Genomic DNA, 71,943 nt, shown 5'->3' with positions numbered 1-71,943 from the left:
ATGGGGTCCTCAGACAATGGGGTCCACAGACTCTGTGGGCCGCCTTCACCGCAGTGCCCTCGTGCTCACTTTGTTTTGTTCTTCCATGAAACTCGGAGGAGACGGCGACTCCCCCCCACCTCAGCCCCGCCCCTCCCGCCCTCACTTCCACCCCCACCCGCCCGGCCCCACAAGTCTCTTGTTGCGCGACCTGCAACGTGAACGCGACTGTCACTGTCGCTAAGTCACTCCCCAAGTCGGTGCGCAACTCGTCAGGAACCCCGTGCGCGCGCGTGGGGGTTGTTGTTTTGTTGTTGCTGTTGTTGTTGTTACTATTGTTGTTCCCTTCCTCGTCTCGACTCGCGAGGGGGACAGAGAGAGCAGCCTCCAGCGGCCGCAGGACTTGAAACTTTCGTGACTGCAGGAAAACATATTCTTGGTTCTTTCGGTAAAAAATAATTGGCGCTGGATTTTTTGCATTTATGATTTTCAATCTATTACTTTTCATTTTAATTTAATTTATTTTTATTTTATTTTCCATCTACGTAACTTTACCGAAAGAACCAAGAATACAAGCGTCATGAAACCCACCGTTTGGAACGCGCGCATTCATTAACCCCCCCTCCCCCCTCCCCCCATAAACCCGCCTCGCCGTCACGATCCCCCTTGAGTCCCCTCTCCAACTCGCTCGTTCGTCTCCCTTCTCTTAAAAACCCTCACGCAGCCCCCTCCACCCCCTACCTGGCCTCGCTGTTCACCTGCTTCCACTCGTGCCCGTCCCTCCACCTCGACGCCACGGCCGCGCCGGGCCCCCAGGACGACAGCGGCCTCCTCCTGCACGCGTCCTCCTGCTACGTCGCAGCGGTGGACCCTGCCGCCCTCGCCGACCTCCGGGTCCTCGTCGTCTCCGACTGCCGCTTCGCGTCCTCCGCGGTGCTCCTCTCGCTGCTGTCGGCGCGCGCCGCACGCCTCGAGGTGCTCGTGGTGGCCGGCGAGGGGTCCGGCGCGTTCGGCGGGGAGCTGCGAGCGGGAGTCCTGTCGGGGTTCCCGAACCTCGCCACGCTGGGGCTGCCCCGGTGCGGCGTTGAGGCCGTGGGGGATGGAGCCCTCGAAGAGCTACCCAGGATCAGGAGGCTGGATCTGAGCGGCAACAACGTTTCCTCCTTCTCCACCGCGTGGTTTGGTGGCGGTGGTTGTGGCACCAGCGTGGTGACTGCGGCGACCAGCAGCAGCAGGAGTAGTGGCGATGGCAGCGAAAGCAGCAACGTCACCATCGGCACCACCACCACCATCAGCAGCAGCATTGATAACATCAACACCACCATCGGCCCCATCACCACCAACACCATTGACGCGACTAACACCACCACTACCAAGACCACCTCCACTAGCGCCACCAACAACATCACCACCACCATGACCGCCACCTATAACATCAATACCACCAACCCAACCACCACCACAATCAACATCACCACCGTCAGCATCACCACCACCACCCCTACCACCACCCCCATCACCTCCACCAACGCCACTAATATTACCACCACCACGCTCAGCACCACTGCCAGCACGCCTCCCAGCACCACCACCACCGCCACCACCACCGCCGCCACCCTCACCGTGGACCTCAGGGGCAACCCCCTGTCGTGCGCCTGCCTCTTCCGCGGCATGCGGCGCCAGGACGCCCGGCAGCCGAGGCCGCGCGTCCTGTGGGACAGCGCCCGTTGCGCCCCCTCGCCAGACCCCTTCTCCGCCGAGTCGGCGCTCCCCGACTGCGAGGCGCCCTCGTTCCTCGCCGCGTACCAGGAGGTGGTGGCCGGGAGCCGCGGCGACGCGCGCCTCACGTGCGCGGCCCGCGGCGTCCCAGCCCCGCGCCTCTCGTGGCTGGACCCGCTCGGAGCACCGTTCGGCAACACTGCCACCGCCGCCGCGGTCTCCTGCGTACGGCGAGGGCCGTGGACGTTCAGCACGGTGACGCTCGCCGCCGTGAGCGCCTCGTCCGCGGGGCTGTACGCGTGCCGGGCGTCGAGCGCGGAGGGGGCGGCCGCCTCGCTCGTGCGTCTCACCGTGGCGAGGACGGAGGACGAGGGGGCGGCCGTCGCTCTGGCCGCGGGCGGGGCCGTCCTGGCCGCGTTGGCCGTCGGCTTTGCGTTCGCCAAGCTGCGGGTGGGCAGGAGGAGGGTGGCCGAGGCGATGGCCGTGAGGCGCGGCTGCTGCTTCCAGTACTGGAAGAGGTTCGGGAGTCCCGCGACGCAGCCGAGGAGGTTCCATCGCTTCGTGGACACGCCGAGCATCATCGCCAGATCGCGGAACGCCTCGACCGCCTCCGACTCGACGTCCACCGCCACCGCCGCCGCCGCGAGATGCAGAGCGGGGAGCGGTCACGCGGGGAGGCGCGCTGGGGAAGAGGCCGCGGTGGCGGCGGCGGCACCGACCGCAGTTGCCCACCCGACCGAGCCCAATGAGTTCCAGCTGGGGTTCGAGAACCCGGCGTACGTGGACGTCAACGAGCCGTCGCCCGGTCCGTCGGCGGGAGACGCGGCGGACGGCGGGCCGGGAGACGTGCACCCCGAGCAGGGTGCCGACTCGACGGAGGTGTGAGCGGAGCTCCGGTGATCCCCGGCGCGACGCGAGACCGGGATGGCGTGGGGTGCCCGCGGGTGCCCGTCGTTTAGAGGGGGGGGAGCCATCGTGGAGGAGAGGCTTAGGTGGAGACTCGAAGCGTTGCCCCGATTCGGCGAAATCGATCGGTCGTTTGTTGTTTAAACATCGCAGGGGACGACTCGGTGGTGTCAGCGGTCGCTCAACGCAGCAGCGACTCGCGGCCCAGACGTCGCCGCTTGGATTCAACTTCCCGGCGCGCCAGTTGGAACGATGGGGGCAAAGTTCATACATCCCCCTCCACCCCCTTCCTCCACCACTCCCCCCTCCGCCCCCCTACGAACAACGGAGTGATAGGGGTGCCCAACGCGGAGATGGAGCGGAAGCTGAAATGAGCTGGTGGGCCGCGAGGTGCCACGTGGATTGTTACATCGCGAGACCGTGGGAACAATGGCGACGGCTCGGCTGGGGTAGGCCTTCGAGCAGCAGTGGATAGATTCAGGGTGATCGATGGTGGTGGTGACGGTGATGACGATGATGATGATGAATTGAGACTTAGATTTATCCAGCTATTGCAGAAAACGAGGTTGAGGAATTGAACGTTAAGCGATTGCGTACAGATGACGTAATCTTTGGTTCTTTCGGTAAAGTCACGTAGGTAGAAAATAAAATAGAAAGCCTTTCCCACCTGATGACGGACTCTTGTGTGTGCGCCCAAAACGTCGTGATTTATTGTATTTGTCTACCTACGTGACTTTACCGAAAGAACCAAAGAGTATGGATTCCTGCAGTCACGAAAGCTTTGAATCAAGATTACAGATGACGTGTCACAGGGCTTCACCACAACACCGATGACGAGGCCTGTGTGTGCCTAGAATGACTTTGGCCAATTCTTGAGTGGCAATCACTGCCACAGCCATTGCAAGTGTCAGCTCCAGAGGTGTTTGTTGCTAATCATCAATAAAATATGAACAAAATGGCACAGTTGAGGACACAATAGGGAGAGAAAAAAATATATTTTAAAAATGCAGAACAATGAAGGAGCGGTGGCGCAGCAGTTAGCACACTGCGCTATGAACCAACTTAAGTTCAATACCCAATCGCGGTTAACATCAGCGGGTACAATTAAGGGTGAGGGTAAGTGGTTAAGATTTACGGGTTTGGGGTGATGGTATAATGGGGAATGTTTATAGGTTGTGGTCACTGGGTAGGGTTAGTGTTGGAAACGTTTTCAGGTTTGTGTCATCGTGGTTAGCGTTAGGGGGTCAAGGTTCGGAGTATTGATGGGAGTTAGGATTTTTTTCGTGGTTAATGTTAAATATATACTTAGCGGTAGTGATAGGGTTATATGGTTAGGGAGAAGGATCAGATTTTTATGGGTTCGAGTTAATTGTAATTATTACGAGAATTCCGATGTTTTTGTAATCGGGTTGGGCACGACATTTTATTGGGGTTTAGAGGTTAGCGTTCAGATTAAATTCAAGGGTATGAGGGTTAGGGTTATGATTTGCATTTAAGGGGATAAGGATTTGAATCGCGTTAGGAACTCAGGTTGTGCGTTTGTGGTTCTGGGAAGCGTTAAGGGGTATGGGAGGGGGGTAGTGTTATAGGGGTAATGTTTATCCTTTTTACCTTTGGGGTTATCAAAGATTTGGGGCGGTTAAGGTTACTTACGGGTTAGGGTTAGAGGTAATGTTATTGATCCGCGGTGTGGGTTCACGCGCGTAGGATAGTGGTAAGCGCCGAGGGGCAGTGTTAATCCTCCCCTCGTGTGCCGTACCGAACCTTCATAGGTGCTGCTCGCTAACAGCACTTGCCCCAACAGTTCGTTAAGGCTACACGGGGGATCTTTGTTGTTGCTGTATAGCTAAAGGGGATATCGGGGGCCGGGGGGGAGGGGCTTTATGTGAGGGGTCGGTTGTCATCAGCCCCTCCCTCCTCCCCCCACCCTTTCCCTCCCCACAGTGGGATGAGCCAATGTCAATGTCTCGTTCAGATCTGCCTCCCCTTACAATTGTACGATGCCGAGGGAATTGCAATTCTGGAAGGTGAATAAAAAAAATAAAAACGATGCCGAGGGAATTGCAATTCTGGAAGGAGAAGGAAAATAATCATTAAAAACCAAACAATGCCTTTGAATGTGCCGCAAAGCGCGTGAATCGTGGCGTGTCTCATCTGCATGAATGAATGGCTTAATGATTACCTTTTGCACAGCGGTTTATATTTACATTAAATATATATATTTGTGCTTCATTCAGAAGTGTATTATTATTATTGTATGTCAGGTTTAATTGGATTACAGCTGGTAGCTTAACAGGAAAGGGGGTGAGAGTGCGAGAGGGAGGGGGGAGCGGTGGCGCAGCGGTTAGCGCGCTGCGCTACGAACTCAGCAGAGCCCCGAGTTCGATTCCCGCTCACGGCCAATAACAGCAAGGAATCCGTGAATCGGTTCTGTGCCCTCCCCTAACGAATACTTGCTGCGGTGCAGTGGCGTAGCTAGGATTACATGACATGTAGGCTGTCTGTGGCGGGATATATAAACTTTTAGGTTGAGGTGTAGATTTGTGCGGTAAGTTTCAGGCTGCCGCGCCCGCCGCAATAAGTTATAATGCAACGTTGTAAGCCTCATTTTAGCGCCCCTTTACCTTGGCGCCCGGGGACACATGTACCCCCTGCCCCCCCCCCCCTAGCTACGCCTCTGCTGCGGTGTGTAGTGAACATCGCCACTGGGGAGACAGGCTGCCGCACGTGGTGCTGGCTACCCACCACCACCTCGTGTGCCGTGCCGGCCTTCATAGGTGGTGCTCGCCAGAGGTGGGACAAAGTCATTGTTATGCAAGTCCAAGTCGAGTCGCAAGTCATCAAATTCATGACTCGAGTCTGACTCGAGTCCAAGTCACATGACTCGAGTCCACATCTCATAGGTGGGACAAAGACATTGTTATGCAAGTCCAAGTCGAGTCGCAAGTCATCAAATTCATGACTCGAGTCTGACTCGAGTCCAAGTCACATGACTCGAGTCCACACCTCTGGTGCTCGCTAACAAGCGCCTGTTAACGGATGTCATGGGAATCTTCGTTTTTGTTTTCGTGGCTTCCTCCTGTGGTGGGGGAGCGGTGGCGCAGCGGTTAGCGGCAGAGACCCGGAGCGGATCGTGGTGGAGATATTTGACCATACTTCACCGCGGGGAGCACAGAAGTACCGAACAACACTTGGCATTGCCGGACTGCCCGCGACTCGGCCTCAAATTGAGTTTAATTCTGCTGCGATGTGTGAACATCGTCACTGGGGGAGACAAAGGCGGACGGGGGTGCGTGGTTACTGGCCACCTAACCCCGCCATGTGCCGTGCCGTGCCGCCCTTCATCGGCGCTACTCGCTAACAGCGCTTGGCCCCAACAGTCTGTTAAGGCTGCACACGATGATCGTTGTCCTTGTATCCAGCAGATATATATTTTCGCTCGGCTTGTTTGTTTTTAATCCAGCCGCGGTCTACAGAGCGCCGCGCCGTGCACACCGAGAGCAGCTCAGCGCTCGTGGAGTCGGAGATCATTCGAGATAAGAGCCGGGACTGGACGGGTCTGGCTCGCTCCAATTATCCGTCACGAAAACATTGAAGGTCAAGGTCGAGAGAGGTCACGACGGCCGATGTCGGCGAGGGCTATCGCCGTCGCCGCCGCCGCCACCACGAACCACGCGTCGCCATCCCTTCCTTCCTTCTGCCAGATCCCGCAGCTGTTGCAAAAGTCGACGATTCGATGAGAACTTCAAGGCGGTGTCGGCTCGGAGATGTTTGGGGGGGGGGCCCGTTGAAGCGATTCGCTTTTTTCTTTTCTGGTCACGCGTGATGGTAGCTCACCATTGGAGTGGCTGATATCATCATCATCATCACACGTGGGGATTGATCGTAGCAGCCAAATCATATTGAGCACGTGTTGATTCTAAATGTGGTTGGGGGGGGAGAGAGGAGGACAAATCCGGAGGTACCCTGAGAACAATCCACGGGGAGAGAGAGAGAGACAGAGAGAGAGAGAGAGACAGACTTTGACTTTTAAACAACTTTTATTGCCGCCAGCAGCAAAAGCACTGGAGGCGATTTCAATGTGAAATACACAAAGTCACCAGCAAACAAAAGAAAATGAACGCTACAAATCCACGCGCTGTGGCGCTAAAAGCACCGCGCACAATACAAAAAAAAAGTCACGTGGTTGTGGTGTCATAGCACACGCCACGGTGACGAGCGAGCGCTTCAGAAGGTGAACACGAGGGTGCCGTCCACGCTGGTACAGAGAGGGGCTTTTCCAGCTCCCCAGCGTTCGAAGAAGACGCGCACATCACCAACATGTGTGTGGTACGCGTGCTCCAGCCAGAGCCGCGCCTTAAGCAGGCCTCTGAACACTGGAAGCACAGAGCAGCCGTCAGTGTCACCCTCCAGCATCTTTTTTATCGTTCTGTACACCGCCATCTTCGCCTGAGAGAGACAGAGAGAAAGACTTTAACTTTTAAACCAATTTTATTGCTGCCAGCAGCAACATCTCTGGAGCCACTTTTGATACGCACGCCGTGTTCCTTGAACGGTGGGGGGCCGGTGAGCCCTAGCAGGGTTATCCCAACTTTGGGCCATGATGTTTTCCTGGCTGAGAGAATTCCCCTCCCCCAGGACCTCACAGAAATGCTCAGCAAATCTGCAAACCTGTTCCTGTGGGTCGGAGATTGGATCACCGTGTTTTCCCCTAATGATGGTAATAGGTGTGGCGCTGCAGGTTACTTTTTTGATGGAGTTAAATAGTGATTTGTGATCGCGGGCCACTGAGGCACACTCCATCTCCTCAGCAACCCGCGACCACCACCCATCCTTACGGCTCTCCGAACCTCCGAACGAAGGCTGCGGTAAACCTCCTCATTCTCTGACGTGGGATGCTGTAGCCGATGAGAGTGGGCCTGTCGCTTTTTCTCAACTAACCTGAACACCTCCTCTGTCAGCCAGGGTTTCTGGGGAGGTCTGGACCGCGTAACCAAAGGAGCCATTGCAGCTGCATGAGTCACAGTCCTAAACCTCGCCCATTTACCCTCGACATCAGGAGGCGTGGAGGACGATACCAACCCCAGCTGCAAGCGATGATGAAATTCTCGCTTGCAACTTTCATCAGCTAACTGAGACCAGGCCACTTTAGGTTGGAATGGGGTCCTGGGTGTACACCCACCACCGGAGTGGAAGAATGGCAGGCGCATCTTGCAGATGACTAGTCGATGGTCAGTGGGCAGATCAGCTCCACGGTAGGTCCTGGTGTCAAGAACATGGGCCCGCATCCGCTGTTCCATCACTATGTAGTCCAGCAGATGTTCTTGCTTGGACCCGGCATGCATCCATGATGTTGTGTGGATGCGCCGATGCCGGAACAGCGTGTTGGTAATTACAAGCCCATGGGTTGCACAAAAATCTAGCAGCCTCTTGCCGTTGTTATTGAGCTGATCTGGCCCATGTCTTCCAATCACTCCAGACCAGGTGCTAGCATCATGACCAACTCGGGCATTGAAGTCACCCAACAAGACGACTCTATTTCGAGGGGCCACTTTAGCAGGCACCTGTGGCAGGAGGTCATAGAAAGCATCTGACTCATCGGCCTTGCCTGCATCCCTCCACGGATGTTCGTCTTCGGTGGGGGCATACGTAACCACGACCACCACTCCTCGCCTCTGGTTGACGGGAAGGCGAGCCCAAAGTAGCCTGGGGCTTACAGCTTCCCACACCTCACCGCCATTCTCCCACGCCCCCTTCATTCTTTTGTTAAGAAGAGGAGCCACTCCATGTTGTTGGCAGCCGGTCCACCGGATCTCCTGAATACCACAGAGATCCAGGCGGTACCGGTCCAGCTCCCGACAGAGGAGTGGCAGCCTCTCCTCTGCAGTGAGCGCTCGAACATTGCACGTGGCCATCCGAAGTGGCTTTTTGTTGTTTCTGGAGAAGCACCGAGAGTAAAGATTCAGTCTCCTGGCTCCGCCAAATGGGGTTTGGCCAGGATACATCATAGACACCTGTCCCACAGGGGCCTCCGGCACAAGCTTAATACATTTTTTACATCGTAGTTTAGTGGTAGTTAATTGAAGGGTTACCAGCCCCTTGCACCCGTCCATAGCTCCCATTTGGCCTCTGTGATGGTTACAAACGCCATGAAGGGAAAGGGCCAATCTAAATTGGCCCTCCCCCCATGGCACTGCCCACCACAGCGTTGCCGTCCGGCACCACGAGGAGGTAGGGGGTTGTTTTTGCCAGACCGTATCGGGTCACGCACACGCACACATACACACCAACCGGACTGCAATACAGGGTTAGGATTTAGTGCGTGCTAATTGGAAGAATACGGTAAAGGTGTAAGCCGATAACAATAGCGTTGGCAATAACTGACGCCATAGCTACTACCCACTTACACTGACACGCACTTTTACAAAGATAATTAATCTCAGTCGCCCGGTTCAATAGAGGAGGCAGAATGAAATTGAACTCTGGCGGTTGGGGATTAGCAAAGCCTGGCATGTGTGCTACGTCAGCCCCTCCGTACCATCCCACATCCTCATCATCATTAACCTCAACCATGATCAATCCACTGCTGAATGAATGCCTCTTTCCGAACCACTGTCGCCGCCGTCTCTCACGATCCTGCGATGGTGAATCGATCCAACCGGCTTCAACCCGCACTAAAACCGGTAAAAATGTTGGAATTGTGGTCTGGGGTACGGAGACCGAACGGATTTATTTAATTCACATGATTTTCTCTGTGATGATCATTTTCTCGCTACGTGCATAACCCCCCCCCACCCCCTCGTTATTTATCTATTCATCTTTTAGTTGTTTTCATTTGCTCAGTGGCGGTCTTGTTTTTGTTTGTCGCCCGTGCAAGGGACTGGCTCGTTGATGTGCAGCGTTGTGCTATGCAATTGCATGAATGACGATTTATAAAATGACATTATCACTCTTATTATTGTAATTCCTACGCCACGAGCAGATTTAATCGCTCCGTCTCCGCTTCGGCGGTGCCGCACTCGACGCGTCTCCACTCCCGTCGTTATTCTCAGCCGGCGGTGGATTGAGACTGGCGGCTGATGCTCGCCGACACACGATGCGTGCAGCGTTGAAACACGCGCGTGTTCTTTTGCCCGCTGCACGCTGCACGCTCTCACCGCCGTGGTCTATCCATCGCTGGATGAAGGCCACCGTCGCTACTTCTCACGACCTACCAGCTGATTGCATCGCTCCGTGATGGCTTGATGTGTCACATGCAGAGAGAGAGAGAGACGACGAGATGAAGATCTCCCCTAGAGCCTTGGGGGCAATTGCTGCTCGCGAGTAGCACCTATGAAGACCGCCGCGGCACACGACGAGGCGGGCGGCCAACACCACGCCCGGCAGCTTTTGTCCACCCACTGGAGATGTTTACACGCCGCACCAGGCCGAGTCGACCTGGGGGGAGGCCCAGGACCGGTTCGGATAATCGTCACGGGTGTTGACCGTGAGCGGGAATCGGCGGGGGGTGGTAGGGCGCCGGGTTTGTAGCGCAGCGCGCTAACCATTGCGCCACCGCTCCCCCCACACACACACACACACGTGACCTATATTTCCCCACACATTCTGACGGCTCTTTTAATTGCGCACTTAATTCCGCCGCTAAAATACATCAAGGGGTTTTTGGGGGGGGGTGGGAGGGGCTCTCTTCACCAAATCAAATCGCGATGGTTCAAGTGTGCGTCTCTGCGTGTCACCGTGCAGTGCGTGCGTCACCGCAGCACCTCCCTTTAGCAACAGTGTGGCTACGTACGGTGCGAAAGAAGTCCATCGCACTGTAAATACAGACATCGATTTTTTAGATTGCCCGAGTGGGGTGCACGGCGCAGCGAATGACCGGGTCACGAGGCACGCAAGAAAGCTACGTTGTGGTGTTCAGTCCTCCGCCTAGGATCTCAGTGGATTTTACTTTGATGGCTGAAAATATACAAATTGTAAACACCCACTGCGTTACTGAGTTCGAATTCAGGTTTCAGCCACGCGTAATTACACAGGGCTCTCAGCTGTCGCGCGAGACCGACGTGCTCGCAATGAGACCCACACACAGAGGCCCACATACACACACAGAGACCCATAGACTCACACAGAGACCCATAGATTAATAGATTGATTTGTGATAAAAACGGGTTCTCAAATGTAGCGAGTTCACGGGTTGAGCCCGGTTATCAGTGACTCACATAGAGACCCACATACTCCCAGTGAGACCCACAGACACACATAGAGACCCATAGACTCACATAGAGACCCATAGATTAATAGATTGATTTGTGATAAAAACGGGTTCTCAAATGTAGCGAGTTCACGGGTTGAGCCCGGTTATCAGTGACTCACATAGATACCCACATACTCCCAGTGAGACCCACAGACACACATAGAGACCCATAGACTCACATAGAGACCCATAGATTAATAGATTGATTTGTGATAAAAACGGGTTCTCAAATGTAGCGAGTTCACGGGTTGAGCCCGGTTATCAGTGACTCACATAGAGACCCACATACTCCCAGTGAGACCCACAGACACACATAGAGACCCATAGACTCACATAGAGACCCATAGATTAATAGATTGATTTGTGATAAAAACGGGTTCTCAAATGTAGCGAGTTCACGGTTTGAGCCCGGTTATCAGTGACTCACATAGATACCCACAGACTCAACAGGGAGACCCACAGACAAAGATGGAGACCCATAGACTCACATAGAGACCCACAGACACACCATGGAGACCAATAGACTCACATAGAGACCCACAGACTCAACAGGGAGACCCATATAGTAATATAAGGCGGTATAGTATACTAACCCTATTAGTATACTATACCGCCTTCAACTTTTATGAACGACGACTGGGCGTTTAAGGTTAGCGATTTGTCGTATTATCTGGCTGTATAGCAAATGAAAAAATGCAATTACTTTACCATGCAAGTTAAAAAAAAATGGTGTTGTAATATTTGTGTTTTTTTATTTAGGGCCCCATTATAACATTGCTACAGGCCCCGCACTTGCTTCATCGGGCACTGAATGTGTGGACTTTAATTGCGCCTGCAAGCCATTTCGTCAACTGAGTGCACGTGGGTCACGGTGCAAATACGGTAATCGCGCCTCTCAACAATGCATTCCGTGATTTGAGTGCGCGCGTGTTACGGTGTGTACGGTAATTCGCGCCTCTCACCAATGCATTCCGTGATTCGAGTGCGCGCGTGTCGCGGTGTGTACGGTAATTCGCGCCTCTCACCAATGCATTCCGTGATTCGAGTGCGCGCGTGTCGCGGTGTTTACGGTAATGCGCGCTCTCCGTTCTCAGGGACCGGGAGCGATGATTGCGGTTGCCATGGAGACCGCGGTGTTGATTTCCCCGCACGGGACACGGGCCTCGTGACGTCACGGCGCTCACAGCTGATACCATCTCACGCCGAGATAGCTTATTTATATATTTTTTTATAAATATAAAACAAATTATATTTTGGTGATAACTGCGACGGCAGTTGTGCAACAAACAACACTAACAACACCATAACTTAAACGCATTCGAATATAACACGCAAAAAAATAGTCGACGTTTCGGGCAATGACCATTCTTCATAGCACACACATCAGAAGGATCGTTTACCGAAACGTCGCCTATATATTTTGTTAATTGTAAGTTACAAAGTGTTGTGTTGTTGTTGCCGTTGTTGACGAGTGTGTTGAGTTTGTTGTTAGCGTGTGCTTGTGCACCACCATAAGAACACATTCCTGCGGAGAGAGCTGGTAGGAACGTTGGGTTGCTCGGTCAATGGCCAGGGTCAACGGCGGCGTGGTGTATTCCGAAAATATGCCCAACTGTGAGGGCGGGCAAAAGCCGGGGTGAGTAGGTTAAACGTTGAGTTTTATAAGGGCACCACGGGGTGACCAGCCCCTCCCCACCCAGCCCCACCCTCCCCACCCAGCCGCTCCCCACCCTCCCCACCCAGCCCCTCCCCACCCAGCCCCTCCCCACCCTCCCCACCCAGCCCCACCCTCCCCACGCAGCCTCTCCCCACCCTCCCCTCCCCACCCAGCCCCTCCCTCCCCACCCAGCCCCTCCTAGCACGACGGACGGACGGACACAATAATCCCCTGTGGGCTGGTGTAACCAGGAGGTTCCTACCAGGATAATTTATTTCAAGTTCAGCTATTCCCGAAAGCCCTCGAAACTCCCTCTCGTTTCGCCCATGTATGTACTCATCAATGTATAATGCCACCACCATGTGATTCATTGTCTTTCTCTAACGAGACGACGTCCCGTTACGAGTGTTTATTTATGTCCGGCTATCGCTCCCCGAGACATTTCAATTCCAACGAGACGCCCCGGACTTTAACCACCCAGTGCTTGTTATTTTTTGTTGTTATTATTATCATCACAATAACGTTTGTTTACTCCAACAAAAGGACTCCACGATGGCGAGATGTTATCTCCCTCACCTGGAGTTTGCGTGTTGTCTCTCTCTCTCTGTGGTCGCGTGGATTTTTCTCCAGGCACCCACGGGTTTTTTCCACCCTCCACATTTAGAAGCAACATCGCCACGCGCTCAAAGCAATTGGTTGCTGCTATACATGTCCGCACGACGACGATAAACCCACTTCGTTGAGCTATCGTTTGTGATAGCCGGACCGCTTCTGAAAAGAGCTATACAGCTCAGTGGGCCTTAACTGGTTAAATGCAATAAAGTTGAAAGTCTCGCTGAGTCTAGTGACTCATTTTCAAGCGGGTCCTGCCAAGTTTATTTTTTTTATTTTTGAGCAGCAGGTTGCAATGATCGATGGACCACGTTCCCATTGCGTGTGTTGAACTTCTTCCGCACCGAACCAGCGGAATCGGCCAGACGTCCTCAATGTCAGCAGGACCTTAATAACAACAACAACAACATTAATATTCAAAACAAAAGTCTTGAGACTCGGCCAAAGACTTTTCTTTTTGCTGGGTCAATTAAAGCACAGGCAACGCTGCTGCTGCTGCTGCTTCGGACCAAGTTAGGCTGCGGTCACTCTTCGCCGCTCGCCGCGGCAGATCCGCGCGCGAAAGACATTCGTGAGGAATTGCTTTGGCAACACCTTACGGGGTGATGACGGCTGCGAGAGATTCGTCGGTGCGATCGCAGGAAGAGGCGCCGAGAGCCGCGTTTGCAGTGGTGGCACCTCGCGCTACAAATTGGACAATATTTGTGAGCATCTGACAGCATCCAGTAATCGGGTGAGGTCACAAGGTGAGCGGAAAACAGAACTCATTAAGCAGCAGCAGCAGCAACAACAAAAACAATTCAAAAAACACGTGGAATATAAACACCCTCATCAGCAGCATTCGTTATGATATACTCTTGGGTGAGATCACGCAGGAGGTATCCTGACAATTGCCGGTGATGCGACGGCGTTCCCTCCGTCACCCGACGGAGCCAATCTACTCGGGTTGTCACGCCATGGGTAGATGTGGTTTTGGTTGTTTTTGTTGCTTTGCAAAAAAAAGAATCGGTGACGTACAGAAAGAGAGCAAAAAATATATTCTTAGGTTTTTTCGGTAAAGTCACATAGGTGACAGCTATCGTGCTGTGACGGTTCCACCTGAAGACTGAAGCTTGTGGTGCCTCCGAAACATCGTGATTTTTTTAATTTTACTTTTATTAATTTTAATTTTTTTACCTACGTGACTTTACCGGAAAAAAATAACCTAAGAATATGAATCCTTGCAGTCACGAAAGCTTCAAATCTAGAATTAGAGCAAAACAACTTCGACGATTCCGCATGACGTTTCGCTGGATGCTACATCCAGCTTCGTCGGGCGTCAACAGATACTCCGCTCTCGCCTAGTGGTAGTGCCTTACGCCGATAATCCTTATTTAATCCCTGGCACCATTACACCCACAACGGCACGGATTGTCTGGTGATTCTGCTGCTGCTGCTGCTGCTGCGTTGGCAGCGGTGCACATTTAAAAATTACAAAGACTCAACAAATTCCGTGTCAATAACACCGTGATCTTAAATGGGTGGAAACGTTTTATATTCATAATAGACGACGTTTTGGGCAATGTTTTTTGTTCGTGTTTTTGTTTTTTGTTTGATGCGGTTGCACCCGATTCAAGAGCCGAATGGCTCACAGGGCTATACCTAATCAATTAACTTGAACTTGAACAATGGCCCCTTTAGGTCACGTCACGTAAACCTCAGCGTCATCAGGCGATAGCCAAATTCTGGCTAATCGCCCGATCAAGCTAGTTGTTGTTGTGGTTGTTGTTGTTGTGGTTGTTGTGGTTGTTGTTGTTGTTATCACAAGCGAAACGTCACAGTACTCTCCAGCGCACAGCCGATGTGCTGAACCAATCACGAGTTGGCACGTCTTGTTCACACGAGCAAACCAGACGAATTGTCTATGTCGGGTGGCGGCGGGTTTAACGACACATTCACATTTCGATTTAAAGCTTTCGTGACTGCAGGGATTCATCTGCTTGGTTCTAATAATAAAAATAAAACATAATAAACTAATATAATATTTTATTATGTTTTATTTTCATTATTTTATTATTTCCATTCTACGTGACTTTACCGAAAGAACCAAGAAGACACTTTCACATTTGCGCGATCTAACACCCCACCCCCCCCCCCCCCCCCCAAAAAAAAAAACCCCTGTTTACGTGCTGTAATCGGCGACGTTCCGGGCAACGACCCTCGTCCACAGCTCCACGCGGAAGAAGCGACGCCTCTCCGACCCCCCCACCCGCCCCGCCCGCCCCGCCCGCCTGCCTTGCCCACGCGATTTCAGCAGCAGAGGTGCACGACCGCGCGCGACACGAGTGCACGGCGCGGGGTGGCGGTGTTGTCATGAATTAATAATGCGAGCTGATTACCGCACGTGAATTATTCACGTGCGGGGAGTGAAACGGCCTCCGCTGTGGTGGGAGGTGAGGGCCGCGGAGACGCGCATCAGGTTTTTTTTTGTTTTTAATAACCACGACGATTGCCTCTTGTCAGCTCGCACGTGCGCGGGGAGTTGGGTGGGGGGGTAATGGGGGGGGGCAGGTGCAATTAACGTGTAAAGAACAAAATGGATAAAGGCGCAGCCCTGCAATGTCTTGCCCACGCCCCTGCTGCTGGAAGGGCCTCCGCACGACCGAGAGCTCCTTCCACGCCGGACAGACGTATTGGAAGGCGCGCGTGCAGACGGCAGTCCAGCAATTTCCCAGTGCTGTGCGGTACTTCTATGCTCCCCGCCTTCAGCAACCCGCACGTGCTCGCCGTGGTGAAGTATGGTCAAATATCTCCACCACGACCCACTCCGGGTGTCTGCCGCTTACGGCTGCGCCACCGCTCTCCCCCCCCCCCCCCCACAGGAAGAAGCCACGAAGACAAAAACGAAGATTCCCATTATATCGATTAACAGGCGCTTGTTAGCGAGCACCTATAAAGGCCGGCACGGCACACGAGGTGGTGGGTGGCCAGCACCACGCCCGGCCGCCTTTGTCACCCCAGTGGCGATGTTTACTACACACCGCACCAGGTACTCATTTGAGGCTGAGTCGATCTAGGGGAGGCCCGGGACCATCTCAGATAATTGCCACCGGTGTTGGCCGTGAGCGGGAATCAAACCCGGGTCACCGGGTTCGTAAAGCAGCGTAGCGCTAACCGCTACGCCACCACTCCCCCCAGACAAAGACAAAGATCCCCCATATAGCCTTAACAGACTGTAGGGGCAAGTGCTGTTAGCGAGCACCTATGAAGGCCGCAACGGTACACGAGGGGGTGGGTGGCCAGCACCACGCCTGACCGCCTTTGTCTCCCTAGTGGTGATGTTTACACACCGCACCAGGTACTCATTCGAGGCTGAGTCGACCTAGGGGAGGCCCAGGACCGGTTCAGATAATCGTCACTGGTGTTGGCCGTGAGCGGGAATCGAACTCGGGTCGCCGGGTTCATAGCGCAGCACGCTAACCGCTACACTACCGCTCCCCAGACACACACACACAGACACACACACACCCACGCACACACACCCACGCACACACGTGCACGGACACGGTAGAAAGCGAGATATGGGAGGTGATAGGGGGGTAGTGTGACAGGCTCGGGTTAAACCACCGACAAGGTATTGACTGACAAGAACTCAAATTGCGGAGGTCAGCCGCCCTGTATCGATGGGCAGTGGAGCTGGCGAGAATAGGGACCCACTCAGAGCCCGATCCTTGAATATTCCCCTGGGGGTGGTGGGGGTGGTGGGGGGTGGTGGGGGGTGGGGGGGGCGGCTGGGGTTGGGGGGCGCTCTCGAAATTTTAAGATTTAAATATTGGATCTTACTTTAATTATCGATAACGTTCAATGTGTGTTCACTGGTGAATATAAATGTAATATCGATTTTTTTTGGGGGGGGGGGGGGTCTGTCTCAAGGAAGGGGCCGCTCACACAAATTATCTCCCCTCCCTCCACCCCCTCCCCATCCCCCCTAACCCCCCCCCCCCCCCCCATTACATTGTATCCGCCACGAGACCCACACCACCAACATGATTTGCCTTCCATAATAAAGGGTGGGCCGGGGGAGGGTGTTTGATCGCGTAAATATAAATGTTTCGTTAAACCCGCCATCACCCGACACAGCCAGGGGCCGTCCATAAATGACGTCGTCACACATCGTCACAAATGTCTGACCCCTCCCCCCCCCCCCTAGGTGCGTGACGTCATTTATGGACGGCCCCTAATTAGTAAGGTTTACAACCGGCTTCATCACGCGATGAGCCAGAATTGTGAAGAAGTCCTCCTGTGTCGGTCTTACGCGATTTGACCCAACGAAACATTATCATGAATATTGTTCGCGAAAGCCTGCGTGTTAAAATAATTAGACATTATTATTATTTATCATTAATGACAAACCCCCCCCCCCCGTCCCCTTGCTCACGTGGCGGATTGCACAACAACTCAGTGCTGCGTCGTTGCGAGCAGTTAAAATGTCCCCTCCGAGTGGCCAACCTGTTGGACACAACCCCTAACTTCACACACACACACAGTCCCAGTTGCTGAGACAAGCGCGTGTGACAACACAGCTTGTTATTGTCCCTGCCGGCCACTGTCTGCTGCTGCTGTTTCCTGAGTGTTGGTGCTGATCGCTCACTTGCTGTTGAACACATTCCTGCGGAGGGAGCTGGTAGGAACGTTGGGTTGCTCGGTCAATGGCCAGGGTCAACGGCGGCGTGGTGTATTCCGCAAATATACCAGACAGTGAGGGCGGGCACAAGCCGGCGTGAGTAGGTTAAACGTTGAGTTTTATAAGGGCACCACGGGGTGACCAGCCCCTCCCCACCCATCCCACCCCTCCCCACCCTCCCCACCCAGTTCCTCCCCACCCAGCCCCACCCCTCCCACCCCCACCCCCCACCCAGCCCCATCCTCCCCACCCCACCCAGCCCCACCCACCCCAGCCAGCCCCTCCCCACCCTCCCCTCCCAGCCCCTCCCTGCACGACGGACGGACAGGACACAATGATCCCCTGTGGGCTGGTGTAACCAGGATGTTCCTACCAGTATATTGGACCACTGCTGCTGTTGCTGCTGCTGCTGCTGATGATAATATTGCAGCAGCAGCAACTGGGTTAGCTGTCCAGTGCCATGTAGGTGCTGATCTCTGGCAACTATCCCCCTACAGCACCAATTCTTTCCAACGCATAACACAAAATAAAATCAATTTTATTATAAATAGCGGATGTTGCTAAATAAGTAGGTGATAGGCATTCGTCCCATTTCTGTGTGTGTACGACTATTTATTTATTTATTTTCACATCCCATCAGCCACACGGCCGACTGGGAGTGAATGTTTTTCTCAGCATCGTTGGTTTAATGCAAGCAAACACACACACAGTGAGAGAGAGAGAGAGATAGGGCCCTTGCCTATAGATATATCTGGGCAGTTCTCTAAAATTGGTTTCAGCAAGCCTGCCTCCGCCGATGAGACACCGGATGTCGAAACCGGTGGAAAGTTTGCCAGTGTTTAACCAACGTTGCTGATTCGCGAACGCGTGGGATATGCGCTGGTCTGCAAAAGTTCTGAATGGACACTGTTGTCGTGGCTTGGCACCAATTTTGGTCGGCACATTGGAATGCATTTGGGGTAAATAACGAAACACACATGACAAAATATGGCTGATCAGAGGAAACTATAGCTGGCAGGTATTACTTTCCTCCCTTAATATCTTAGGTTGGAGAGAGAATGTAGCAAGTGACGAGCAGTCAGCACAACCAGCAGCGACAAAGAGGTAAACAGGATCAGGATCAGAATCTAGACTGGAGGAATCCGATGAGCTATGAAGCTCTTTTTTTCACAGATGTCCAGTAGCCGCGGCTGATGTCCAGCAGGATCGCTGGTGTGACGGGCACGGAATTGATGCATCGCTGCGTTCAAGATGTGAATCCTGCCTCACTGAGGCCGATTTCTTAAGCCACGTGACCGCGCCGTGACGCTCAGAGAGAGAGGAAAGGGGGGGGGGAAGGGGGGGGGTTGGTCTAAATAAATAAATAAAGTGGACGGGCAGCGGTCCGGGTGGGGGTGTGAGGAGGTGGGGGAGGGGAGGGGGGATGGAGGAGGGGGTGGTGGTGGGGGGGGGGATTGTGGGCCGCTGATTGGTTCAGAGGGAGCTAGCAGTGCCAGCAGCGACACGAGGGGGGGGGGAGGTCAGCGATGGGCGGTGGGACCAGGAGGCGATGATTGATGATGGTGGTGGTAGTGGTAGTAGTCATTTGTTTGATGATGATGATGGTAGTGATTTGTTCGATGATTGATTATTGATGATCATTGATGATGATGGTGGTGGTGGTAGTAGTAGTCATTTGTTTAATGATGATGATGATGGTAGTGATTTGTTCGATGATTGATTATTGATGATGATTGATGATGGTGGTGGTGGTGGTAGTAGTAGTCATTTGTTTAATGATGATGATGATGGTAGTGATTTGTTCGATGATTGATTATTGATGATGATTGATGATGGTGGTGGTGGTGGTAGTAGTAGTCATTTGTTTGATGATGATGATAATGGTAGTGATTTGTTCGATGATTGATTGATGATGATTGATGATGATGGTGGTGGTGGTAGTAGTCATTTGTTTGATGATGATGATGATGATGATGGTAGTGATTTGTTCGATGATTGATTGATGATGATGATTGATGATGGTGGTGGTAGTAGTAGTAGTCGTTTGTTTGATGATGATGGTAGTGATTTGTTCGATGATTGATTGATGATGATTGATGATGATGGTGGTGGTGGTAGTAGTAGTCATTAGTTTGATGATGATGATGATGATGATGGTAGTGATTTGTTCGATGATTGATTGATGATGATTGATGATGATGGTGGTGGTGGTAGTAGTAGTCATTTGTTTGATGATGATGGTAGTGATTTGTTCGATGATTGATTGATGCTGATTGATGATGGTGGTGGTGGTAGTAGTAGTCATTTTTTTGATGATGATGATGATGATGATAGTGATTTGTTCGATGATTAATTGATGATGATTGATGATGGTGGTGGTGGTATTAGTAGTAGTCATTTGTTTGATGATGATGATGATGATGATTGATTATGATTGTGATGATGATGGTGGTGGTGGTAGTAATTTGTTTGATGATGATGATGATTGTGATGGTGGTGGTAATGATTTGTTTGATGATGATGATTGTGATGATGATGGTGGTAATGATTTGTTCGATGATGATGATTGTGATGATGATGGTGGTGGTGATGACCCGTTGAATAAATCATACTTGAACCAGATTCAGGAACGTTAACTTAGGTATAATTAACCAGATGCTGCTGATGAGTGATGATGAAGCTTTCGCTGCTGATGATGATACTTCTAACTTACATTGCTGCTGATGATGATGATGATGGCGATTATAATGATGATGATGACGACGTAGGAGATGCTAATGTTGACAAAGATGATTAAGCTATTTCCGATGCTGGACTTAAAGATGCCGAGGATGATGATGATGCTGATGCTGCTGCTGCTGCTGATGGTGATAATGCCGATGAAGGCAATGATGATACCTCTTGCTAATGATGATGATTGCACTTTTTTTTATATTAAAATACTAGCCTCTTACCCGTTCAAGGACGGGTGTATTGCAGTAAATCTGAAGCTTGCAAGCGAAAATCAGACCGCGACGTAATATTCATTGCATCAATTCGCGTGCAATTTGTAAGGGCGCGGTGACACAGACTTATTACATTTAAAGGGTTATAATCCCTTGTTCATCACGACGTCCTTTTTACTTCGATGTCTCCACAGCGTGACGGAGATCACGTGACGTGAGGGTTCTGCCTTTGTAGTGAGGGTCGTGAGTTGACGCCGAGGAGGGGGGAGGAGGCGCCTCGCCCCCCCTCCCCATGTGGAGTGACGTCACCCGCTAATTAATATTAATGAAGGGTGGGGTGTCTATTTGGAGGACGTCACTTTATAATGATTATTAATGAGGGGGGCAGTTCGATGTGGAGTGACGTCACCTGCTCATGATTATTAATTAGGGGGCTGGTCGATGTGGAGTGACGTCACGAGCGTTAAGGACAGACATTCCTGGGTGATTATAGGAGGTATTTGTATTTTACCAGGTAAGGCCCACTGAGCTATAGAGCTATTTTTTTCCAGAAGCGATCTGGCTATCACAAATAATAGCTCAACGAAGTGGCTTATCGTGTGGAAATGTATAGCAGCCAAATACTCTAAACGCGTGATGTTGATTCTAAATGCGGAGGGGAAAAACGGGAGGACCCGGAGAAAAATCCACGCGACCACGAGGAGAGGGACAACACACAAGCTCCAAATATACAGCAGCAGGCGTAGTCAGGGTCGGGATCGAACCCACGACCTCCTGTGTACCGAGCGAGGTAGTCAACATCTCCTAGCCACCGTGGTGATAAGAGAGAGACACGCAAACTCCAAGTATACAGCAGCAGGCATCGTCAGGGTCGGGATCGAACCCACGACCTCCTGTGTACCGAGCGAGGTAGTCAACATCTCCTAGCCACCCTGATGATGAGAGAGAGACACGCAAACTCCAAGTATACAGCAGCAGGCGTCGTCAGGGTCGGGATCGAACCCACGACCTCCTGTATACCGAGCGAGGTAGTCAACATCTCCTAGCCACCGTGATGATGATGTCACGTGTCACTCGTAGCTCGCCACAGCTATACACAGGTGGGGTGGGGGGGATCCTGAACGTGGTGTGCCGGGAGCACGCTGATCTCATTTCCCGGGTCACTGACCATCTGGAAACGAATTTCCCCCCATCCCCGCCACCGATGATGATGATTCATGCTGATAGCGACAGTTTTCACGGAAAGATAATCAGGTGTGTATTGGGGGGGGGGGTTATTTAATTAATTTTGAGAACACCGGGCCCGTTCCAATGAGTTGGGGAGAGAGGGAAATGGTTTTGGGGGGGGGGGGGGTAGTGGGGGGTATGGCAGTGCGAAAAAGGCTAATTAAGGCAAGAATGGTCTCATCGATTTCCGGCTCTATCTGCGAGAGTGCATCCTTTGTATTTCGGCAACAGTGGGATGCGCTCGGAGTCAATCAATGAGCGTTGGGGGTGGCCGCAGTCCCGCGCGCCGTCACGGTGTAGCAGATCTGCCCCACCCCACCACCACCACCTCGCCCCCCCCCCCACCACCTCGCCCCCCCCCCCCCCGGCACACGCGTATTTGTCTCTCCGTCTGTCTGTGTGTGTGTGTGTGGAGACCCGGGGGGGAGCGGTGGTGTAGCGGTTAGCGCGCTGCGCTACAAACCCGGCGAACCGGGTTCGATTGTCGCTCACGGCCAACACCGGTGACGATTATCTGGACCGGTGCTGGGCCTCCCCTAGGTCGACTCATCCTCAAACGAGTTACCCGGTGCGGTGTGTCAACATCGCCACGAGGGAGACAAAGGCGGCCGGGCGTGGTGCTGGTCATCCACCCTCGTGGTGCTCGCGAACAGCACTTGCCCCAACAGTTCAGGATACACGGGGGGGGGGGGGTCTTTGTCCATCACGTGGTTTGTCGATTCCCGCATCGTCGAGGAGGGCGGAGTGAGCGTGTCACGAGAGAAGATGACACCAACATAAGAGACAAAGAACCCCCCCCCCACACCCCCCGTACAGCCTTGAGACAGACTCGTCGGGCAAGAGCTTCTGTTGTGAATGCGTCGGAGGCTTTGCACGAAACGTCGTCAATTTCCAACAACAACGCCGCTGCTGCTGCTGCTTGTGTTGAAGCGATAAACAAACGTGGCCACGTTTAATCCACGCGACGCTTTTGTTTATTCGGCTGTGCCGGGTGGAAGAGGGTTTGACGACACACACACACGTGCAATACACGATGACCTTACCCCCAAATAAGAAACCAATTATGAATCGGGGGTAAGTTGCCGTCAGCGAGCATCCAATGAAGGGCGGCACGGCACACGAAGCAGTGGATGGCCAACACCACGCCCGGCCGCCTTTGTCTCCCCAATGCTGATCATCCTCCTCGCGCAGAATATATCTAACGCACGTGAGCAGACTGTATGCGTCCTTCCCATGCCCGCAACATCTGCGTGAAAAGCAACTCCAAGTGCCGTATTTGTTACACATCCCAGCAAACCCACACGGCCTCCGAGGAGTTCCTTGTTGTCGGCAGTGTTGCTTCAGTGCAAGAATACCTCTGGACCGGCTCCAACCTTGGGGCGTCTCCCATCAGCAGAGGGAATCACGCTCTCTGCTCTCGCCAGCATCGGCAAGCTGCCAGCTATTTGGTTTTGCTCGCCCGAAAAACAACGCCGCTCCTAAAAAAACTCACTCCTCATCGGTGGCGCGGCTGGTGGGATGTGCACACACACACACACAATGACAAAGATCCCCCGTATAGCCTTAACAGACTGTTGGGGCAAGTGCTGTTAGCGAGCACCTATGAAGGCCGGCACGGCACACGAGGTGGTGGGTGGCCTCCCCTGGGTCGACTCAGCCTCAAATACGTATCTGGTGCGGTGTGTAAACATCGCCACTGGGGAGATAAAGGCGGTCGGGCGTTGTGCTGGCCACCCACCCCCTCGTGTACCGTCCCGGCCTTCAAAGGTGCTCGCCAACAGCACTTGCCCCTCCAGTCCGTTCAGGCTACACGTGTCTTATTCTTAGGTTTTTTCGGTAAAGTCACGTAGGTAAAACATCAAAATTAATAAAAAAATAAAATAAAATAAAAATCACGACGTTTCGGAGGCAACACAAGTCTCCGTCATCAGGTGGGACCGTCACAGCCAGATTAGCTGCACTTGATGCAGCTGCACTTTTTTAGTAATTTTGATGTTTTACCTACGTGATTTTACCGAAAAAACCTAAGAATATGAATCCTTGCAGTCACGAAAGCTTCAAATCTAGAATACACGTGTCTTGTTTGTGTAGTTTTAGCGGCGAACGGTGTCTTGTGGTTTCTGCTGCTGCTGCTGTGTTTGTGGTCGTGGGCACTCGCGCGCAAAGAGCGCTGACCTGAACCGCGAATCCATGAAGGGCCCCAATTAATTAGGAGCCTAATCCTGCAAGACCACTCGGTGTGCGTGTGTGTGTGCGCGCGTGTGCTTGTGCGTGCTTGTGTGCGTGGTCGCCACCCACCCACCCACCCACTCGCGTGGCCGTGCCGGTCTTCGTGGGTTGCTACTCGCTAACAGCACTTGCCCCAACAGTCTGCTGCAGGCTTTACGGGGGGGTTTTGTCTTTGCGTTCGTGGTGGGGAGCGATCATGTAGCGGTTAGCGCGCAGCCCGAGTTCGATTCGCGCTCACGGCCAATGCCAGTGACAATTATGTGAACCGGTCCTGGGCCTCACGTAGATTGACTCAGCCTCAAATGAGTACCTGGCGCGGTGTGTAAGTATTCTGTGTGAATCAGAATATTTATTCATACTGGAGGATTCCGATGAGCTATTTTTTCACAAATGTCTACTCGGGAGATAAGGGCGGCCGGGCGTGGTGTTGGCCACGTACCCCCTTCGTGTGCCTTGCCGGCCTTCATAGGTGCTCGCTAACAGCACTTGCCCCAGGAGTCTATTAAGGTTACACGGGGCATCTTTGTCTTTGGCTTGTACGTCCACGTTCGCAACAAAGGTCACCCTAATCATCCTGTCCGATGGCTGGACAGGGCCTCGCTAAGCTGTGGCGAGCGAAAGGAAAAAAAATAAGCTTTGAGCATCGATTTGCGAGAGTAATAAAAAAAATACTTCCCGAATCAATTTACCATCGATTTCTGATGGAACATTTTGCAATTGCGCCATCGTGGTCCTTTGCATGTAAAACGAGGTCAGACCTAACCACCCCCGGGGCAGTGAAACTGACTCAGGGGGGGGGGAGGTCGGTCGAAAAGCCAAAAATAACAAGAATATTTTTTTGTTACGAATTCGCTCCAAAAAAATGTTTTTTTTATAGCAAAAAATAAAAACTCCTTCAATATTACAAGAAGCCGCAGTGCACTGTGGTGCTGAATACGAGACACGGTGGTGGTGGTGGTGGTGCTCCTTGAATAAATAACTCACCAAGCACTCCTTTAAAGAGCCGCATGCAGTTTCCCGGAAACGGAGGTCTCCGACCCCTTGAACTCGTCACACGCGGGGTTGGCCACCCCACACACCCCCTCGTGCGGCCGTGGCGGCCTTCATAGGTGCTGCCACTCGCTAACAGCACTCGCTCCCCTACGGTCTGTCTAAGCTATGCGGGTCTTCTTCTTTGTGCTGTGGGGGGAATTAGGGCCCCCCCCCCCTACGAATCCTATAGAACGGCCGATATTTAATCAACGCAGAGACGATGAAGGATTAATAATAATATAAACGTGTTTAAGCAAACAGACAGCCACACCGCCGGACTATCTAACTCATTTGAAGGCCAATGTAGACACATTATTATCGAGGCTTCACCCCCCCCGTCCCCGTTTGCTATGCGTGCATTGTCAGTAGACGCCCCATACGCAAGCGAACGCATTTGAGTGAATCCCCCCTCCATGCGTATGTACTCAATGGATGGCCCCTAAGCATGGGAGGTGGAGAACATGCGACTGTGGATGTGTGTACGCGGCTGGGGAGCGGTGGTGTTGCGGTTAGCGCGCTGCGCTATGAACCCGGCGACCCAAGTTCGATTCCCGCTCACGGCCAACACCAGCGACGATTATCTGAACCGGTCCTGGGCCTCCCCTAGGTCGACTCTGCCTCAAATGAGCACCTGGTGCGGTGTGTAAACATTGCCGCCACTGGGGAGACAAAGGCGGTCGGGAGTGGTGCTGGCCACCCACCCCCTCGTGTGTCGTGCCGGCCTTCACAGACGCCACTGCCTAACAGCACTTGCCCCTACAGGCTACACGGGGATCTTTTGTCAATGTATACAGTGGTTCATTCCATCGGGAGTTGTCCGGGGCTGAGCTCCGAAAAAATATCCTCACCACCCCTTCCCCCCCCCATTCTTACCGCTGTATGAGGAGTTCGGGTTGGGGTGAAAAACATTCCATGCAAATATCCAGCCCTGGGTCCACGCGAGGTTGATGTCGCGTTGTGGCGCTGTGGTTAGCGCACTGCGCTTCGAATACGTCTACCTGAGTGAAATTCCCAGCCGCGGCTATGTCAGTCGACGGTCTCTACGTGAGCACAGGTCTCCGTGTGAGTCTCTGGATCTCTTTGTGAGTTTCTGGATCTCTGTGTATTGGTCACGGTGGGAGATACATGGATCTCGGTGTGACTCAGCGGCTCTCTATGCCAGTCTCCGCGTGAGCGTGTGATTACTACACTCACGCAGCCTAAGGCCCTCATCACTGCACTAATCGGATACTAGAGGGACGTATTTTTGACCCTGGTATCAACACTGAAATTTTCTCATATTTGTTATTTTTATAGATGTGGCGTTGAGTTGCTTCTGTCACTGCTAGGGCCTCTTGCTGTGACAGCAGTGGCTGAGCCGCGTAATTCAATGCGTGGTGGCCCACTGCCAATGATACTTCAAAGTCCTGCTCAGCACTCCTTAAGGAAAAAATATTCCCAACCCCCTGCCTGGTGCATTGCTATAGAGAGTCTTCATTCATTATGTATGCACGTTTTATAACACGCATTCATTACTTATTTATTCACATTCATAACGTGCGCTAAATTCAACTTATGGAGGACAGACACGTGGAAATTTATAGCAGCCAAATGCTCTAAATTATCTAAACGCATGCTGGTTCTCGATGGGAAGAGGGAAAACCCGGAGCTGTGGCACAGTCGGCGAGTCTGTGGTACGGGTGACCCATTTAGCACTCTGCCTACACGCAAGAGTCATTTTAAAATCTGTCAATGACAGGAAACATCATCGCAGGAGAACTATTGGATTTAATTATGAGTTCAATTATCCACTAAATCGTATACAGTAGAACTCCTCTTAACGACTTAACGACCACATCTATTAATGATTGATTGCTTAACAACGGGCGTCCATAGAGCCCAATGTGTAGTGTATAGTGTAGTGTATAGTGTAGTGTATAGTAGTGTAATGTATAGTAGTGTATAGTGTAGTGTATAGTGTAGTGTATAGTAGTGTAATGTATAGTAGTGTATAGTGTAGTGTATAGTAGTGTAGTGTGTAGTGTAGTGTAGTGTATAGTAGTGTAGTGTGTAGTGTATAGTGTAGTGTATAGTAGTGTAGTGTGTAGTGTATAGTAGTGTAGTGTGTAGTGTAGTGTATAGTGTAGTGTATAGTAGTGAAGTGTATAGTAGTGCAGTGTATAGTGTAGTGTATAGTAGTGTAATGTATAGTAGTGTAGTGTATAGTGTAGTGTATAGCAGTGTAATGTATAGTAGTGTAGTGTATAGTGTAGTGTATAGTAGTGTAATATATAGTAGTGTAGTGTATAGTGTGGTGTATAGCAGTGTAATGTATAGTAGTGTAGTGTATAGTGTAGTGTATAGTAGTGTAATATATAGTAGTGTAGTGTATAGTGTGATGTATAGTAGTGTAATGTATAGTAGTGTAGTGTATAGTGTAGTGTATAGTAGTGTAATGTATAGTAGTGTAGTGCCTCCATAAAGCCCAATGTGTTCAATTACCGACCATTCCCCTGTTAACGACGGGCTGTTATAGGTACAGTAAATATCAAAAGTAAATATTAATAGTAAATATGAATGTTATTAACTTTATTTTTTATTATTTTATTATTATTCTATGTTTTCTCTCTACGTAACTTTACCGAAATAGCCACAGAACATTGAATATTAATCAATGCATTGATTAACCATGTTTCCTTGAACAGTATGTGTTTATAATGGTGTTAGTATCACTAGATATTAATATCCATTATTTAAATGTAACAAAGTACATTTTTAGGGTAAAAAAGGTATGGTAACTTTCGATCCTATCGGAACGAATGAAGCCTCTAACGTGCACTTCCTAATACTCGCTTAACGAGCAAATCACTGAATGACCGCTTTCATGGAACCAATAGCCGTCGTTACGAGGGGTTCACTCTTAACAACCGATATTAACTACCTCGCCTGGCATGCAGGAGGTCGTGGGTTCGACCCTGACCCCGACGCCTGCTGCTCTATATGATAATTGTTTTTTTTATCCTTTTATCTGGCAACAAAACTGACACCTTTTTTACAAGGAGTCATGTTTGCATAGACCACAATACCTGCAGTCATAATGCAAACAAAAAACATAACTCTGATGTATGCACTATCCTTGAAGTTGATTGGTCCACACCCGAGACAGCTTTCCTTAGAGCCTAGTCTCACATGGTGTTGGACCAGATGACGCCAAAAGGCGCAGGTCTATGCAAACATGACTCCTTGTAAAAAAAAAGGTGTCAGTTTTGTTGCCAGATAAAAGGGTAAAAAAAACAATTATCATATTTCTTACTGGCAAATGAGGTTCCAATGGTGCTGCTCTATACTTGGAGTTCGCGTGTTCTCCCCGTGGTGGCGGCGGTGTGGATCTTTCTCCGGGCCTTCTGGGTTTTACCTCCGGTATTTGGCCAATGCTATACATATCCGCCTGAATGGCCACTTTCGTTGAGCTCTCATTTGTGAAAGCCAAGTCGCTTCTTAAAAAGAGCTACATAGCTCAGTGGGCCTTATCTAGTTAAATTTGGGGGGGGGAAACGTGCTTTGCTTCGTATATTAAACTTTAACCCTAAGGTTACACGAATTATCTTATGATGATGATGATGCTGCGTTGGAAGTGGTTCTTGAGCACACACAAACAACTCTCCACACTCGTCAATGACAACACTGTGTAGCCTGAAAACAATATAGGAGGCGACGTTTCAGGCAATAGCCCATCTTCATAGCACATACGTAGTAGATAGAGGCCAGAGACAGAGTGGATGATACGACGACATGGAGACTGCACTTAACATCATATGGGACCGAATGAGAATTAAAATTTCAAAACATTTTCTAATTACCCAGTTTTTTTAAACAGGCGTGTGGATCGTTAGGTAAGAGTAACAATTTGATGAATAGACAACCCCATAAATAATCAATAGCATGAGAGTAAAACAGTTATTTATATTACAACTAAAAAAACGTAGTATTCACTATACACGTGTGACCGATTTGTGTGCTATGAATAAGGGTCATTGCCTAAAACGTTGCCTACCCTTTTGTTTTATTATTTTAGGGCCACTGTGTCATTGACGCACGACTTTGAAGTCGCGCCACACGTGGCATCTGCGCCACGTGTGGACCGCGTGCGTACTACAGGCAACGACCACGAGCTGAGCGATTGATGTTGGTTGGTTGTGTTTAAGTCAGGGGTGTCCCGAACCCCAGCACTCGCCGGCCCCCACCACCACGCTACCCACGTCTTTCCGCGTGTTACCAATTTACTCCTCCGCCCCATTCGAATACAGATCAACTCGTTTGCAACGTTGCTGCAGGCGCCCGATGATTGATAAACGCGTCCCACGGTTACGCGCTAAGCCATTCACGCTGCCTACGTCACGTGGGACACGTGTACACACACACACGTGGAACACGTGGTGCACGTGTACACAAACGCACACTGAGATATCAATTTTAATTTGAATGGGCTCCATATTCTTTGTTTATTTCGGTAAAGGCACGTACATAGAAAACTAATACGGTAATAAAAAAATAAAATGAGTAAAAAAATTCACAAAAAATCATTTTTATTCACTTTATGTTTTATTATATTCTATCTACGTGACTTTACCTAAACAACCAAAGAATATTAATTCCTGCAGTCGCGAAAGTTTTAATTCAAAATTGAATGGGCTCTATAAGTACGCACTAGTGATCCGACCTAATAATTGAATAAACCGCCCCCTCCCCGCCATAGCAATGTGGAATTTGCACCATCGACTAAAGGCTCGCCAGCAGTGATGAGCAGGCAGCGCCATGAATAACTATGCACGTGATCAGCGAAATGACATCAACCTGCACATTAACTTCTGGAGTCTTCGTATCCGGGGTTCAAACTCCATCCGGGGTTCAAACTCCATCTGGGGTTCAAACTCCATCTGGGGTTCAAACCCCATCTGGAGGTCCAAACTCCATCCGGGGTCTAAACTCCATCTGGGGGTTCAAACTCCATCCGGGATCCAAACTCCATCTGGAGTTCAAACTCCATCTGGGGGTTAAAAGTTCACCCGGGGTTCAAACTCCATCTGGGGTCCAAACTCCATCCGGGGTCCAAACTCCATCTGGGGTTCAAAGTTCATCTGGGGGTCCAAATTCCATCTGGGGGTTCAAACTCCATCTGGGGTTCAAAGTTCATCTGGGGGTTCAAACTCCATCCGGGGTTCAAACTCCATCCGGGGTTCAAACTCCATCTGGGGTTCAAACTCCATCCGGGGTTCAAACTCCATCTGGGGGTTCAAAGTTCATCTGGGGTTCAAACTCCATCCGGGGTTCAAACTCCATCCGGGGGTTTAAATTTCATCCGAAATTCAAAGTTCATCTGGGGTCCAAACTTCATCAGGGGCGAAGGGGGGTGGGGGCATGTGGGGGGTGAGGGAAAGGGGGGGTAGGGGGACGAGGGGGTAACGGAGGACGAGGGGGGGGCAGGGGGGGGGGAGTGTCACGTGGGGCAATAATAACGACGCAGCGTGGAAGTGCGCGGCACGCGCTCCTCAAATCGCCCGGTCATTATAATTGGACTCGTAAACAACTCCAATTCACTGCCCGCAGCACACGCAAATTGCTCCGAGTCCGTCCGCAGCAGTAACAACGGTGTGCAAAAGACAAATACAAATGTCCACCGGCTTAACCCCCCCACACACACACACAGTCCTATTTGTCTTAACAGAGAATTCGGGGCTAAGGATTCGGGGCCAAGTGCTGTCTGTTCGAATCAGGGGTCACGTGGCCCGCACCACGATGGATGATGACGATCATTGACGGTGATGGATTATGATGGATAAATAATGTCTAAGATTTACGGACGATGATCATGATGTGATGTATGTTGAACCTCTTTCGCGCCGTACGTATCCAACCGTGCTAATTGGAGGTGCGGATGAAGGTCAACAAACTAAACGCGAAAAGATGTTCTAAAGAAATGCGCTATTAAATGTCCATGTCCCAGTGGTTGATGGATGATGGTGATGACAAAGTCGAGTTGCTCACCAGCCACGAATTTCATCTCGCGACGTTTCTGCTCTGAGCGCAGTGCCACTCGGGGGAGAGGTGTGGGTGGATTTGCAAAACCCCGGCCCGCGACTTTCATTCACATGGCCCCCACGGCGACAGGAGACCTACGACCCGCTCAGAAACGTCCTACAAACGATGTGTATCCGTCAGAGCCGCGACGACTCCACGACAATAATGATTCACACATCTTCGGTGCTATTCTCATAGCCCAAGGCTTTGAGTTGATTTGACTTGTCACACGCACAATTCCCATTTAGCCAGTTTCACCCCCACCACCCCCCTGCCCCATCGTTTGACACGGCAGATCCGTGGCGCGCGTGAGCAGAGCAGCAGCAACACCGGATGGTGACCACGAGTTGAGTTTGTCACCAAACGTCAATCTTTCCAGAGAGCGCGCAAAGAGCAGGGAGCTCAAGGAAGGTTGCAGGGCTCGTCACGAAGACGCTTCGTTTCCCATTGTTATAGTCGGGAGCTGGGATGTGGGTTGACACGGGGATTAATGTCTCGCTCGCTATTTTCCACGCCGCTGCGAGGCCGATTGGGGAGTGGGGAACGTAACGTTACTACCACCACCACCTGTTCCATCTGTGCGGGGATAGAGCGTTGCGCCCTCTCGCACGCGTGTGTTGTTGTTTTTTTGTTCTTCCTTCCGGGCGCTTCGGTTTCCTCCTGCACGTATAAACACTCGTTAATTGGCTGAAAACATCTTGATATATAGAGGAGCGCAGAGCTTGGACAATTGTTGGTAGCGCCGGTCAGTGCCGGATTATCCTAGTAGCAAAAGTAGCATATGCTATAAATTCCAGTTCAGTGATTCTGCACTTGCTCTATTACTATAGTACTATACCACCTTCAACTTTTATGAACGACTGGGTGTTTAAGGTTAGCGATTTGTCGTATGATCTGTCTGTATAGCAAATGAAAAAAAATACAATTACTTTACTATGCAAGTTAAAAATGTTGTGTTTTAATATTTATGTGTTTTTTTTATTTAGGGCCCCTTTATAAACATATGCTACAGGCCCCTTACACTAATATTCTTAGGTTTTTTTCGGTAAAGTCACGTAGGTAAAACATCAAAATTAATACAAATAAAATAAAATAAAGATCACGACGTTTCGGAGGCAACACAAGTCTCCGTCATCAGGTGGGACCGTCACAGCCAGATTAGCTGCATCAAGTGAGCTAACTTCATCCGGCTCTGGTGCTGCTGCTGCCGCTACCGCCTTACCCGCTCGCCTGTGCATTCCCTCGGCGAGTGTGAGCGACGCACTTGGCAGGAAGACACGGAAACGCAGAAAACTAAACACGCGTTGACACGGCCCAATGTATTGAACGTCCGATGCGGGCATCGGCAATGAAAATGTTTCCCCACGCGGCTGCTCTTACGCGTTGACACCGAACCCGCAACAAGGGATGATACAACAGACACACGACACCGTCATCACCATCACCACCACCACCATATCACAAAGACACCCCCGTATAGCCTTAACATGCCGTGGGGGCAAGTGCTGTTATACACGACTGGGAGTGGGTGACCGGCATCACGCCTGACCGATTCTCTCTCCCCAGTGGCGATGTTTATACATCGGATACTAATTTGAGGCTGAGTAAACCTAGGGGTGGCCCAGGACCGGCTCCGAAAATCGTCACCGGCGTTTGCGGCACGCGAGCAGGAATCGATCTGGGGTGGCCGGGTTTCGCAGCGCGGTTGCGCTAACCGCTGCGCCACCGCTCCTCACCAACACCACAAAGACGCAAGAGGCAGGGACCACACCACCACCACCACCACCTGGATCCGATCATCCATCCTCGTTCTCCACAGCTTCCGTGAGCGATTCGGGGACCTCCAGTGCAGCAGAATGAATGAACGCGGCGCCGTGAGGTGAGCGAGGTGCTCGTAGCTACGACGCGCGTCCAAGTTTCTCTCCGCCCGCTCCTTCTTCGGCCTGCTCTGTGCGTGTGTGCGCGTGCGCGTACGTTGAATTTCTTTCGCACCGTGCGTAGCCCACCTTGCTTATCGGAGGTGCGTGGCTGACGTTCGATGTGGAGCAGCTGTACAACATGCAAATGGGCATCGAGGTGGGACCCCTTTCTTTTGCCGGTTATCAAAAATGATGAAACAATAACAAGTATAACCCGTAAAAACAAAGTTTTTCACTATAAATCCTTTATATGCGTGGCGGCTAGAGTCCTCTCGTCCTCTGGCTTGAGATGGCTGCCACCTATGGGTCAGATGATTGCATTGCACCATTAAGCAATTGGTAATTAAAGATAATATTTTTGTCCTAAAAAGTGTCAAATATTTGAAAACAAATTTCACGAACATTAATTGTCACGCACAACGAGTCTGTGTGGAAAATGTCAGCTCGATTGGATCACGGGAAGTGGGTTAAAAAACGACCGAAAGATTTGCACGGTCGTAAGCAAGCAAGCGAACTTAATATAAAGGATTTTAAAAAAGGCTTTAGCCTATCTGGCAATATAAGAGGCGTTGAGATGTTCAAGCACCAAATATGTGGTTTGACACGAACGCTTTTGAGACCAATATTATCCATAATTGAGGTTATTTGGGTTATATCGCGTTAAAAAACCTCTGTTATGGATACTATTGGTCGCGAAAGCCTACGCGTTAAACTGACTAAGCTCTATCGGGAGGATACTTTTATTCAAAACAAATAGATACTTAGTAAGGGCAGATGATGATAATAATAATTCACGGATGATGGAGTGTTTGGTGGATGATCATGAATTTACGATTCATCTATGTTATTATGATGAATTACGGATGATGGTGATTCGTATAAAGAAAATGACTTGTTGATTTAACTAATGTACTAATCATGATGATGGAGTTGATGGTGATGATGATGGAGTTGATGATGATGATGGTGGACTTGATGGTGATGATGATGGAAATGATGAACGCATGACTGTGGTGAAGATGGGGGAAACATCTCCTTGAGACTCATTAAAAAGTCATCGATGATGATGATGACAGTCGTGGCAATTACCAATTACTTGACGATGTTGGTTAACAACATCATCATTGCTATCGTCACCATCGTGGCTGCATCTGCCATGAGACTCGTATCTTGCCTAGTAGCGGTTTACATGGCGACTTCGTAGAAGGCGTATGACAATGATTAAGGTATTGTACGTGAAGTAAAGAGTCGAGGATTTTTATTAAAAGTGGCGGTGTAGTTATGGTGACAGGTGGGAGTTTTTTTAAGGAGGGGTTCGGGTAAAGTTAGTGATAAGGGTTGGGGTAGTGATAAGGGTTGGGGTAGTGATAGGGGTTGGGGTAGTGATAAGGGTTGGGGTAGTGATAGGGGTAGTGATAGGGGTTGGGGTAGTGATAAGGGTTGGGGTAGTGATAGGGGTAGGGGTAGTGATAGGGGTTGGGGTAGTGATAAGGGTTGGGGTAGTGATAGGGGTAGAGATAGGGGTAGTGATAGGGGTTGGGGTAGTGATATGGGTAGTGATAGGGGTAGTGATAAGGGTTGGGGTAGTGATAGGGGTAGTGATGAGGGTTGGGGTAGTGATATGGGTAGTGATAAGGGTTGGGGTAGTGATAGGGGTTGGGGTAGTGATAGGGGTAGTGATAAGGGTTGGGGTAGTGATAGGGGTTGGGGTAGTGATAAGGGTTGGGGTAGTGATAGGGGTAGTGATAGGGGTAGTGATAAGGGTTGGGGTAGTGATAGGGGTAGTGATAAGGGTTGGGGTAGTGATAGGGGTAGTGATAAGGGTTGGGGTAGTGATAGGGGTTGGGGTAGTGATAGGGGTAGTGATAAGGGTTGGGGTAGTGATAGGGGTTGGGGTAGTGATAAGGGTTGGGGTAGTGATAGGGGTAGTGATGAGGGTTGGGGTAGTGATAAGGGTTGGGGTAGTGATAGGGGTAGTGATAGGGGTTGGGGTAGTGATGAGGGTTGGGGTAGTGATAGGGGTTGGGGTAGTGATAGGGGTACTGATAAGGGTTGGGGAAGTGATATGGGTAGTGATAGGGGTAGTGATAGGGGTTGGGGTAGTGATATGGGTAGTGATAGGGGTAGTGATAGGGGTAGTGATAAGGGTTGGGGTAGTGATAGGAGTAGTGATATGGGTAGTGATATGGGTAGTGATATGGGTAGTGATATGGGTAGTGATATGGGTAGTGATATGGGTAGTGATAGGGGTTAAAGCAGTGATAGTGGTTAGAGTCGTGTCTGCCCGTAGCTGAAGGCGGGGCAGGCAGTAAGCAGCATCAGCAGGATGATGATGATGTGCAAGGGGAGTCAATCGAGATGGGGGCTGTTCAAACCGCACCTCCAATTCGCACGCTTAACTACGTACGGTGCGAAAGAAGTCCAACACATATACACGCGCGCGAGCAACGCATCCTCCCCCTCCTCCTCCTCATCATCCTCATCATCAGCAGCAGCTACAGCAACATCATCGCCCCGGGATCCACAGCCTCCTCCACCCCCGCGTCGCCGCCGCCGTCGTCCCGCGGGGCTCGCTGCGCCCTCTGCCTCCTCCTCGGCGCCCTCATGGACGCGGCTGGAGTCGCGCTGCTCGCGGCCGGCTCCCTCGTGCCGCCACTCGCCCCCTTCGAGGACGCGCTGCTGCTGAGCGGCGCGTCGCTCCTCCTCGCCAGCCTCGCAGCGTGGGTCGCGTGGTTCGAGGGCATCGCGGTGATAGCCCCTCCCCTCCTGTAGCCCCTCCCCTCCTGTAGCCCCTCCCCTCCTGTAGCCCCTCCCCTCCTGTAGCCCCTCCCATCCTGTAGCCCCTCCCCTCCTGTAGCCCCTCCCATCTGTAGCTCCTCCCCTCCTGTAGCCCCTCCCCTCCTGTAGCCCCCCTAGCCCCTCCCCTCGTCTAGCCCATCTAGCCCCCCCCTTACTGATACACCAATCTGCTTCGGTCAATAATTAAAAAGCCGCATAGAGTTAGGCTGGGTACGTGCCCCCCCTCACACCCCCCTCATCCCCCTCCCTCACCTCCCTCCAACCCCCCTCAGCCCCATCCCTCACCTCCCTCCAACCCCCCTCAGCCCCCTCCCTCACCTCCCTCCAACCCCCCTCAGCCACCTCCCTCACCTCCCTCCAACCCTCCTCATCCCCCTCCCTCACCTCCCTCCAACCCTCCTCAGCCCCCTCAGCCCCCTCCCTCACCTCCCTCCAACCCTCCTCAGCCCCCTCCCTCACCCCCCTAACCCCCCCTAAGCCCCCTCCCTCACCTCCCTAACCCCCCCTCAGCCCCCTCCCTCACCTCCCTAACCCCCCTTCAGCCCCCTCCCTCACCCCCCTAACCCCCCCTAAGCCCCCTCCCTCACCTCCCTAACCCCCCCTCAGCCCCCTCCCTCACCTCCCCTCAGCCCCCTCCCTCACCTCCCTAACCCCCCCTCAGCCCGCTCCCTCACCTCCCTAACCCCCCCTCAGCCCCCTCCCTCACCCCCCTCAGCCCCCTCCCTCACCTCCCTAACCCCCTCTCAGCCCCCTCCCTCACCTCCCTAACCCCCCTTCAACCCCCTCCCTCACCTCCCTAACCCCCCCTCATCCCCCTCCCTCACCTCCCTAACCCCCCCTCAGCCCCCTCCCTCACCTCCCTTACCCCCCCTCAACCCCCTCCCTCACCTCACTCCAACCCCCCCTCAGCCCCCTCCCTTACCTCCCTCCAACCACCCCTCAGCCCCCTCCCTCACCTCCCTAACCTCCCCTCAGCCCCCTCCCTCACCTCCCTCCAACCCCCCCTCAGCCCCCTCCCTCACCTCCCTAACCCCCCCTCATCCCCCTCACCTCCCTAACCCCCCCTCATCCCCCTCCCTCACCTCCCTAACCCCCCTCAGCCCCCTCCCTCACCTCCCTAACCCCCCCTCAGCCCCCTCCCTCACCTCCCTAACCCCCCCTCAGCCCCCTCCCTCACCTCCCTAACCCCCCTCAGCCCCCTCCCTCACCTCCCTAACCCCCCCTCAGCCCCCTCCCTCACCTCCCTAACACCCCCTCAGCCCCCTCCCTCACCTCCCTAACCCCCCCTCAGCCCCCTCCCTCACCTCCCTAACCCCCCCTCAGCCCCCTCCCTCACCTCCCTAACTCCCCCTCATCCCCCTCCCTCACCTCCCTAACCCCCCCTCAGTCCCCTCCCTCACCTCCCTAACCCCCCCTCAGCCCCCTCCCTCACCCCCCTCAGCCCCCTCCCTCACCTCCCTAACCCCCCCTCAGCCCCCTCCCTCACCTCCCTAACACCCCCTCAGCCCCCTCCCTCACCTCCCTCCAACCCCCCCTCAGCCCCCTCCCTCACCTCCCTAACCCCCCCTCAGCCCCCTCCCTCACCTCCCTAACCCCCTCTCAGCCCCCTCCCTCACCTCCCTAACCCCCCCTCAGCCCCCTCCCTCACCTCCCTAACCCCCCCTCATCCCCCTCCCTCACCTCCCTAACCCCCCCTCAGCCCCCTCCCTCACCTCCCTTACCCCCCCTCAGCCCCCTCCCTCACCTCCCTCCAACCCCCCCTCAGCCCCCTCCCTCACCTCCCTCCAACCCCCCCTCAGCCCCCTCCCTCACCTCCCTAACCTCCCCTCAGCCCCCTCCCTCACCTCCCTCCAACCCCCCCTCAGCCCCCTCCCTCACCTCCCTAACCCCCCCTCATCCCCCTCACCTCCCTAACCCCCCCTCAGCCCCCTCCCTCACCCCCCTCAGCCCCCTCCCTCACCTCCCTAACCCCCTCTCAGCCCCCTCCCTCACCTCCCTAACCCCCCCTCAGCCCCCTCCCTCACCTCCCTAACCCCCCTCAGCCCCCTCCCTCACCTCCCTAACCCCCCCTCAGCCCCCTCCCTCACCTCCCTAACACCCCCTCAGCCCCCTCCCTCACCTCCCTAACCCCCCCTCAGCCCCCTCCCTCACCTCCATAACCCCCCCTCAGCCCCCTCCCTCACCTCCCTAACCCCCCCTCAGCCCCCTCCCTCACCTCCCTAACCCCCCTCAGCCCCCTCCCTCACCTCCCTAACCCCCCCTCAGCCCCCTCCCTCACCTCCCTAACACCCCCTCAGCCCCCTCCCTCACCTCCCCTCAGCCCCCTCCCTCACCTCCCTAACCCCCCCTCAACCCCCTCCCTCACCTCCCTAACTCCCCCTCATCCCCCTCCCTCACCTCCCTAACCCCCCCTCAGTCCCCTCCCTCACCTCCCTAACCCCCCCTCAGCCCCCTCCCTCACCCCCCTCAGCCCCCTCCCTCACCTCCCTAACCCCCCCTCAGCCCCCTCCCTCACCTCCCTAACAACCCCTCAGCCCCCTCCCTCACCTCCCTAACCCCCCCTCAGCCCCCTCCCTCACCTCTCTAACCCCCCCTCAGCCCCCTCCCTCACCTCCCTATCCCCCTGTCAGCCCCCTCCCTCACCTCCCTAACCCCCCCTCAGCCCCCTCACCTCCCTCCAACCCCCCCTCAGCCCCCTCCCTCACCTCCCTCCAACCCCCCCTCAGCCCCCTCCCTCACCTCCCTAACCTCCCCTCAGCCCCCTCCCTCACCTCCCTCCAACCCCCCCTCAGCCCCCTCCCTCACCTCCCTAACCCCCCCTCATCCCCCTCACCTCCCTAACCCCCCCTCATCCCCCTCCCTCACCTCCCTAACCCCCCTCAGCCCCCTCCCTCACCTCCCTAACCCCCCCTCAGACCCCTCCCTCACCTCCCTAACCCCCCCTCAGCCCCCTCCCTCACCTCCCTAACCCCCTCAGCCCCCTCCCTCACCTCCCTAACCCCCCCTCATCCCCCTCCCTCACCTCCCTAACCCCCCCTCAGTCCCCTCCCTCACCTCCCTAACCCCCCCTCAGCCCCCTCCCTCACCTCCCTATCCCCTCCTCAGCCCCCTCCCTCACCTCCCTAACCCCCCCTCAGCCCCCTCCCTCACCTCCCTAACACCCCCTCAGCCCCCTCCCTCACCTCCCTAACCCCCCCTCACTCACCTCCCTAACCCCCCCTCATCCCCCTCCCTCACCTCCCTAACCCCCCCTCAGCCCCCTCCCTCACCTCCCTAACCCCCCTCAGCCCCCTCCCTCACCTCCCTAACCCCCCCTCAGCCCCCTCCCTCACCTCCCTAACGCCCCCTCAGCCCCCTCCCTCACCTCCCTAACCCCCCTCAGCCCCCTCCCTCACCTCCCTAACACCCCCTCAGCCCCCTCCCTCACCTCCCTAACCCCCCCTCAGCCCCCTCCCTCACCTCCCTAACACCCCCTCAGCCCCCCTCACCTCCCTCCAACCCCCCCTCAGCCCCCTCCCTCACCTCCCTCCAACCCCCCCTCAGCCCCCTCCCTCACCTCCCTAACCCCCCCTCATCCCCCTCACCTCCCTAACCCCCCCTCATCCCCCTCCCTCACCTCCCTAACCCCCCTCAGCCCCCTCCCTCACCTCCCTAACCCCCCCTCAGACCCCTCCCTCACCTCCCTAACCCCCCCTCAGCCCCCTCCCTCACCTCCCTAACCCCCTCAGCCCCCTCCCTCACCTCCCTAACCCCCCCTCAGCCCCCTCCCTCACCTCCCTAACTCCCCCTCATCCCCCTCCCTCACCTCCCTAACCCCCCCTCAGTCCCCTCCCTCACCTCCCTAACCCCCCCCTCAGCCCCCTCCCTCACCTCCCTATCCCCTCCTCAGCCCCCTCCCTCACCTCCCTAACCCCCCCTCAGCCCCCTCCCTCACCTCCCTAACACCCCCTCAGCCCCCTCCCTCACCTCCCTAACCCCCCCTCACTCACCTCCCTAACCCCCCCTCATCCCCCTCCCTCACCTCCCTAACCCCCCCTCAGCCCCCTCCCTCACCTCCCTAACCCCCCTCAGCCCCCTCCCTCACCTCCCTAACCCCCCCTCAGCCCCCTCCCTCACCTCCCTAACGCCCCCTCAGCCCCCTCCCTCACCTCCCTAACCCCCCTCAGCCCCCTCCCTCACCTCCCTAACACCCCCTCAGCCCCCTCCCTCACCTCCCTAACCCCCCCTCAGCCCCCTCCCTCACCTCCCTAACACCCCCTCAGCCCCCTCCCTCACCTCCCTAACCCCCCCTCAACCACCTCCCTCACCTTCCTAACCCCCCCTCATCCCCCTCCCTCACCTCCCTAACCCCCCTCATCCCCCTCCCTCACCTCCCTAACCCCCCTCAGCCCCCTCCCTCACCTCCCTAACCCCCCCTCAACCCCCTCCCTCACCTCCCTAACCCCCCCTCATCCCCCTCCCTCACCTCCCTAACCCCCCCTCATCCCCCTCCCTCACCTCCCTAACCCCCCCTCAGCCCCCTCCCTCACCTCCCTAACCCCCCCTCAACCACCTCCCTCACCTTCCTAACCCCCCCTCATCCCCCTCCCTCACCTCCCTAACCCCCCTCATCCCCCTCCCTCACCTCCCTAACCCCCCTCAGCCCCCTCCCTCACCTCCCTAACCCCCCCTCAACCCCCTCCCTCACCTCCCTAACCCCCCCTCATCCCCCTCCCTCACCTCCCTAACCCCCCCTCATCCCCCTCCCTCACCTACCTCCAACCCCCGGGTCTGCCGAGTCGCGCCCACGCGACGCGGGAACGGCAAACCGCCGCCCTCCATCAGAAATCCGCGGCAGTTCCAACGCACCTGCCCTGGCCGCTGCCTGGGTCCACTGGCATTGGGGGCTTGATGATCGTCAAATCCACGTCTTTCCTGGCGGCCCTTACACGACAGTGGTGGAAATTCCTCATTACCAAGACGAGGGCGAGTCAGGCCAAGAGAACAACCACTGTTGCGCCTAGATTTTTTTTTTATTTTCGAATTTACCTCCCAAAACAATGGAGGCTTGTTGGTGAATCTAAGACGATGAGAGTTAATAGGAGATATTGACACGATTATAATTATTGATAATGCTGTGCTAAGTTTCGAGTGGGAGGCTGAAGCCAATAGAAAGGGGGACAAGACCACCTCCTATCGTTATCCTGTAAGTGAAACAACTGGGCTGAGAAATAATAGTCATCCTTTTTCAATTGAGCGTGGTGGTGATACTCATTGTAAATCAATCGCGGCAGTCCTCCTGAAACCCTATCGTAGCGAGCAGACCTCGACATTGGCAATGATCTCTTGAACCATACGCAAGAATAGGATAGGCAGTCCTAAACCTGTGGTGGGAATTCCACATTGCTAGTTGCGCGAGTGATCGCCTGGGAGATGTTAACTCCCTCGCCTAGTATGCAGGAAGTCGTGGGTTCGATCCCGAAACCTGACGCCTCTACACAGTATTTTAGAGTGTGCGTGTCTCTCTCCCCGTCGTGGTCGCGTTGATTTTTATTCGGGCCGGCTCTTCCCTCCAAGTTTAGAAACAACATGACGCGTTCATAGTATTTGATTGCTACAAATGTCCACCGGATGATAAGCCACTTCGTTGAGCTATCGTTTGTGAGAGCCAGCTCGCTTCTGGAAAATGTACTGTGGCTCAGTGCGCCTTCGTACCTGGTAAAATAAAAAATAAAATAAAAGGTTCGGATTATATTGCATTATATCGTATTATATTGCATTATATCGAATTATATTTCATTATATCGAATTATATTGGCCCTCGGACGCTTCCGCGGATGTTTTTTAATCGCCTTGAGTCGTGGGAGGAGCTTCCCAGAGGGGTTTAAAGGGCCGCCGCAGGCAGCATTGACACGCGGTGCAGTCACTGCATCGACACCATCACACTAACAACATATATGTTACAGACTTACATATACATACACACATATATACACACACACATATATATACACACATATACATACACACATATATACACACAATTACATACACACATACTCATTTTCACACACACTTTCGTACACATACGCATGCATACACGTACACCCATTAGTGTACTATCTTATGCATATATAAACTAACACACGCACTTTCTCATACACAGATAGTACACCTATTAAGGCCGGCACAACACACAACAACAACAACAACAACCGCCATTCGCCACTAAGTGGCGGTGACATCACCACGACACACACAAGCACACGCGTACACACACAAAGACACATACATTGATACACACATACACACCACAAGCACACACGCACAGGCGAATACAAATATCCCCCATATAGCCTTTTGAAATACTGTTGATGCTGTTAGCGAGTGCCTATATGCACAGGCACACATACGTACACAAAGACGAACATACATAAACACACAGGTACACATACATACACACTCGCACACATACAGGCACACATACACACAGTCACCATGGCGTATAATAGGCGCTATACGGCAATCGAAGCGCTGGACCTCATCCTGGATCGAACCTACGACCCCGCATGCCCGCGGCGCGGGGGAGCGAGTTCCCAAACGCGACTGCGATGCAGACCCCCCCGACAGCGTTGCCGCTCCGGGGATTCAACGGAGGCTCGGCACGCCGTGGGAAGCTGCACGACCTCGCAAGTGAGTGCAGCTGTGGAGGAAGCAATCACAGCATCAGCCTCGTCACATCGCATATCGATCGATCGATTCATCTGCGGGCGGCGGTGGCCATGCGGTACGCGTGGCTCCCTGTCAGAGCCCCTCGCTGGGGTACGCGAGAATTTGTGGCGAACGCCCCGGTCCCCGCGCATTGGGGGGCCGCTGCCCACGCTTCAACGTCACGGTGTCAGGCGTGATAGTTCTGGATTCGTTTGAAGGCGCCGGGGGTGGAGGGGGGAACACACGGTGTGATTTAAACAATTTTAGAAAACTTAAACGTTTATATTCTTGGTTCGTTCGGTAAAGTCACGTAGAAGGGAAATAATAAAATAATAAAAATATAAAACAATAAAATGATCACGACGTTTCGACTGCAACACAAGCAATCATCATCAGGTGTGAAATCCACAGCAAGAAAATTTGAAAAAACCGCCACTTTCAAATTTTCTTGCTGTGGATTTCACACCTGATGATGATTGCTTGTGTTGCAGTCGAAACGTCGTGAGAATTTTGTTTTATATTTTTATTATTTCCCTTCTACGTGACTTTACCGAATGAACCAAGAATATGAATCCCTGCAGTCACGAAAGCTTTAAATCAAAAGGTGTGTAGCTCTTTTTTAAAAGCGACCTGTGCCACAAATGTTAGCTCAACGAAGTGGGCTTATCATCATACGGACATTAAAGCAGCCAAATACTCTAAACGCGTGATGATGATTCTAAATGTGGAGGGAGAAACCCGGAGGACCCGGAGAAAAATCCACGCGACCACGGAGAGAGAGAGAGAGACACACACTCCAAATATACAGCAGCAGCAGGCGTCAGGGGTCGGGATCGAACACCACGACCTCCTGCACACCAGGCGAGAGAGTTAACATCTCTTCACCCTTAATTCTAGATTTGAAGCTTTCGTGACTGCAAGGATTCATACTCTTAGTTCTTTCGGTAAAGTCACGTAGGTAAAAATTTTAATTAAAATTATTAATTTTCATTTAATTTTTTACCTACGTGATAGGTAAAAAAAAATAATTAAAATTAATAATTTTTATTTAATTTTTTAAAAATTAAATTAAAATTATTAATTTTAATTTATTAATTTCAATTTAATGTTTTACTTACGTGACTTTACCGAAAGAACTCATTTTAATTAAATTTTTTACCTACGTGATAGGTAAAAAATTAAATTAAAATTAATAATTTTAATTAAATGTTTTACCTACGTGACTTTACCGAAAGAACTAAGAGTATATCTCGTCACCCACCTCCACTTTGCCATTGCTACCCCCGTCAGGTGGCACACGTGGACGACGATGATGATGATCACCATGACGACGACGACGACGAGGAGGAGGATGAATCGGAGGGGCTGTGTCGACGCCGCGGCCACTACCGCGTCCTGGCCCGGCGCTTGAATGCGCAGCGCTCGTCGGGCAGGCCGCTGTGCGACGTCTCCCTGCGGATGGGGGGCCACGTGGCCCATGCGCACCGGGGGCTCCTGGCCGCCGTGTCCCCTTACTTCCGAGCCATGTTCGCCGGTAATGTAGTGGCGGTGACGACGGTGCTGGTTGTAGTGGTTGGTGGTGGTGTTGGTGGTGGTGCACGTGGTGGTGTCGGTGACGGTGGTGGTGGTGGGGCCGGTGGTGTTGGTGGTGTTGGTGCTGGTGGTGTCGGTGGTGGTGCTGGTGGTGGTGTCGGTGTTGGTGGTGTTGGTGGTGTTGGTGGTGGTGCCGGTGGTGGTACCGGTGGTGGTACCGGTGGTGGTGTCGGTGTTGGTGGTGTTGACGGTGGGGCCGGTGGTGGTACCGGTGGTGGTTTCGGTGGTGGTGGTATTGGTGGTGTTGGTGGTGCTGGTGGTGCCGGTGGTGGTGTCAGTGTCGATGGTGGTGGTAGTGATAATAACACAGCGGGGCGGAAAAGGGAATTTTTAGCCAAATATTGGTGTAAAAAATAACAATTTTGCAAGGAAGCAGTTTTCCCACCAATTTTAGGCAAACAGTCTGTCTCACCTCTTTTCCACTGTCACAACCGAGCCGCGCCGGTGCCGTGATGCTACGTGTGGGAGAAAACCAGAGCACCAGGAGAAACCCAACGCATGCGATGGGGAAACGCTCTATCCCATGCAGACAGAAGAGGTGGAATTCCACATTTTGTTTTGCTGTACCGCCATCTCCTGGCAGAGCCAGGAAATGGCACCTCAACATCCGCCCAGGGCAAGGGAGTTCCACAACCATCTGTGCCGTGATCCACCAACCCTCGCCTCCACGTGCGTCACCACCACAGATTCATAGCGCAATGGCGACTTGTGTTTTTTTTTATATCGAACAAGGAAATCGATCCTAGAAAAAAAGACGTCACGAAAACAGCCGAAAGTGTCCCGACAGCCTGACCACAGTTCACAATCAAGGTTTTGGGGTTAGATCGCCTAACTAAATGTGTGTTGGAGAGTAAATCCACAACATTTACAATTTGAGTAGTATGACGTTTCGCTGGTAATTACATCCAGCATCATGGGGCGATTTGCCAGAATGGGCAGAATGGTCAAATCTCCCGATGATGCTGGCTTGATTACAAGCGGAACGTCATACTACTCAAATTGTAAATGTTGTGGATTTACTCTCCAACACCCCGGTGAGCTGACGTAGTAACTAATTGGCGTTTTGTTTTTGTGACAAATCCCTCACTAATTGGCTGTGTCGGGTGGTGGAGGGTTATGACACAACATTTATACTTACGCGATTTAACCCCAAACACCTTTGTTACGAATAATATTGCTCGCCAAAGCCTGCTACGTCTTAAACTGACCACAGTTATTACTACTGGAGTGCGCTAACCACTGCGCCACCGCTCCACATTAAAGGTGCGGCGCAGCTGTTCAAATGTCAGTGATAGAACGGAGGAGCGGTGGTTATCGCATTGCGAAAATCAATCCGGCCACCCGAGTTCGATTCCCGATCAGGGAGAAAATTCAGCGGCGCGTGATACCTTGCACCCGATATGTGGGCTTCCTGAAGCTTCGCCTACCAGGCCTTCATCCAGCCAGCAGTGGATATATAAAGGGCTGTATGCAGCGTCGGATTAAGCTCATGCGGGCCTGTAGCATATGTTACAAAGAAGCCCTAAATTAATAAATAAAACACGTTAATATTAAAACACAAATGTTTTACTTGCATAGTAAAATAATTGTATTTTTAAATTTGCTATCCAGACAGATAATACGACAAATCGCTAACCATGAACACCCAGTCGTTCATAACAGTTGAAGGCAGTATAGTACTATAGTAATAGAGCAAGTGCAGAATCACTATAACCGGAATTGATCGTTTGAAATAATTTAGCGCGGAGCCCTTGAAAGTGCGGGGCCCGTAGCTACAACATATGCTACTTTTGCTACGAGGATAATACGGCACTGAATGTTATGTCGAACTAAAACTGTTCATATACAGCAATCGGACCCACAGCTGAACGCAGACCACGCATCGTCATGCCACGCGGCTCTACCGTACGTATCAGAGACCGCGCGCACTCTCAGCATGTGCATTGTACCGTACTTCCCCGAGGTAGCGCGCACATTTCAGGGGTGGTGCAGTTAAGAGCAAGCGGATCGTACATGTGTGAAGGTTGCGAGTTCAAATCTGCTTGGGGGTTGACCCAGCCCATCATTTTTCCGGGGTCGATAAAATGAAGTATTAATTTGTGAGCATGTCAACAGTGGTTGTTGTCCTAGGGTTAGGCTCACCCCCGCCATCCAAAGACAAAGATCCCCCGTATAGCCTGAACAAACTGCTGGCGCAAGTACTGTTTTAGCTAGTTGCACCCTTTAAGAGTTTAAGGCCTGCACGGCACACGATGGGGTGGGCGGCCGGCACCACGCCCGGCCGCCTTTGTCTCCCCAGTGGCGATGTCTACTACACACCGCACCAGGTACGCATTTCGAGGCCGAGTCGACCTAGGGGATGCCCAGGACCGGTTCGGATCATCGTCACCAATGTTGGCGCGCTAACCGCTGCATTGCCGCTCTCCGCCCACCCATCCAGGAATGTGGAATCACTTCCTTAGGGCTGCAATGAATCACTTTCACTTTGCTTTAGGGGCCGTCCATAAATGACGTCACGCGATTTTGGACGATTTTTGACCCCCCCCCCTCGTCACACGGCGTCACAAAAAGTCAGACCCCCCCCCCTCAAATATGACGTCACAAAGCTCTGCCCCCCCCCCCCAAACCATATTTACATTTTGAAAATAAAACATGCTTCAAATCGCTTTAAACTATTGTCATTGTAGTGCGTATTCAATGTGGCGCTACACTCTGATGTTGTAGGAGTGTTGTTATAACAATTAGTGTTATAACAATTCTATATTTATTTAAAGTTGCACATCTTGATGTGACGTCACACATCGTCACAAATGTCTGACCACCCCCCCTTAGGTGCGTGACGTCACTTTTGGACGACACCTTATAATTATACGTTGACTGTATACACACACACAGTACGATATAAAAAAAAAACATCAAAACATAAACCTGTTTTCTGACCCCCCCGTGACCCTACCGGAACATCTCTCTCCTACTCTTTGGTTTTTTCGGTAAAGTCACATAGGTAAACAAATCAAATCAAATAAAAATGAAAACAACTAAATTAAATCACGACGTTTCGGGCACAACACAAGCGTCCTTCTTCAGGTGGGGACAACGTAGCGAAAGCACAACCGCTTAAGTGTGGTAACTTTCGATTTAAAGCTTTCGTGACTGCAGGGATTCATCTTCTTGGTTCTTTCGGTAAAGCCACGTAGAAGGGAAATAATAAAAATTAAACTAAATTAAATAATTCTCACGACGTTTCGGCCACAACGCAAGCAGCCGTCCTCAGGTGAAGAACAGGTCTGTCAGACGCGGTCTTTCCGACAGACCTGTTCTTCACCTGAGGACGGCTGCTTGCGTTGTGGCCGAAACGTCGTGGCCGAAACGTCGTGAGAATTATTTTATTATGTTTTATTTTTATTATTTTATTATTTCCCTTCTACGTGGCATTACCGAAAGAACCAAGAAGATGTGGTAACTTTACCGAAAAAACAACAAAGAGTATGAATCATTGCAGTCACGAAAGCTTCAAATCGAGAATTCTCTCTCCGCATCTGCCGCGCGCGCAGGAGGCTTCCGCGAAAGGATTCTCGGCGAGGTGTCGATCGACGTGGAGGCGTCCCCCGAGAGCGCCGAGTGCGTGATGCGGCACATGTACCTCGGGGACACGAGCTTGTCCGCCACAGGCGAGTACAACGTGGGCGCGCGGGGCGAGGGGGTGGCGGAGAGGGGGGGTCTACAACCTTGCAGTGAGGAAAGAGATTTTTTTTTCTTTCCGCTTTACACACTTTTATTTAACTTGCCCTTTCTGGCAATAAAACAGGGGAGGGTGGGGAGGGGCTGGGTGGGGAGGGTGGGGAGGGACTGGGTGGGGAGGGTGGGGCTGGGTGGGGCTGGGTGGGGTGGGGCTGGGTGGGGAGGGGCTGGTCACCCCGTGGTGCCCTTATAAAACTCAACGTTTAACCTACTCACGCCGGCTTGTGCCCGCCCTCACAGTCGGGCATATTTGCGGAATGCACCACGCCGCCGTTGACCCTGGCCATTGACCGAGCAATCCAACGTTCCTACCAGCTCCCTCCGCAGGAATGTGTTAATGTCCAGGTTGCAATGGCTGATGTTGAAGCAGAGCAGCAACTACAATTTCACATCCAGGTGGACAAGTTCAGATAACTGCGTCAGGAGTAGCTAAGTGTTATCGCTGCGATGTCTCCTTCGTATTTGTGGAACGGGCATTGTGGCATGAAATGTTGTACGGTTTGTTCTGGATGACCACAGTCGCACACTACTGTAGAGTTTTTAAGTTTCCATTTGTGCATCAGGTATCCCGCATCGACTGCCATGGTTTGTGCAGTGGATCCGGTTTAGGGTGGACCACGTGGAAGATCAAACCCCCAGCGATCTTCACCGTTGGGTCTCTCACAAGATGTTTTCTCGTGAGTTATTTTGAACTCCATTCAGCTCCCCAAGCATCATCGGGGTTGACCTCGCAATGTTGAAGCCCCATGAAGCTTGGAAAGCTGAATCAAGTTCAAAAGGTTGTAATGATGAGTTCAAATAGGGGGGGAGGGGGGGGGAGGAAATGCGTCAAGGGTAAAATGGAGAGCAGGGTGATATAATGATATCGACCGCGTGGAGGTTGTTCAGTGCTGACTGACCCTTTGACCCCACGCCGTGACTCGCAGGCACGGCGCGCGAGGTGCTGCTACTGTCCGACTTCTTCTCGCTTCCCCTCCTGCACTCCGTGGCCGCGGAGTTCCTGCGGGCACGAGGCCTGGACGCTTCCATCACCGGCTACTCCTCCATAGCCTGGCTTACCACCGCGACCGACACCGCCAACGAAACCGACACCTGCTCAGCCGCCTTCACCGACGAACGCTCAATCTCATAGCCGTCGTTGGCACCCTCGAAATCTGAATATTTTATGTCGACTGCAGGAGGAATCCGACGAGCTACGAAGCTCTTTTTTTTCACGAATGTCCAGTTGGGACACAGGGTCAGAAAGCTACAACGACGAACGATGCACAACTACGAGAGGAGTGCAAAGTATAGGAAAGGTCAACGAATCTCACACAACAAAAAACTACTGGTTTTAGAATACCAGGTAAGGCCCACTGAGTTATTTGCTTCTTACACCATTGGAACCTCCTTTTTAGTAGCAAAATATGATTTTAAAATGTTTTACCCTCTTATCTGGCAACACAACTGACACCTTTTTTTACAAGGAGTCATGTTTGCATTGGCCACAATAGCTGCAGTCGGAATGCAAACAAAAAACACAACTCTGATAATGTATGCACTGTCCTTGAAGTTGATTGGTCCACACCTGAGACAGCTTTTCTTAGAGCCTAGTCTCACATGGTGTTGGACCAGATGACACCAAAAGGCGCACAACTCAAAGACAATGCACCATCAGAGTATGAGAGCTCGGGGTAAGCATTTACACCATTGGCACCTCCTTTGCCAGTAGCAAAATATGATAATTGATAGAGAACCAAAGGAGCGCACGGCTGCAGTAAATGTGAAGAACCACTGGTTTATACGGTGGAGGAAAGACCGTACTTTACGGATTATAAGACGCACTTCACCCCAGGTTAAGAGCCACTGGTAGGTATAAACCAAACATCTCACACATTTAACGAATGAGGAACGGCATTTGAGAGTCCTTTGTCAACTGAGAGTCCCATTGTCACTCGAGTATTTTGAAGGAAAAGTCGTAGGGCTCGTTTTAAAATCCAGTAGGTCTGTGTAAATGTACGTCACCAGATCAGTCTAAGGGATGACGATTATAATGATTTACATTTGTAAGGTGCGTTGCATCCGTAGATCCCAATGCGCCGCAGGGTTTTGATATCGGGCACCGTAAGCTTTGGGGTGCTTCTTCCTTTGCGAAACATCTTCTAATTATCTCCTTGGTTCTTTCGGTAAAGTCACGTAGAAGGGAAATAATAAAATAATAAAAATAAAACATAATAAAATAATTATCACGACGTTTCGGCCACAACACAAGCAGCCGTCCTCAGGTGAAGAACAGGTCTGTCGAAAGAACCAAGAAGATGAATCCCTGCAGTCACGAAAGCTTTAAATCGAAATCTTATAATTATCTATAGAATGCGTTTTTATACTTATCGTGCTTGCGTGTGTGTAGTGTGTGTAGCGCTGCGCTACGAACCTGGCGGTTTCCGCTCATGGCCAACACCGGTGATGATTATCTAAACCGGTCCTGGGCCTCCCCTAGGTTGACTCAGCCTCAAATGAGTACTTGGTGCAGTGTGTAAACATCGCCACTGGGGAGACAAAGGCGGCCGGGCTTGGTGCTAGCCACCCACCCCCTCGTGTGCCGTGCTGGCCTTTATCGGTGCTACTCGCTTACAGCACTTGCCCCAACAGTTTGTTGTAGGCTATACGGGGGATCTTTGTCTCTTGTAGGCTAATATCGGAGTTCAATTCCCGGTCACGGCCACTAACACCAGTTCCGATTAATACTCTGAACTGGTCCTGGTCCTCCCCTAAACCGACTCAGCTTCATATGAGTACAGTACCGGGTGCTTTGTGTATCAAACATCAGCACTTGGGAGACAAAGGCGGCCGGGCGTGGTGGTGCTGCGTCTCCCCCCCCCCCCCACCTCCTCATAGGTGCCGCTCCGGCGTTCATAGGTGCTGCTACTCGCTAACAGCACTTGCCCCAACAGCCTGTTGAGCTATATACATTCTTGGTTCTTTCGGTAAAGTCACGTAGATAGAAAACAAAAACACAAAAAGAAAAAGAATAAATAAAATTAAAACAAAAAAGAATAAAAAATATATTTGCAAAAAAATGTTTCTATCTCTGTGACTTTACCGCAAGAACCAAGAATATGAATTCCTGCGGTCACGAACGTTTTAAGTCAAAAGTCTGTCGAGGCGATACGGCGGGGAACTTTGCACGTGTTGTGTGTTGCATGTGTTGTGTGTGTTGTGTTTGTTGTCTTTGTTGTGTGTGGTGTGTGTTGTGTGTGTTGTGTTTGTTGTGTGTTGCGTGTGTTGCGTTTGTTGTGTGTGTTGTATGCGCGTGTTGGGAGAGCACGATGGCTCGTGACGTGTCCACCTCTCACAGCTGCCCCCCGTCCAGACACACGTGGCGCGCTCTGTCTGTGTGAACAGCACCGTGACTCCCCCTCCCACTCCGTCAGCTGTGTTCAAGCACCCGGGCAAAAATCGCAGCCACCCCGCTAAACCAACACGCGCACCCATCCCCCACACACAAAAGACAAAGATCCCCGTGTAGCCTTTGACTGGCTGTTGCGACAAGTGCTGTTAGCGAGCAGCACCTATGAAGGCCGGCACGGCACACGAGGAGGATGAGTCGCCAGCACCACGCCCGGCCGCCTTTGTCTCCCGAGTGGCGATGTTTACACATCGCACCAGGTACTCATTTGAGGCTGAGTACACCTAGCGGAAACCCATTACCGGGTCAAGCTGAAACTATTCAATCCTCTAGTGCATGGGGCCGGCAACCAAAATAACAGGGAGAGATATTTCGATTTAAAGCTTTCGTGACTGCAGGGATTCATCTTCTTGGTTCTTTCGGTAAAGTCACGTAGAAGGGAAGTAATAAAATAATAAAAATAAAACATAATAACCTGAAGACGGCTGCTTGCGTTATAGCCGAAACGTCGTGAGAATTATTTTATTATGTTTTATTTTTATTATTTTATTACTTCCCTTCTACGTGACTTTACCGACAGAACCAAGTAGATAAAAGGAGAGATATTTTTTGTTCGATTTCGGGAGAAATAAAACTTAAAAAACCTAAATATTTCAAGAGGCGCAATGCACTGGTTGGTGAATACGAGACACGGTGGTGGTGGTGCTTGATAAATAACCCCGACTCTAGTCCATGGGCCAGAGTAGAAATTTGTACCACCTAAGATGAGCACATATTTAGCACTGTACTACAGATTTATTTATATAACAATAGTTGTTGTTTTTCTACCCTTTCTGGCAATAACACTGTACGGCGTGAGAGATTTAATTATTTTACATTTCGCACATTTCAAATGGCTTTCGCAGAATTCACTGTTTTTTGAGCACACACAGCGAAATTGGAACCGCTCGTGCCATCTCGGGTGGTGACGACGAGTTTAAATATCTCGTGTGGGCCCCACGGGCCAAGGTGATGGGTGCGATAGCATCATCAATAATAGGGTGGCCAATCGATGTTTACCCATTACGGCCAAGCATGGTTGAAAGCATTTACGTATTAACGTTTGTCGATTCGCCCGTAAGGGGCCGTCCATAAATGACGTCACGCGATTTTGGACGATTTTTGACCCCCAAAATTTTCCACTTTTTAGAAGAAGAAAAATGTCATATTTAATTTAAAATACCAATGTGATAAAAATGAAACTCTTACTCAAGAAAAACAGAAATGAATAATAAAATAAAACCGATGCCACGCATATAAAGGATTTATAGTGAAAAACTTTGTTTTTACGGGTTAATTTTTTAACTTCTTCAAAGGTTGACATCTGGAACGTGCTACTCCGAATCTTCTTCACAAACAGCAGCTTCATTCCTGCCGGGATATAGACCTCTTTTTAGCATCAACTATACATGCAAAATAAAAAAAAAACTATAGGAAAGAGTTCTGGATTATGTAACGCTTCCTAAAATATCTTTGCTGTCGGAAGTGTGTAATTATTTGTATGGAAGCCGATGGGCGGACAGCAAGTTGCTTAACGCGTTTCGCAATTCAATTAGTGCCGGGTTCTTTGTCAACAGAGGGACTGTCGCGATATTCGTCGCAATTTCACGCTGAACATCTCCCGTTCGTATCACACCAGCCAACAGGGGATTATTGTGTCCGTCCGTCGTGCATCCAAAAATGGGAGGGGTTGGGTGGAGAGGAGAGGGTGGGGAGGGGCTGGGTAGGGAGGGTGGGGAGGGGCTGGGTGGGGAGGGAGGGGCTGGGTGGGGCTGGGTGGGGAGGGTGGGGCTGGGTGGGGAGTGGGAGGGGTGGGGCTGGGTGGAGAGGGGCTGGTCACCCCGTGGTGCCCTTATAAAACTCAACGTTTAACCTACTCACGTCGGCTTGTGCCCGCCCTCACAGTGGGCCATATTTACATGAATACACCACGCCGCCGTTGACCCTGGCCATTGACCGAGCAACCCAACGTTCCTACCAGCTCCCTCCGCAGGAATGTGTTAAGCGAGCGTCAACATGAGGCCCCCCCCCCACCCGTAACGGATACAACATCCAGAGCGCGGGCAGACCGACAAAACAACGCACAAGCGTCGCCTTAAACCCCAACAGGAGTCGCGTCCATGAACTCCCCCATCCGATAAGGGGCCGTCCATAAATGACGTCACGCGATTTTGGACGATTTTTGACCCCCCCCACCTCGTCACACGGCGTCACAAAAAGTCAGACCCCCCTCAAATATGACGTCACAAAGCTCTGCCCCCCCCCCAACCATATTTCCATTTTGAAAATAAAACATGCTTCAAATCGCTTTAAACTATTGTCATTGTAGTGCGTATTTAATGTGGCGCTGCACTCTGATGTTATAGGAGTGTTGCTGTAACAGTTAGTGTTGTTATAACAATTCCATATTTATTTAAAGTTGGGCATTTTGATGTGACGTCACATTTCTCAAACCCCCCCTCCTCGTCACACATCGTCACAAATGTCTGACCACCCCCTCCCCCCCCCCTTAGGTGCGTGACGTCATTTATGGACGGCCCTACCCCCCCCCCCCCCCTTTAAACCTTAACCCGACGGCGTAGCGACCAAGACCCCCCCCCCCCCTCAATAAATCCACGCCGCCGCATTCCCTACATGCCCAGCAGAGTGCGCGCTGTGTGTGTGGGAGGGGAGCGGTGGCGCAGCGGTTAGCGCGCTGCGAACCCGACGAACCCGGGTTCGATTCTCGCTCACGGGGTCGACACCGGTGACGGATCATCTGATAACCGGTCCCGGACCTCACCTAGGTCGACTCAGCCGCGAATGAGTAACCCGCGTGAAAACATCGCCAGTGGGGGAGACAAAGGCGGCCGGGCGTGGTTGCTGGTCACCCAGCCCCTCCGTGCACCGTTCGGCCTTCATAGGTGCTCACTCACTTACAGAACTTGCCCCTACAGTCTGTGAAGGCTACACGGTGGATTTTTGTCTTTAGTCTCCCCTCCCCCTCGTCACCCCTCCTCACCCCTCCCCCTCGTCACCTCCCCTCTCTCCTCACCCCAGTGCCGGCCCGAGCCTCTTGGGGGCCCTAAGCAGAATTTGATTTGGGGGCCCCCCTCCCACCACGCAGACTCATCTGTGCTAGAAGATTATTGACACAAATGTCACACTATAATGTTATAGCGAATATTATAAACGAATACAGTGAGGTTATGTATTAATAAAAAATAAAAACAACACTTAAAATACTTCACTCTTTTATTAAAACTTCTGAATACAAACGGTCACAAAAAACATATTAAATAAATTATTTGCAAATGTGCATTAAATGTGCAATCTTTTAAATAAAACCAAAATAGACAAACATTAATCCAATCAAAAATAGAATGTTACAAAAAAAAAGATACTTAAATAATGAAAGCAAACATAAGAACAGCAAGGGTTCAACAATGTCAACTGTACAACAATGACCTCAAAATCGTTCCTTCCTAGCTTTTCTGGAGGCAAAGTCACTAATGACATCATTGTATGGTATTGCTTGGCCAACTTTGTTATTAATACTAATGACTGCAAGTCCACTTAGTCTTTCCTGGGCCATTGATGATCTCAAATATGTTTTTATCAATTTGAGCTTGGAAAAGCTCCTCTCTGCTGAGGCAACTGACACAGGCAGAGTGCAGGCTATCCTGAGAGCTACCCAAAGATTTGGGTAAAGCTCACACATCTCATTTTGTGAGAGGTATGTGAGAAGCTCAAAGGCAGTCATCATAGTTTGGGGAAGTTCAGGAAGACTCTCTATCTCTACTGCCAGTGCGCTACCATCAATATCAGCCTCCTCTCCACAAGAGAGTTTTTCCCCAAGAAGCTCACATTGTTCCCTCCGGACCTTTTGATCTAGCTCCCTAAAATTGAGCAGCACTCCAAAGTTCTCTTTAACCTCACTTAGAGACTTAAATCTATCCTCCAATGACAGAATACTACGGTCCACTACAGCATTAAAAAATGACACTTCCAGCCTCTTCATAGCGTCCACTATCGGCTCATCTGCAGCCTCATAGGCAAAGTGCCTTTTTGTAGAACGCAATCGCTTCTCTTTCAGCACTGCTTCTGTGTTCATCCGCTCACAAATTTCTTTAGCAGATGTCTGTGCATCACAGAAGCCTGTTTTTCGGTAACTGATAAGTTCGCCTTTGTTCTTTTTTACAAGGTTAACCGCTACATCAAGCTGCATGTTGGTTGACTGTAGAAGCTTGCTCGTGATGTTAATTTTAGACAAAATGTCACACCAGACAACACAACAAATCTGAAACCTAAATGAACCTATCTCTTCCGCAAGGGAGTTGGCTTCAACAGCCACTACAGGGTCAGTCGCTTTACTTCTCAGTTCTAGCAGGGCTTCCCTCACCTTCTCTGACTGGTAGCGCAAAGCTTCAATACTTTTTATCCGGCTTTCCCAGCGTGTCTCACTCCAGGACTTGAGGGTGATGTCAACAAACTTCCGTAAGATGGCCCACCTTTGAGTGGACCCAGCGAACAAATTGTACAGCTTCTCCACATTTCCAAAAAAACAAGAAGCATCCATTTATTCATTCATTCATTAATTCATTTATATCACTTGTTTAAGTTATTTAATTGTAAAAAAAAAACGATTCGGGGGCCCCCTGGTGGCCAGGGGGCCCCAAGCAGCCGCTTAGTTCGCTTATGCCTCGGGCCGGCCCTGCCTCACCCCTCCCCCTCGTCACCCCCCTAACCCCTCCCTTCGTCACCCGCATCACCCACCCCCACCCTCCTCCTCACCCCCCCTTACCCCCCTTCACCCCTCCCCCTCGTCACCCCTCACCCCCCTTACTCCCCCCCGCCCCCCTCCCCGCCTGCCCGGCTCCTCCTCCCAACCCGCCACGTAGGCGGCTGCGCCATATTTTTCTCCCTCCCCCCCCCGACCCACCACCACCACCAGCCTCCTCCTCCTCCACCACCACCAGCGTAACGCGCAGTTCGCCCGGAGCAAGTCCGTCTGCCTGGCTGGCTGTGTGTGTGTGTGTTGACTTTGCCTGCCTGTCTGTGTGTGTCTTTGCCTGTCTGCCTGTGTGTGTCTTTGCCTGTCTGCCTGTGTGTGTCTTTGCCTGCCTGTGTGTGTATTTGCCTGCCTGTCTGTCTCTTTGCCTGCCTGTGCTGTGTGTGTGTGTCTTTGCCTGTCTGTGTGTGTGTAGCCTTAAGGCTGTGTGGCTGTTTTCGTGCCGTTGCGTGTGAGTGCTTCAGTTGTGGCACGTGTCCGTGCGTGTGTGTGCGCCCATCACTTTATCACCCTTCCACGTTCCTACCACTGACCCATTGGCTTATCAGCTGATCTGTCACTTTTGATAGCAGCAGCAGCAGCGTCGGCGGCGGCATCATGAACGTGTTTAGACTTACGGGTGACCTCTCCCACCTCCTCGCCATCATCATATTGCTCATCAAGATATGGAAGACGAGGTCGTGCGCTGGTGAGTTCGCATCGCGCCTTCTCCCGTTACTTGCGCGGTGGTTTGCGGGAGAGACAAAGGCGGTCGGGCGTGGTGCTTTTCTGGCCACCCACCCACGTATCGTGGGGCCGTGCCGGCCTTCAATCGGTGCTGAGAAAGTCTGTTAAGGCTACACGGGGGGCCGGGAAAATCGATTAATTCAACTCGACAATCCACGCTCAATCATCGTTCCGGGGGTCGATAAAATAGGTACCGCTTTGAAGACAACAGTGTTGGTTTAGCTCACCCGGCCGGTGGACAGATAAACCCCATCCCCAGCCATGGCAATGTGGAATTTCCACCCCGATCGAGATGAGCTGATGGTGTGAATTGAAGCCCGCGTGCTTTTCACGATGCAACATTCCAGGACAGTCCCCGTGGGCGAACTGGTCAAGTTTGTGGGTGACCGGGGGGGTGACGATCTTGTCTCTCACCCCACACACCTCTTCATCCAAGGCGTGTGGACAGACGGCAGACCTTACCCCACCCCCCTTGACAGGACATAGCCGACACGGTATAACTGCATCCCTATACTGCAAGTGGAACGATGCCACGTTTGGAGTTACACTGCAAACCCGAATAACCTCATCATATGCCTCTGATATTTAAAAGTGGTACAGAAATTGTTGCGTTGGCATTTGGTGTAAAAAAAAAAGTGTAAACCAGTGCAGTTGCTGTGTTACTGCTGCTGGAGGCGGGATGTGTCCACGTGTAAGGTTTTGCATATCGCGGGGGAGCGGTGGCGCAGTGGTTAGCGCAGGGGGGGTGCTCATCTGCCTACCCTGGGTCCATCTGCCGTGGTTCGTGACGTTTTAATTGAGATAAGAGCGAACGAACTCGGCCCCGGCCGCAGTAACGTGGACATTACCGCCACAGGCCTCTGAGAGGGACCGTTAGTTTGCTGGAACCGAGTCGAGGATGCTGACATTTGACTCAGCCACCACCCACGTCTCCCCCCCCCTCCCGCCTTACGCTGAACCAGCGTGGTGAAGTATGGCCTTCATACAGCAAGCGGATTGACAAAGGGCCGCGTACATCACATTGCAGTTTAAATCACGAAGGTCTAGTTTTTTGGGGGGGCGTCCAAGCCGTCTTTGTATCTCCGGGCATGTCAGTAGGAATAGACCCCTAGTTGATTGTCGCTTGGATACTGCTTAAATGGGTTTAGTTGAACGTGATTTTACTCTCCGTGTGTGTGTGTAACGTGTGGATGTGAGTGTGTGGATGTGTCTTTTGTTTTCGAAGTGCGATCTTGGGCCCAACACCGGTGACGATTATCTGAACCTGCCCTGGGCCTCCCCGAGGTCGACTCAGCCTCAAATGACTACCTGGTGCGGTGTGTAGTAAACATCGCCACTGGGGGAGACAAAGGCGGCCGGGCGTGGTGCTGGCCACCCACCTTGTCATGTAGCGTGCCGGCCTTCATAGGTGCTACTCTCCTTGGTTGGATTCAAGTTTCAAGTTTATTTTGTTTAACCAAAATGAGAACTCAAGAAACCAGGATATAACTGGACATATATATTTTAAAAACTACATTTGCAAGAGTGACTGACTTACTAACCTGGGCGGTCATAAAAAGAACAAAAGTGAAACAAGTACCAGCAGAACGAAGCAAATACGAACACGCACAAAAAATAATTGTGCCGGTCACACGAGAAATGGATGGATAGGCCAAACATCACTGTGTGCAGGTCGACTGCTCTTTATGCGACAGGGCTGAAAGTAAGGGGATTGAGGTTTTTTTTTTAAGTCACCCCGTTATCAAAACTCTGACCTTGTCCTTGTGAGCCATGCATGAGTCTAACACAAAGACAAAGGTCTCCCGTATAGTCCTTCAACAGACTGTTTTGGTCGGGGCTGTTAGCGAGCACCTATTAAAGCCGGCTAGGTCGGTGGCTGTCCAACAACACCACGCCCGGCCACCTTTGCTGACATTTACACATCGTTCCGAGTACTCAAGGCTGAATCTACCCAAGAGAGGCCTAGGTCCGGTTCAAATATTGACCACTGTAAGTGGTCGTGAACGGGAATCGAACTCGCGTGGCCGCTGGGTTGACAACTGAACGCCTGTGGTTTACCATTGATTTTTGTTGTCGCAGCACCACACAACCCAGAGATTTTGCTTTCAAGGGCTACACCCTGCTGATGAGCATCACCCACTCCTATGGTTGTATATTTGGAGTTTGCACATTCTCGTGTTCTCCCCGTGGTCGCGTGGATTTTTCTCCGGGTCCTCCGCTTTTTTCATTTCCACATTTCGAATCGACGTGTCTTTCGAGTGTATATGTGGCGGCTGCGGCGATAAATTAGCACGCGATAAGTCACTTTGTTGAGCTGTCAATTATGGCCTGGTCGCTTCTGAAAAAATAGAGCCGTATAGCTCAGTAAGCCTTACCTGGTAAAATAAAAGAAAGTAGTTTGTTTTACATTATTTGAGTGGTGGGTTTTTTCCGGTTTCTGCCTCCCATGAATCCAGACCCTCATCAGGGGCATTCGTGACCACACGTCCCAGTGTAGCCGGGGTCCCTTCAAATTTACAGTCGGTCCCACTATCAGGCCAGATGTAGCTCAGCGGTGGAAGTGAGTGTGCGTCTCGCAGTTTGAAGTATGCGAGTTCAAACCCTGGATAGGGCCGTGGCCTGGTTCGTAGCAGAGTGAGATTACCCCGTGCACCATTGCTCTCCCGGGATGATGATAGATTTAATCACGTACTTTTATTTTTGCCCGTTTCATCCGCAAGGCAGAATTAGATTACAACCAACGTGTACGTCAAAAAATATACTATATATCCCTATTCATGCCAGCCAGTTGGTTTGGTTTGCACAGTATATTTCTCATGCACTGTAGCATCATCACTACATGTCTGTCATTGTATTATTATGATGATGGCTCTTTTAATAAAGGTGTGGGGCGGTGATTGGCAGCTCAATTAGCCACGTGGAGGGGAACGTCGGCTGAATCACACTCCACGTCAGCACATCAGCTGCGGAAAATCTATTCCCCGGGGCGGCGGTAAACATCTATGGTCTGATTGGTGTTTATGATGATGATGATGCCTCGATTAAAAATGCTCACCTATCTTACGACGCGCTTAATCGATTTCGATTGCTCTTAGCCTCTAGAGGCGCTGCTGTGCGACCGCGGGTTTTTATTTTGAGAGAGAGAAAAAAAATCGATTCGTGACAAATCGTCGAATCGCTCGGATACTTGGATCGTTCCTTCCCCAATGCTTGCAGGCAAACGTATGCGATTGTTGTGTGAATGTAAACTAAACTAAAAACATTTGTTATTTTATTTGAGCAGGTAAGGCCCACTGAATTATGTGGCTTTTTCAGAAGCGACTTGGCTATAACAAGTGATAACTCAACGAAGTGGCTTATCATGAGGACATTATATATATCAGCAGACAAGTACTCTAAACGCGTGTTGATTCTAAATGTGGAAGAAAAAACCGGAGGACCACTTGACCACGGGGAGAGAGAGCGAGAAGCATACAAACTCCAAATATACTTACAGGCATCTGGGTCTGGATCGGGCTCACGAACTCGTGTACACCAGGCGAGGTAGTTAACATCTCGCTACCGTGGCACCCTAAGTTTATATACTGTGTATATGTGTTGGCACAGTAGGGAGCCAAGGTTGGGGTTGGTGCCAGTCATCTTAGTCAACCCATGGCACCTGGGTCTGTCCCCTGACCTGCCAACTGTGCCTTTGACACTTCACGTGATAACCTTAAAGCCTGGCACAAACGCTCTGGTTATGTCACCACCACTTAGTGGTTGCTTTTGTCTATGGACTATGTGCTTGGCGTGTGCGAGTTTGTATGTATGTAAGAGTACGTGTGTAGGTGCATGTATTGCCTTTACGTGTTTGCAGGTGTATTTATGTAAGTGAATCGGACTCTTTATTGAGACTGGGCGAATCCGATGAGCCATGAAAGTCACAACAACACTACCAACACCGATAGGAGTGCAAAGCGTAGGAAAGGTAAGCGGGTCACTAAAAAAATTTGAAACATAAAAATAAAGTATGCAAGTACAAATTGCAAAAGTATATCAGTTCCCGCCGTATTCAGGATAGCCTGCTATGACCGATCCTGGGACAAAACAGACTGGATTGTGTAAAGAGCTCACAGATCCTTGAAAGGTTTGCACAAAGTCCCATCGGTAAGCTCGTCCGGTAGGCGAGGCTGCATTGCCTGGTCAAGTAGCCTGCATTCCGAGCCACCGCATGCCCAATCAGCTTCTGTTTGGCAGGATAGAGAGGGCTAAACGGGCGCGGCACGGGCTGGAGAAGAGATGGAGCTGATGTGGCACGGGAGGATATGGATCTGAGTGGACTTGCAGATGACCGGTACCAGCGGTGTCAAGATCGGCCTCTGTGTAGGAGGATGCTCGTGAAGGACGCTCCTGAGAGGATGGAGGTAGTAGCCCTCCAGCAACAACGGAGGACGGAGGAGCGAAGCTCACAACAACGAGTGGAACGCCAGGCAGATAAAACGCAGCAAAGGTGGCATAGTGGGGAGCACAGGTGGTGCATCTTACCAGTCCTCTCAGTCAACCCAAAGCACCTGGGTCTGTCACGTGATCGAGCCTTGCTACACTTCACGTAATAGTCTCATTGTGCACCTAGCCTGGCACAGATGCCGAGGTGCGTCACCTCCACTTGGCGATTATGATTTCCGAAAGTATATGTACTCAAGATGTACGTGCATATGAAAGTAAGTGTGGGTAAGTTCGTGAATGTGTAATCACATGTACGTACGTACTCTGTACAGTATTTGATTGTAGGTATATATATTAGTGAATTGATTACTATAATGTAGGTGCATGTAGAAATGTGTATGCATGTCTTATAGGTCGACTCAGCCTCAAATGAGTACCTGGTGCAGTGCGTAAACATCGCCACTAGGGAGACAAAGGCGGCCGAGCACGGTGCTGGCACTTGCCTCAAAAGACTTTTACGCCAAATGGGGGATCTTTGTCTTTGGCATATCTTATATACACACACACAGAGTGCATACCTTTACACACACATCACATACAAACTTACGACAACAAGACAAAGATCCCCCGTATAGCCTTAACAGACTGTTGGGGCAAGTGCTGTTCGCGAGCACCTATGAAGGCCAGAACAGCACACGAGGGGGTGGCTGGCCAGCACCACGCCCGACCGCCTTTGTCTCCCCAGTGGCGATGTTTACACACCGCACCAGGTACTCATTTGAGGCTGAGTCGACCTAGGGGAGGAGGCCCGGGACCGGTTCAGATAACCGTCACTGGCGTTGACCGTGAGCGGGAATCGAACCCGGGTTTGCTGGGTTCGTAGCGCAGCGCGCTAACCGCTCCACCACCGTTCCCCACACACACACACGTCACATTGACACGTGGCCTTGCTAAGTTTGCTCCATAGGTGGCGTCACCGCTTTCCGACTCTCACGGTCTGACGTGGCAACTCTTCTCAAAAGCTTCCACCCTCAACACAAAGACAAAGGATCCCCCCCTCCCACTCCCCGTCCTCCTCCTTTTTTGGGGCAAGTGCTGTTAGCGAGTACCCACACACACACATCGTTAGCCTTAGGAAAAGGTAGTGTGTTGTTAGCAATCAAACGTATCTGTTTTTAAACACGTCAAACAGACTTTTTTGGGGCAAGTGCTGTTAGCGAGTACCCAAATGCACACACACACATCGTTAATTTTAGGAAAAGGTAGCAAGTGTTGTTAGCAATCAAACGTATCTGTTTTTTTTTTTTAAACAAACGTCAAACAGGAGATCACATTCACGAAATAATGTCTAAATTTGCTGAAGAGTGGCTGATTGAGTGCTTTAGTATTTTGTTGCATAGAGACTCCATCAGAGACCGGTCTGCCAGTCTATTGTCTAGAGACCCCCATCAGAGAGCGCTCTGTCTCTCAACAATGTTGGTGAGATTTTCTCTCCTTGTACAGACGGACGCACACCGCTACGCTTAACACGTCACACGCAGTAGCTTGGGCAGGAGAACGTCGCTGGGATGGATGGCGGACGATGGTTAAGAATGATAGCAGAGTGGCAGCCAACGAATGGTACGCTTCCAATGGAGCGATGCAATGAAAATCGCGTGTCGGTGCGAGTCGGTTTCTTGCTTCGTGAGATCGTGAGATTTGGTTCCGGTTTAGGGAGGTCTCCATCCAGCAGCGCATGGACCATGGCTGATGCTGCTGCTGCTGCTGCTGTGGCGGAGACAACCACCGTTCAGCCGACGTTGGCATGTGGCTGCAACCGTCGGCCCAACGTTGTCCCAACGTTCCGTGTTTCGCTGGGCGGTGCCTGCCAGCTGTTGGGCTTTGTGCTCAGAGTGGTGGGGGGGGAAGGGGAGCGGGTCGAGGGGGGGGAGGGGGGCTCCAACCCGGATTCGAATCGGCAGCGGTCGCCCCCTTCCTGGACGACCCCGCGTGGCTCCGTCACGCGTTCCGATCTCCACGCCGGCATCCACTCACCCCCCACCCCCACTAGCCCCCCCCCCCGCAACTCTACCGACCCCCCCCCTGCCACCTCGCAAGTTCTCAATTGGCTCCAGGCGCACTTGACCCAGCCCAGTGGCACGGAGCCTATCGAGAGTGCAAAGTGTTCGCCAAGAGCAGAGCTCAGCACGCGGATGTGCGCGTCGCGATTTTGGCTGCTGAGCCCCCCCACCCCCCCGATGGACACGTCACCCCTACCCGGCCGCTGCTGTGCAGTGGGGGTGTCACGTGTGGTTCGCGGTGTGGTGCGGTGGTGTCTGGCGGTCACGTGCGGTGGAGTGTGGCGGTGCGTGCATGTTGAAACTTCTTTCGCACCGTACGTTGCCAACCGTGCTAATCGGAGGTGCGCTTGCGTGCGGTGGAGTGTGGTGGTTTGTGGTGGTGTGTGGTGGTGTGTGGTGTGCGGCGTGGTGTATGTGGTATATGTGTATAAATGACGTGTGTATACAAAGTGGCAGCAAGATTTTTTGTCGTTGCAAATGCAGCTATTTATTGAAAGTATTTTTACGCGTTTTCACGCGGGAAAGCGGCACAAAGTCTCACGGCACTTTTCAAAGAGGATCCTGCCAAGTATTTTGCAGTGGCGGGTGGTCGATGATTGCAACGTAGATTCGAGTGGAGCAATTTGATTCTTTTGAATGATTTCTCCCCTTCTCCTCTGGCCCATTCGCAAAATCCCAAACAGGAATTTCTGGGAAGAGCCAGATCCTCTTCGCTCTGGTGTTCACCACTCGATACCTTGACCTCTTCACCACCTTCATCTCCATCTACAACACCAGCATGAAGGTCAGTGATGCCCGCAGATTGCCTAACGGACCCTACCTACGTGCGCGTGGTATTCGTGTTATTATTGCAAGCGACCTTTTTTTTTCTAATTCGTGGCGCACCACCACGGGAAGGGGGGTAGAGCCAAGGAGGAGACGGATGGCGAAAAGGGACGTGGAATGGGAGAGGGAAGAGAGAAGAAAAATAATCGGAAATAGAAGGAAAAGGATTGGGAAAGGAATGGAGAACCGGGAGCAGAGGGTCGGGAGAGATGTGGATGTACGCATGTGTGTTGAACTTCTTTCGCACCATACGTAGCCAACCGTGCTAATCGGAGATGGAGGAGGAGGCTTCATTGGGGCCCCGACGTGGAGCGGCGTTCGTTTTCACAGTGGGCGTCATGGAGAGGGAGGAGAGATTCAAGAGTGTGGGGTGGCCACGCAGAAGAAGCCACGTGATTCACAGGAGGCTGGAGCTTAATTAAACAGAGAGATTTAGATTTATCTCCGCTCGCTTGCTCACTCACTCACCTCCGATTAGCGCGGTTGGCTACGTACGGTGCAAAAGAAGTTCAACACACGTACACTCGACGGCTCGCTCACTCGCGCACTCGCTCTCGTAGGTTGTGTACATGGCTTGCGCTTACGCCACGCTCTGGATGATCTACCACAAGTTCAAGGCGACCTACGACGGCAACAACGACACGTTCCGCGTCGAGTTCCTGGTCGTGCCCATCGGAGGCCTCTCGGTGCTCGTCAACCACGACTTCTCTCTGCTCGAGGTGAGCGAGGGGGTGGCCGTGGGGGGGGGGGGGGTTGCCACCTTCTCCGAGTTTGAGTCGCTCACACGGTCCGGGTGGCAGCAATGGATTTGTGCCGAGGTCTGGCACCGGTGTTGAGTTGAACCTGCTTTGCGGTATACTGCAGAGGTTTTGATAGGCGTTAGGGCTGACGGAGAAATATGTCCGGGGTTTTGGTCTCGGGGTGGGGGGGGGGGAAAGGTGGCAATCATAGTTTGCAAATGTATGTATGTTGAACTTATTCATATTCTTAGGTTTTTTTCGGTAAAGTCACGTAGGAAAAAAATTTAAATTAATAAAAAGTAAAATAGAAATAATAATTATTATTAATTTAAATGTTTTACCTACGTGACTTTACCGAAAAAACCTAAGAATATGAATCCTTGCAGTCACGAAAGCTTCAAATCTAGAATTATGTTGAACTTATTTCACACCGCACGTAGCTGACCGTGCTTTTCAGAGGTGCTGGGTAAGGACAACAATCGAAACACAAAGCAGTTGTAAAGATTATGTACCCTTTTTAAAGTGAAATATTTATGTTATACCATGACAAATCATGAGACGAAGGGTCTATTCAGAACTCTCGTAGAACCTTGCAACGCTTCGTGTTAGAGAACGATCCATGGAAGTGTATTTCATAGAGCTACCTCTGAGATGCCTTTACACAGTAAAAGGGGCAGCGCTTTCCCACCCACTCTAAATGTACGAACAATGTTTTGTCGCACGACCGTCATTTGAATTCTCAGAGCGGACTCAAAGTGTAGAAACCATATTGAACGTCGCGTTGTTCACGTCATTTGTTGCCGACCATCAACTCGCCTGACTTGCGGACCCGGTTTAATTGATGACGTCGAGGACAATCACGACGCTACAGTCCGTTGACTGCGCGTGGATGCCCGGCAGATCCTGTGGACGTTCTCCATCTACCTTGAGTCGGTGGCGATCCTGCCGCAGCTCTTCCTCGTGAGCAAGACCGGCGAGGCGGAGACCATCACCAGCCACTACCTCTTCGCCCTCGGCCTCTACCGAGCCCTCTACCTCCTCAACTGGATCTGGCGCTACTACTTCGAGGGCTTCTTCGACCTCATCGCCATCGTCGCGGGCGTGGTGCAGACCATCCTCTACTGCGACTTCTTCTATCTCTACGTCACCAAAGGTGGGGGGAGGCGGGGGCGCCGGGGGTAGATACAGGAGAAGTGTGCAGTGGCACGGTGGTTAGCACGCCGAGTTATTAACTTTGCGACCCACTAGGGAGGCAAAGGTGGCCGGGCGTGGTGCTGGCCACCCACCCCCCTCATGCACCATGTCGGCCTTCGTAGGTGCTACTCACGAACGGCACTTGCCCCCAAAAGTCTGTTAAGGCTATCCAGGTGATCTTTGTCTTTGAACTGCGTCTGTATAATAAGCAACCGATCAGTATGTGTGGATGTATATATATATCTGTTAAACTCCCCTGTACACCCAGGAAAAGGCCTTTTAAAATATCGAGGCTTATCTTAAGGAGGGCCCTGCCTCATCGGGATACTTGGCCAATTCTTTGAGTGAGTGTTTGGCTTTACGTAGTAGGAGGAGACCGGAGAATAGCCACCAAGCCATACGAGAGGGTATACCTTGAGAAGCGCCCACGCTATGATCGCGGGTACCAGGGTTAATTGCCGGACCTGGGACAACATCACCGCACCACCTCTACATAATAATAGGCTCAGTCAACCATTCTACACAACAAAGACTAATTTCCTGGCAGTGATTTCAGCCACATCATCTCTACATAACAAAAAGGCTCAGTCCCTTTTACACGCACCTTTACATCATCTGCACCTAGTTTACACAACAAAGGCTCATTCCTAACAGCGTGCTTCAGGGCCTACCTTGGCTCCTCCCACCCTCAACCAGTATATATACAAATACTGTTTCTTGGAATTTCTCTCACTTGATACAGCTATCGTGCTGTGACCTGAAGACGGAAGCTTGTGTTGCCTCCGAAACGTCGTGACTTTAATTTTATTTTTATTTTACTTTTATTAATTTATTTATTTTTACCTACGTGACTTTACCGAAAAAACCTAAGAATATGAATCCTTGCAGTCACGAAAGCTTCAAATCTAGAAACAACATCATTTGACGGTTGTGATCTGAACCTCGGTCCTGCCTGTCCCCTCGGCCTTACATGAGTGACTGCGTGCGATGGAGAGATGGGTGGAACTGACGTCGCACTCGCCACGACGAGCAACGACAAGAGCAGTGCGTGAGCACGTGCTGAGTTGTTTCCCTCTGTCCTTGGGTTGCAGTGCTGAAGGGCAAGAAGCTGAGCCTCCCGGCGTAGAAGCCTCTCGCCACTCCGCCCAGCGTCACTTCTCCGACGCTGTCCGCACGAAGTCGCAGGCGCAAGGGTCGATACGAAGACTAGCACGCACTCGCACGCACTCGCACGCAATCGCTCGCACACACAACTTGGCTCTCTTTCTCTTTTCTCTCTCTTTCTATCTCTCTCTAAAACGGGTGAAATATGCAAACGTGGTAACAATTCCAGAACAAGATGGCGTTCGAGTTGAATCCGTTGGCGGTTGTAATCGCAGTGCGCGCTCGAACGCTCCTCTCGTTGGTTCAGCCGGCTCTCGCCTAGTTAAATAAAGGACGCATTCATTGACTCGGATCAAATGTATCTGGGGTGATTCCTTTATAGATACCCCACTGACCCCGGCTAACGCACCACCCATCGGATGCGGTAAACAAATCGGACTGGCCATGTTGGAAAAAGTGTTCCGGCGGAGTGTTAGATGATTTCACAATTGCGTGTTGCGATTGGTGGCAGACATGTCGATGCTTGGACGTGAATTATTATTTTTCTATACATTTTTTCCCTATATTAGTGGGCCATCTATAAATGGATCGTCCCCGTATATACAGTTGGCGGCAAAAGTCAGGAACCCGTAGCGGTGTGTTGATTGAAAACACGGGCTGAGCGTGTTGTTGAGATCCACGTGGACTTGTTGAGGAATGTTCAAGTGCCCTGTGTGGAAACGTAAGATGCGTGCGCAAGCAATCGGTGCACAGTTCAAGCATCTAGAAATAACAAACAGCAGGAAGGCACGACTTTTATCACGTGACCACTACATTGCATGTACCGTGCTCCTCAACCTTTGCCAGACCATCAACTCAAAATCGAGCTGAGAATGCGGCCTTATTATTGATTGCAATTCAAGCATCTGCTATCAATGACAATTCAGACTCGGGCTCAGACTTTATTTCCGCTGGCGAGGCCCCATTGAGCGACACCGCTCCGTTGTTTCAACGACGACCGCAGCCCAAGAACGCCGGCAGTGGTGGCAGTTACAAAACATTGCAATCGTGGGGGATATGCAAACTGAACAAGGACAAAAAGACAAAACTGTGTCCACAACGACATATATAAGCACAGACGTATGGTTCCTGGCATTTGTCTTACCTTGTATACTGTATATGCATATATTTGCTTCCAAGTGTGTGTCCCCGTACTGAAATGAGTATTCGATGGTGCTTGTTTGCAATGGCACGTTTTAAGCCAGTGGTGAAAACTCTACATTGCTATGTCAGGGACTAGTATCTCCACAGGACAACCACTATTTTGTATACTGTATATAATCACGATGATATCGGTCCTTTATTTATCCAGGAGAGAAAGAAAAACACCTCGCCGAGTTTCGCAAGGGTCTTGCTTCGGGATATTAGGCCAATTCGTTTTTGAGTATTTTTTATATATCCTGTGCTATGTAATGAACGGTCAATACACGTAGCAGAATACAGGAGAAACGCTGTCTTATAAGTAGACAAAGCTCTTGTAAACTCATCCCAGTGCTTAACCACACTTATTTTACCATGCATTGGAGGTTTCCACAGCCACGATTAGAATTCGTATATGTCAACTTTATACGGGCCGTGTGATGGCATGCGTGACTTCACTGAAGCAACGAACGGTGGTGAAAGTTGCATATACGTGGGCGTACCCACGTGAAGTTTACAAAGGTTTCACGTTTACCACTACGTTTGCTGTTTCAAAGAGCGTTTGCCGTGGAGCGTTATGGGTAGAAGCGTGAATAGGCAGAACTCCGTTTCTGTGTTGTCACATAAAATTTAAACATTGTCTATAAAACTATGGCTTTTGTCATTGAACATGAGCCTCAAAGTTTAGATGGCGAGTTCTTGCCAATAACGCCTGGAAATCAAGCGGCATTTTTTTTAACGAGCCTGACTCTGCTGATGAGACCCAGAAAATGGAAACCGGTGCCGAGTTCGATTGCGTAAACAAAACCTTGCTTGGTAAAATTGGTCTGGGAAAGTCAATGGTCTGATGGACTAACACATTTGTAGTTATACGTAGAGACACAGGACAGAGTTCTGCGTTGATGTTCTATCTGATATAGGTCATAAAGTGTCATGCCGTAAATGTTACATGATGTATATTTCACCCCTTTTTAGTTTTATCATTTCAACCTTTGCATTTTTAAAGGCCCAGTGTATAGTTTTTCAGATTTTATTATCATTATTGAGATTTGGTGGGGGGGAATGGTGAGTGCTGAGGTTGGTATCAGTCCAGATGTTCTCTCTATATTTAGAGCAAACACATCACCGGAGAAATGCGACACATTGTCTGAAATCACGGTAGTCAACCCAAGGGTACGAGTGCGTGGACACTGTGAGCTTGGCGACGATCAGGAGAGCTTAGACGCGATGGCGCGTAGCCATTTCTTTGCAAAGAGCTGAGCTGATCGTGCGATGAAATTTAATTGATTATTTTCGATTTAAAGCTTTCGTGACCCCATGGATTCATATTCCTGGTTCTTTCGGTAAAGTCACGTAGAAGGGAAATAATAAAAATAAAGTTTTCATATTTTTTTTATTTTCCTTCTACGTGACTTTACCGAAAAAACCAAGAATATTAATTGATTCTACGAAACTTAACAAGTCGGTACCTCCCACCATTATTTAATTTCACAATTGTGGACATTTTGACGATGGCAAACGTATCGTAGTCATCGTCGGTCTACGCGAATACTCGCTCCGTGCGTGGTCCGACAACCGAGCCTTCGAAAACTCCAGACTCACCACCCACTCGTGTATCCCACACTTGGGGTTTGACACTCGGAATCGAATCGTTGTCAACCTAGTTGCTCACTGGCTCTGCCGAGCACATGCCGACCTCCTGAGTTGTCCATCCACCCATTGTCACCAATTGTCACCTTCCCGTTTTTCCAGCGCACGTGGCCACAACTGGTCCCCCATGGGACGGCTAAACCCATCGCATGTGCAATCGCTCAACCGATCGTCGTCGTAGGTGGCGCTGACGGTGACTCGCTTCCGATGTGTCGGATTTTTAGGTGCGATGGCTTTATATTAGAACGCGCGTACTCACTGAAGCATGTGCATCCACTCGCCCTTCCCCCCAACACGCTCTGTCCGCTACCCCGTTTTCCAGCGTGATTCTTCCGTGAGTTTAACTTGTCTGCATTGTTATTTTTATTACTCATTCGAAATTTACACTCGCCCCCCTTCGCTTTGGACGCCAAGGCAGCAACTTGTAACACAGTATTAGAAGTTAGAACGTTTCCTAATTTTTCTCTCTTTTAAGGATATTACTCGTTGCATTTCATCGCACAGTGTATTTTGTATCATTATAAAACTGCCGTTAGCATACAAATGGGTCTTAAGGACAAGCATTTTTTCTGCTTTGTATTAAAGTGTTCGATCACGGCACCCGTGTCATTTACAATCGTTGCGTTGTTTTTTTTATGTTTTTAATCATTCGCTCGCTGATACCTTGCTGAAAGCAAGCAAAAGCCGTGCCCAGACGAGCCACTCGGGTGGGTGATTTTGACTTTTGCTTTGACTGGTGGGTACAGCAATGTGAAAACTTCGGGTGGTGCTCAAATTCGAACTGTTATGGAGTCGGCACAATCTGGAAATGCGACTGGCTGTTATGGGAGTCATACTCTGAATAGACATGAGTTTTAAATTCCACTAATTAATTGATAAATATCAGTTCTTAAGCTCATGATACACGTGTCAAATTATGACTGTGAGAACCAGTCGACTTTTGGTGATTTAAATTCGCGACTGGCTGGTATGGGAGTCATACTGATTAGACTTGAGTTTTAAATTCCACTAATTAATTGATAAATATCAGTTCTTAAGCTCATGATACACGTGTCAAATTATGAATGTAAGAACCAGTGGATTTTTTTTATATTTGAATTCTTATTTGTTGCAATTGGTTTACGTGTTTCATGCAGCCACTAGAGGCTGCCACATTGGCACCGTTTAAAGAATAATTAATTGATGGTTCAATTTGGAATAGTGACCCCCGTAGATTGTGACAATTCATCGATTGGCTGCAAGGGGTAGATTCATCATCTTGGTTCTTTCGGTAAAGTCACGTAGAAGGAAAATAATAAAATAATAAAAATAAAACAATAAAATAATTCTCACGTTTCGGCCACAACGCAAGCAGCCGTCTGTCGAGACCTGTTCTCCACCTGAAGACGGCTGCTTGCGTTGTGGCCTAAACGTCGTGATAATTATTTTATTACCTTTATTTTTATTATTTTCCTTCTACGTGACTTTACCGAAAGAACCAAGAAGATGAATCCCTGCAGTCACGAAAGCTTTAAATCGAAAGGGGTAGATTGTTTAACAGCTCCTAAAAAGTGTGGGATTTAAACGTGGCTTCGTGCCCAAACAACAACACATTTAATTGTCACCACTGTAGGGATCAATCTGCGCATGAGCCTCCTCCATCACTCTCGATCGGCCCGACACACACTCTGGCTCTGCCTCGACCAGGAGTCGGCATTCTGCGGCTTTTTGACGGACTGCTTCCTGACGTCATTCACGTTGCATTGCGGCTCTTCAAATATATTGGAGGTTTTTTTAGTTTTTACCGAATTTGCTAAAAACAAATTTTACTCTTCTTGTTATTT

The 71,943-nt window shown here is 51.2% G+C and overlaps 2 protein-coding genes across 2 annotated transcripts; both read left to right on the top strand.

Annotated features, from left to right (window-relative positions):
- The first annotated feature begins 42,382 nt into the window (after positions 1 to 42,382).
- LOC144944642 (uncharacterized) lies at positions 42,383 to 49,151 on the top strand. The gene is made up of 4 exons (XM_078872995.1): positions 42,383 to 42,667; positions 43,976 to 44,219; positions 47,833 to 47,973; positions 48,946 to 49,151. The coding sequence occupies exons 1-4, from the start codon at positions 42,473 to 42,475 to the stop codon at positions 49,149 to 49,151; spliced, it is 786 nt and encodes a 261-aa protein (XP_078729121.1). The 5' UTR covers positions 42,383 to 42,472.
- A 7,212-nt stretch (positions 49,152 to 56,363) lies between these two features.
- On the top strand, positions 56,364 to 70,096 carry LOC144944515 (ER lumen protein-retaining receptor 2). Its single transcript, XM_078872723.1, has 5 exons — positions 56,364 to 56,905; positions 64,112 to 64,212; positions 64,814 to 64,972; positions 65,894 to 66,146; positions 67,279 to 70,096. The coding sequence occupies exons 1-5, from the start codon at positions 56,815 to 56,817 to the stop codon at positions 67,311 to 67,313; spliced, it is 639 nt and encodes a 212-aa protein (XP_078728849.1). The 5' UTR covers positions 56,364 to 56,814; the 3' UTR covers positions 67,314 to 70,096.
- Positions 70,097 to 71,943: the final 1,847 nt, after the last annotated feature.

The sequence above is a fragment of the Lampetra fluviatilis genome, chromosome 35 (assembly GCF_964198595.1).
Source record: "Lampetra fluviatilis chromosome 35, kcLamFluv1.1, whole genome shotgun sequence".
Taxonomy (NCBI): Eukaryota; Metazoa; Chordata; class Hyperoartia; order Petromyzontiformes; family Petromyzontidae; genus Lampetra; species Lampetra fluviatilis.
Note: the sequence above shows the minus strand (reverse complement) of the source record. Positions and strands in the feature narration are given on the sequence as shown.

Excerpts from the sequence above, each read along its gene's own strand:
- LOC144944642 (XM_078872995.1), top strand. The coding sequence starts at position 42,473 with ATGGCGTATAATAGGCGCTATACGGCAATCGAAGCGCTGGACCTCATC. Across the intron at positions 42,668-43,975 it reads GAAGCTGCACGACCTCGCAA|GTGGCACACGTGGACGACGA; the intron begins GTGAGTGCAGCT and ends TACCCCCGTCAG. Across the intron at positions 47,974-48,945 it reads GTACAACGTGGGCGCGCGGG|GCACGGCGCGCGAGGTGCTG; the intron begins GCGAGGGGGTGG and ends CGTGACTCGCAG.
- LOC144944515 (XM_078872723.1), top strand. The coding sequence starts at position 56,815 with ATGAACGTGTTTAGACTTACGGGTGACCTCTCCCACCTCCTCGCCATC. Across the intron at positions 56,906-64,111 it reads GAAGACGAGGTCGTGCGCTG|GAATTTCTGGGAAGAGCCAG; the intron begins GTGAGTTCGCAT and ends AATCCCAAACAG. Across the intron at positions 64,973-65,893 it reads ACGACTTCTCTCTGCTCGAG|ATCCTGTGGACGTTCTCCAT; the intron begins GTGAGCGAGGGG and ends GATGCCCGGCAG.